Below are 72,089 nucleotides of genomic sequence, written 5' to 3'. Positions count from 1 at the left end.
CAAGCGCACTTAACTGTGGAGTTTTCCCCACAATCAAACCTACTTAGCTTGCTACCCCATTTACAAAACCTTAGCAAGTATTGTGCCTCATGAACCATTCAAGTAAAGTTCCCTTCACTCTTTTGAATTAACTATTGCGGGTTTCTGCAGCGCATTATATTAGATATCATTTTTGGGATTCAACTGCATCAATTAAGTCATTCATCTATGACCATTTTCATGAGAGGAAGTCGTAACTGACTATTTTCTCATGATTTTTGAATAGTCCACTTAGCACTCATTGCATCAGGTGATGCTTACAGGGGTGAAGAAGTGGGATTTTAACTAGTGAAATAAATCACATTGTGTCAATCATCACTTTCGAGGCTTGCACCTGGTAACCAAGACTTCCCGAGAGGTCACCCATCCTAGATCACCTCTGGCTCAAGCGTGCTTAATTGTGGAGTTTTCCCCACAATCAAACCCACTTAGCTTGCTACACCATTTGGAAAACCTTAGCAAGTATTGTGCCTCATGAAATTCAAATAGAGTTCCCTTCACTCTTTTGAATTAACTATTGCGGGTTTCAGCAGTGCATTATCTTAGATATCATTTTTGGGGATTCAACTACGTTAAGTAAGTCATTCATCTATGACCATTTCGATGAGAGGCAGTCATAACTGAATAATTTCTCATGATTTTTTAAAAGTCCACTTAGCACTCATTGCATCGGGTGATGCTCACAGGGGTGAAGAAGTGGGATTGAAACTAGTGAAATAAATGACATAGTGTCAATCATCACTTGTGGGGCTTGCACCATATATTTTCTTAAATCATTGCCCGCCTAGATCTATTTTAACTTTGAATGATCTATTTTAACTATGAATCTACCAAGGGTCAATAGAGATCAAATATTTTTGCATCTTAAGATATTTATGTTTCAACAGATTTGATTCCCCGTTTTAAATAGCCTATATTCCACATGAATACCATGGGTTCCCATAAGCCTAGAGCTAAAAAACCACTAGGAACTTGACGAGATCAAACACAAATTAATAAAAAATAATAATAAGATTGAATATTTATTTTAACATAGAGTTATATTTATTTTATTTTCACGAATCTAAAATGTTTATATTAAATTAAGTTAAATTAATATTTTTATTTTATTTTGATATATTTTGACGATGTTGGATTATTAACTAAATAATGTAAATTTATAAATTCCAAAATTAAAGTATTTACATTAAAATTATGAAGAGTATTAACAATAGAGTTAACAAACTTACAGAAGGAGGAGACAAAATACCATAAACTCTAATATATTACAATTTTGCACAAATCAATTAATTTAGACTTATAAATGCATTATATTATGAATGAATTAAATACTCAAACATTATTTTAATATGTAAAAAACTAAATTTAATATTGTAACAAACAAAATTATATTATTAAAAATTAATATAACATTGTTTTGATATGTGAGATGAAGAAAAAGGGGACACGATGGGAGCTTTATGGTTTTCGGTTTTTCTACGGTTGACATCTTTGGGGGTTTCAAATTTACACTATGGTTAGTAGCTGAAGCAAATTCTGCGAGAAATGATAGTTCTTAAGGCGTCGCTATGACCGATAGGGTGAAATATCTTGTTAGATCAAAGGATGACTGGGTCGACTATTCTAAAGACCCGATTGATTTGGAGCCTAGTTTCACTATTCAGGCACCTCAAATGGCCACCTCGTAGCTGAAAAACATAGTCGAGATCGATTGTATGGCTAAACATTAATACCCTTAAAATCATGGACAGAAACTATTATCCCGTTTGTGCCCTCATCTGAATCTCATACCCTAGCCATTGAGCACATCCCACGCTGCACATTATAACTCTATCGACTATCCTACCTTAGACGAAGAGGAGTTTTCAAACATTATGAATATGACCCCCAAAGTGCAGTGACATGCAACCCATCTACAACTGACATCTCAAGAGCAAGGAAGCGGAGGCATCATCCCTAAGCCTATTTGACCTTAGGAGGTATCTCAACAGCCCAACCCACTCATTCATGGAAACCCTAATGTGGAGAAAATATTTACACAAGTGGAGAATACTCGAGTTTTGATTGACAACGACACAAAAACCCTAAGTGGGTCTGGTAGTCCAAGTTCAGGGGAAAATTCAGCTTCCAAAAAGACAAAGGAAAAGACCCTCAAACAAAACGAGGCAGACCACAACTTGGTTGTAGGAGATTCAGTTCCACTTGAGAGGGTTATGGAAACATCTAAAACCGTGATGGTGGGCATACGAGAAGTCGTAAATACCCCCAAGAGTTCTTGCAAGAATGGGATAACGTAGCTTGGAAAGACCTAGTGAACTCCCTTCCAAATGTTACAACTCTAACTCATAGATGATTCATGGCAATTTTCCACTCTAGCATGTATTCTTGTAGGGTTTTAAATAAGGTATGGTGCATAAATTTTATCTATGATATTTTGAAGAAGTAGCATCCATTATTTGATGCCTCACGCGAAAAACTAGACCTAGTCCAGGTATGGGTCAGGCTGTCCAATCTCCTCCCACAATTGTGAACTCTAAAATTTAAATGAATGAGTGACAAGCTTATCACTTACCTTGAAGCATATATGTCCTTCAAATAGACCATGACTTGTATTTTGGGTAAATTGAACCCTAGGGAGGGTTTCGTGGATTATCTACACATCAGCTTTAGGGGATTCCAATGCGTTCAAATCCTTGAGTATAAGGGATTTCCCTTCCATTACCACTGGTAGCATAAGATTGGGCACCTGCTCAAAGAATGTCCCTCCACTTTCATGGGAAAGTAAGGTCATAAGATTATTGACGGAATGGGTATGTCGAGGTCCGAAAAAGGCTATCAAATTTCTGCTACTAGGGAGATGGATAAGGAGGAAGCCCACGAGCCCAAAGGTAAAAGGGTCATGCATAATGCGACAATTATAGTGACCTCAACTGATCTAGAATCACATGGATCAAACTTGCTGGAGCTGGGTTGTTCGTTGTAAAATCCTGGAGCCAAAGACGTCAAGGGCACGTCGATAGCAAACAAGACCTATCTCTTGGGTATTGCTTCTTCTCCTCCTTTGGTTTCCAATGTTATTAACACATTATCCTCTCTTGAAATGAATGAATCAATTATGCATCACAATTATCTACATGAACCAAAAATTGACAGCGCCACCTCCCCAATCCCTCAAACTGAGATCCACAATTCAACCCATGGTAAACCTGTGTGCTAACCTCCTAATCCTTCTTCTCGGGGAAACTCCTCTTTTTCAGGATCTATATCAATCCCATTGACCTTAGTTAAACCCTACAACCTTCAATCTAGGGGTGGGAAGGGGGACACTCTTAAGGGTTCAATAGTATTGGAAAGATTTCCCCTCCTAAGGTCGAGAAGAAAACACAGGAGCATAAATCCTAAATTTTGTAATCCAAGCACATGGAAAATTTAGAGGTGGAAGAAGGGAAACAAGAACAAATACAATGGGTGCTTAGAGAATAATACCTTGTCGAGGATGTTGCACCATGATGGTTCTATCATTCAGTTGCAGCGGCGTACCCAACCTATCCAAAAAAATGGCTCTTAAAATCTCCATTCACTCTACAAAACCTGATATCATCTTTCTATAATAAACCCTAAGGGAGAATTAATTGATATCCAAAGTACTCGAATCTATGTTCCTTGTATGGAATTTCACTGCCTCAGATGCCAAGGGCTTCTCTAGGGGCTTGGCTATGGGTTTTAATATGAATAATTGAAAAATTCTTAACTTATGGGACACTAACTTGATGATGGGAGCATAAATCTCTGCCATTGACCGTAACATGACTCTAGCCATAATCAATATTTACGACCCTTGTCTAGAAAGGCCCCTTTTCTGGAACAACTTAATGAATAAATATTTTATGCAGAATGAAAAACTGGTTATCAGAGGAGACCTAAATTTCTCTCTTGGCCCATATGAGATATAGGACCCTCACTGACATCCTGATTTCTCGGTCGGTTTATTCAAACACTTATTGGATACAAACAAGCTTTGTGATGTCGATTTGTAAAATTTTCACCCCACACGGAGAAACCGATGAACTAGTGATCACTCGGTTGCCCAAAAAATCAATCGGTTATTTCTTGTAAAAATACTAGAGAAGTTCCTTTGTTCTCTCAAAGGAGTAGCTTCGATGGGGAATCAAACCACCACCCCATATTCTTGGAACTCCTAGGGGTACAAAACAAGTGCGAAAATCCCTTCAAGTTGTGTTCTACATGGTTAAAAGATGAATAATACATGCAACTTATATTTGATAACTGATCTCACTTCGACCAAACATTCTGGGACTCAAAAGCAGCCCAATTCGCTGCCAATATTAAAAAGATAAAGAAGGCCTCAATTCAATGCTGGCCTCAGAAAAATCTTAAGGATGATGAATCTCTTAGACAAGTGGAAGGATATCACTGTAGGCTAGAGGATGCAGATAGTGGGGGATATGCAACTAATGATGCTTGGCAAAGACCTTTGGGTTGGGTGTAGGGAGGGATTTCACCTCCCAGATAATATGGTACATTTCCTTAACAATAGAGGATATTTTACCCTTGATCAGGTGGCTAATCATCACAAATATTAGATTTGGTCTCAAGGTTAGGTTTGAGCTCAGGCTCTCAACATCTCCCCTGAATTCCAAATTTTGTGTAGCAACTTCACTACTGAACTTACACTCATGTCAGAGTCAAAGATGAGGACCAAGATACAATCAGATGGATTCACTCTCCATGGGGAATATATGGGCCAAAAGAAGGCTATGCTCATATCTCAAGTTACATACAACCCCTGGTGGAGCTTTGATGTTGAAGGAAAAGTTGGAAGCTAAAGAGTCTCCTCAAAACTCATCTTTTTATATGGTGCATAATGGAAAGTAAAATTCCCATCTGGGACCTACGTCAACATTGAAATATACACTACCTCGGATGGTTTTCCCTATGAAAAAACACAACATGAGCCATAAATCATCTCTCCCTATAGTTCCCTTTCTCTAAGGGTGTCTCGAGCCATATTAGGGATAAATTCAGTAGTGTATTGATATGGGTTGGAGCATCTTTTAGGGATGCTTTGAAGGAATGGTGGGACAAAATCGGCCCAAATAAATATAGAAATTTACCTCCCTTGGTATGTTATGGCATATAGAACATGCATAACCAAGCTATCTTCAAGGACAAATGCTCCAGCCCTAATTTGGTGGTAGCAAAATTTTTTGTTGACTTCAATATTCTCATCGTGAAAGAAACATCCCCTCTCCCACCCCCACATAATGTTGTGGTCGAGCAGTATGATAGCTCTCTCCCATGGGTATATTTTGATGGTGTTGCCTGTGCAAATGGTTCCTATGGGGAGGTCCAATATTATACATGCATGAGAACCATTCTTTCAAGCCCTAAAGTGCTATTGGAAGAGGATCTAACAATTATGCAAAGTTGCTAAGTCTAGAGATTTTCCTCTAGTTTTCCATTGAAAAAAGGATCCTTTATATTCAAATATTTGGTGATTCAATGATTGTTATTAATTTTCTCAAAGAGGTGCAACACTGTCATATTCACACTTTATGTCTCATTCTTAAGGAGGACTGCCATCTTAAACATCATTTAGATGATTTCTTGCAAACACGTCTAAAGGGAAAGGAACCACAAATGAGACTAACTCTCTAAGGAGGGTACTACGTAGGTTTTGGGCAGTTGGAAGATCAATGAGCAGGTAAACGGGGTCGCAATTGAATATTTCCACCACCCTTTCGTTGATGGTATAATAGATGAACAATTTTCTTATTTAAAACTAGCTTTATGATTTTCATATATTTTGGCTCGAACAATATTACATGTGTATTATATTTTATACAGGATTGGTTTTTGGATGACATTTCACAAGTAAGATATTCTAATGCACTCTTTGAAATAGAAATCTTATTGTATATATGCAACATGAATAAGACTTATTTTTTAATAACATATCTTTACAAGACCACGAACAGGTAAACAGGATGATATTTTATACAGGATTGGTTTTTGGATGACATTTCACAAGTAAGATATTCTAATGCACTCTTTGAAATAGAAATCTTATTGTATATATGCAACATGAATAAGACTTATTTTTTAATAACATATCTTTACAAGACCACGAACAGGTAAACATCTCTCAGTGTGCAATGCAAGCAATATATAAATTTATTTATCTTAATGAAATTACAATTTTTTTCTTCTGAAAAAAATATTGTTTTGATATGTAAACGATTAAATAGAGCCACAAAAAATATATCATTAGAGTTCATATAACCTTATTTTATGTAAAAGGCTAATTTTACCTTCATAATTCATGTATATATATATATATTATTCAAAATCATATAAATATTATATACAATAACTTTATTTAATATTAATGTATTTTTTTATTTTTTTTTAATGAAGTTGATATTATGATGGATGTTAATTAAACATTATAATAATATATAACTGATAGTTTATCTATTATATGTTTTATAGGGTTTTCCATTATATTTTCTAGATGTAGTTTAATTTATAGATGAAATAGACATTCTGCAAAAAAAATTCAAGAAAGAATGTGATTTTTTGTTGTTTAAAATACATTTTTGAATGTATAAATGGATTCGGCACCTTAAAAAACTTCCTAGGCATTCTAATTTTACAAATTAAACAATTTAAACTTGAGTTTTTTATTTTACATATTAAACAATTTAAACTCAAGTCTTTTAAAAATCTCTAGCAGATTTTTTTTGTTAAAAGCACAAGGAAAATAGTATAAAACTTATCATTAATATATTAACAACAATTTTATAAAATAATATTTATTTAAAATATTTTCTTAATTATTAGAAAATAAAAATGTTAAATTTTAATAATAAGTTTTGAATACAATATTTCAAGGTTGAAAATTATAAAATATAAAATATATTTATTTATTATTTTAAATATTTTTTATAACCATTAGCTAAAAGTTTTAATAATAAATTAAAAATTCAAATTTAATCTTATTAAATGATTTTATTTATTAAGAAGAAATATCATGTACTAAATAAGTAGCATACATCATTCAAGTGTTGTCCCCAACTTCATATCACCATATGTCACGTCAGTGGCTTCATATTCCACGACTTTGAGATCCCCTCTCACTAACTGTGCTTTTGAATGTGTCAATATTCATTGTTGTAAATGTGAGGAATTCACAAAATCACATGGTTAATTATCATATTTTTTGGTTTTGAAATGATTAGGTGACAAGGAAGGTTGGTTCGGTGTAACATTCCTCGGTAACCTCACATGAAAATGCAAGGAGTTAGATTTCTTTTACACAAATTACCAGTTAAAAATAATTAATATTATTTTTGTATTAATGGAGAAAATGGTTACATTGTTGTAATGTTCTCCCTAGTTTAGGATTAGTTCCTATAGTTATGGGGTTTGGGTGCAACTTCCTCTTTCCTAGTATTGTATTTATTGATGTAATCTTTCATTGATGAAAAATATAGAGTGGACGAGAGTGATCTCTCAAGTTTTGTGAGTGTAGTCTCCAGGTGCAGGCCACACCTGAGAGCTACATCTCTTTCTTTTCAATTTTGTTCACATTTTATCTTGGTATCAGAGCGTAGATTGGGTGAGCCTGATCTTTTGTCACCTGTGAGGCTGAAGTGCCTGTAGTAGCTAGCTTGCCTGTGTGGCGGAATTTCCTGTGTGGCTTGAAGTGCCTTTGTGGTTGTGTGTACACGAGAGCTCTGTGCTCAATTGAGCATGTGGACTGCAGAACACCTGGCTCGGACTCAGAAATTTTTTTTTATTTTTTTTTCTGAGTAGAAAGGCCGATTAGCGCGGATTTTGCGCTGACAGTCGCGCTAGAAGAGGAATTAGTGCAGATTTTAAGGGATAAATCGCGCCAAAGCGCCAGAGAGACCGATTAGCGCGGAATTTTACCAGGAAAGTCGCGCCAATTAAAATACTCTAAGCGATTTTGAATTAGCGCGTATTTTTCGCTCAGGGTAGCGCCAAGGGGATCTGCGAATAGCTTGAACTTCGTTTGGCGGTTTTCAAACGGTGCAGATCGGCGGAGTTGTAGATCCGTCCGGGAGAGACAGATCGGGAAAGCGCCAGAGGAGATCTGCGGGAAACCTCGACTTCGTTTGGCCATCTGCAGGGAGAGCAGGATCGGCGAAGTGGCAAATCAATCTGGGAGAGGTGGCTCGGATCAATTGTGATCAGATCATTGTTTCGGTTGTGTTGGAAACGCCGAATTTGCTCATTGGAGCGGGAGTGCCAGACACTGTAGATAGGTGGCAGTGACAGATCGATCTGACAGGTATTGTTTTTGTTGTTGTTAAGTAGATTCACAATGAGTAATATGATGGAATCTTACCTTAACGAGTCTGGTAAACTCAACGGGTCTAACTTCACGAATTGGAAGTTTAAGATCCAGACCCTGCTCGAAGGTGCGAATGCTTGGGCTATAGTGACAGGCGATGAGCAGAAGCCGACTGCAACCACACAGAAGGAAGACTGGGAAAAACGAGAAAACAAGGCCAAAGTCCTGTTGAAGATGTCTGTGAAAGACAATGTTATTGCGCACATCAGAGATTGTAAAACGTCCGCGGACATCTGGACGAAAATCAAAAATCTGTATGAGACCCAGAATACAAACAGAGTTTTGGCTCTGAAAAGCAAGCTATTTTCAATGAGGATGGACGAAAGGGAGTCTGCTACTACATTTTTCGCGCGAATTAAGGATGTTAAAGACGGATTGGGGGCCATTGGAGTGGCGGTGGCTGATGAAGATCTTGTTGCAATTACAATGAATGGGATGCGTGATGATTTCCAAACCTTCATCACTGGAGTCTCGACAAGGGAGAAAACACCCATGTTTGATGATCTCACTGCGATCTTGCAGCAAGAGGAAGAGAGACGGCAGAACCTGAATCTGAACCCCCAAAGTGATGATCTCGCGCTGGTGGCAAAACGACGACTATCTAAAGGGAAGCAGTCACAGCAGCAATCAGTCCAGAAAGGAGGAACAACACATAAACATCACTATCATAGAGGTATGCTTGCAAATCATTCTTAAAAGAAATGCTTTTATTGTGGAAAGAAGGGTCATATACACAGAGATTGTTATTATAAGAAGCAGGCTGATGAGGCAAGGAGGAGACAGGTAAATCCAAAACACAGAGGATATTTTGTTGAAGAAGAAGACTTCAGTCATGAATTTCGACTGTTCACAGTCAACTGTGCCCTTTCAGCATCGAATGAAGATGACATCTGGTATGTCGATTCCGGAGCATCCTCTCACATGACAGGTAATAAGGAATTTTTTGATAGTCTTGAAGAAATTATAAATGGATCAAAAATATATCTAGGGGATGATAATGGATATCAGATTAAAGGTCATGGGGTAATTTCAGTTAAGTTACCAAATGGAAAAAATAGTCACCTTTCAAATGTTTTATATGTACCTGGAATAAAGAAGACCCTGATATCTGTATCCATGATGGCTGATCAAGATATGCATGTCGAATTCTTCAAGACTCACTGTGTGATAAAGGATTGCAGGAATGAAATTGTTGCAACAGGCATGCGAGTTGGAAGCCTATACAGATTGGATGCAAAAAGTATATCAAAGCAAGCCATGGTTGCAGGAGAGTCGACAGCTGAACAACTCTGGCATCAAAGGTTTGGTCATCTAAATCTGCAAGATCTCATGTTGTTACAAAAGAAAGGTATGGTCAAAGGTCTCCCCATCTTTCGTAACATTCAGTTAAACTGTGATGGTTGTACCTTAGGAAAGATGCACAGAGAACAGTTCCCTGTGCATGATAGGAGGAGGCAAACAAAAATCTTAGAGCTAGTGCACACTGATGTATGTGGTCCCATGCAGACAAGGTCACTAGGGGGAGCATACTATTTTTTGTTGTTTACTGATGACTGCACTAGGTATTCATGGGTTTATTTTTTAAACAAGAAAAGTCAGACTTTCCAATGTTTTATAGATTTCAAAACCCTCGTGGAAAAACAGTTTGGAAAAAGTATTAAAATTCTCCAATCTGATCAAGGAGGAGAATACAAATTAAAGGAATTCATGAAATACTGCAAATCTCACGGGATTGTTCAGCAGTATACAGTGCCGCACACACCACAGCAAAACGGAGTTGCAGAGCGTAAAAACAGAACCTTGGTGGAGTGTGCAAGGAGCATGCTGCAAGGTAAGGGTCTATCTAATATTTTTTGGGAAGAAGCGATAAATACTGCTGTATATTTGAAAAATAGAAGTCCTACTAGGTTTCTTGGCTTCAAAACCCCTTTTGAAGCCTTATATGGATTTAAACCAGCAGTAAACCACTTAAGAGTCTTTGGGTCAAAAGCATTTGCACATGTACCCAAAGCTAATAGAAAGAAACTAGACCCTAAGGCAGTCAAATGCATCTTTGTTGGTTATGGCACAGAGTTTAAAGCATACAAACTGTTCAATCCTTAGTCTCGTAAGACATTTTCAAGTAGAGATGTAGTCTTTCGTGAACAGGTACAGGAAAGGAAAGCTGATGTTGGAGATGATTGGCACATTCCATTGCTGTTGGAGGAAAGCAGCGAGGATGAAAGGGAGCAGGAACAGGAGCAGAAAGAAGAGAATGAAGAAGAACAACAAGAAGGTGAAAAAGCAGGCCCAGTTACTGCAGAGGAAAACGAATTTGAGGTAAGTCCCCTACCAAGGAGGTAAGGTAGGAAGACTCAATTACCATTGAAGTTGAGAAACTATGCTTTGATGTCAAAAGTTTTGAACATTGTAGAACCCTCTAATTACAAAGAAGCTAGTCAATTTAAGGAATGGAGAGCTGCAATGAATGAAGAAATGGAATCAATTCTTAGAAATGATACTTGGGATTTAGTTGAGCTGCCTAAGAATAAAACACCTATAGGAAGTAAATGACTGTTTAAACCCAAAATTAATGCAGATGGAAGTATAGATAAGTTAAAAGCTAGGTTGGTTGCAAAAGGATACTCACAGCAGGAAGGTATTGATTTTGATGATACTTTTGCACCTGTAGCAAAGCTAAATACAATCAGATTACTTATTGCTTTAGCTACTAAATGTAATTGGGAATTACACTAGCTTGATGTTAAATCTGCATTTTTAAATGGTGATTTAAAAGAAGAAATTTACTTAGTACAGCCAGAAGGATTTGTAAAGCAGGGGCAGGAACATCTTGTTTGCAGATTGAAAAAGGCTTTATATGGTTTAAAGTAAGCACCCAGGTCTTGGTACGAAAAGGTTGATTCTTTCTTTATAGTGTATGGTTTCCATAGAAGTTTAAATGACCCAAATTTGTATACCAAGTACAATAATCAGGGGCAGATTATTTTGATTTCTTTGTATGTGGACAACGTGATTATAACAGGAAATGCAGATGATTTAATCAAAGGAATCAAAAGGCTTATGGCACAAGTTTTTGAGATGAAGGATCTCGGAAGCCTTCACTATTGTCTGGGATTAGAAGTATTCAGAGATACTGGGCAAACTTTTCTTACCCAAGGGAAGTATGCCAGAAATCTGTTGGAAAAGTTTGGTATGGATCAGTGTAGAGCAGCAGTGACACCTTTGTAGTAGAATCTGAAATTGAGCAGTGATGATGGCACTAAGGAGGTTGATGCCACGATGTACAGACAGCTGGTTGGCAGCCTGATATATCTTACAACAACCAGACCTGACTTGGCATACTCAGTTAGTGTCTTGAGCCAATTCATGTCAAAACCGCGTGAAAGTCACTGGACAGCAGCAAAAGCGTGTTGAGGTATCTTTGTGGTACTGTTAATTTTGGTATTTTATACACTGATGTATCTGATGTTACTCTAGCAGGTTTTTTAGACTCAGACTGGGCAGGTAACCTGGATGATCGGAGGTCCATCACAGGTTATGCATTCAACATAGGTTCCGGGGTCATAGCTTGGAGCAGCAAGAAACAGAGTACTGTAGCTTTGTCGTCATGTGAGTCTGAGTATCAAGCATTGTGTGCAGCAACATGTGAAGCAATCTGGTTGAGGAGACTTCTTAAAGATGCAGGAAAAGAACAGAAAAATCCCACTTCCATCAAAAGCGACAACCAGAGCACTATTAAATTAGCATACAATCCAGTATTTCACAAAAACACCAAACATATAGACACTCAGTTCCATTTTGTTAGAGAGAAAATACAGTCTAAAGAAATTGTTGTTGTATATTGTAAAACTTGTGACAATGTGGCTGATATTTTCACAAAGTCTCTTGCACGAGTGAAATTTGAATTGTTTAGAAAGATGCTAGGAGTCCAGGAGAACCCTTTCTCCATTAAGGGGGGAGTTAAAAATAATTAATATTATTTTTGTATTAATGGAGAAAATGGTTACATTGTTGTAACGTTCTCCCTAGTTTAGGATTAGTTCCTATAGTTATGGGGTTTGGGTGCAACTTTCTCTTTCCTAGTATTGTATTTATTGATGTAATCTTTCATTGATGAAAAATATAGAGTGGACGAGAGTGATCTCTCAAGTTTTGTGAGTGTAGTCTCCAGGTGCAGGCCACACCTGAGAGCTACATCTCTTTCTTTTCAATTCTGTTCACATTTTATCTTTACCCACAGGTAATTATCCAAATCACTATTCCACATTCCTCATTAACCATTAGATAGAATGTTCACTAGTACATAAAGTAACTTTCAATAAAAGATAGTAAGTTATATAACTATTAACAACCATTGTTGTAGCATATTAACATAACCATTAACAACCACTGTCGTAGTATATTAACATAAATTGTCTGATGAACCTTGCATCTATTTCATGATTCCCTTAACCAAATTAATTAATCACATACTTGACATTTTGAATATCATCTAAATAAGGAATCAACACCATCAAACAGACATAATAAGCAATCACATCATTGAACACCGATATTCCTTGGAAACCCCGTACAGTGAAAACCAACAAATGTTTAATTTTATTATTAATCGCTCGTGAGGGTGTTCACCCCTCACTTAATGGCTTATAAGGGAGTCCATCCCTTAACCATTGTCACAAATACAATGAAATATCAATTAAAATACAACATAGCTAGCTAAAAAGTATTGCAATGATCATGAAACCATTTACCCACAAATGACCACTCTTTATATGCTTGTGGCATAATTATCACATCAATGGACCATCTTACAGCTCGTACTCATCACCATGGACCATTAGTTCTTATTTGCCATAATGTTGAAAATAATTTGTCTTTTGCACAAATCACAATCCTTTCCGCTTATCTACAGAGTTACTAGATAAGGAGTAATAGGATTGTAAAGGAACTTGTGAAATATTCTTATTTTAAAAAATTATTAAATTAAAAATCGTGATAGCGCAAATGAAACAAGAAGATCCCTATTGGGCTAACTACCTGGGAAGCTAGAAGAAAATTCATACAAATGGTAGCAATGTTTAGACATTTGAATTTTGATACAAAAACTGCAACAATTCGAGTCACAAGACACTTCAAAGGGTAATAAGGATCTGAGGGTTTTCCAAAGGATAATTGATAACATATATATATATATATATATATATATATATATATATATATATATATATATATATATATATATATATAGTGATTTTAAATAACTTGGAACAAAGTAGCATAGCTTAGGTAGGCTAGGAAATCTTGCTGCGGGACTCCAAAAACTTAATACCCAACAAAAACAACTATGGATGCCACCAAGGGCAAGAATCCAAATAAGCTACGAAATAAATTTAAGGTGTAATTTAAAAAACCCTCAGAAAACTGACTTTAAATGTCATGTTTTGAATAACACAGAACTATGTTATCAGAAGTGGGACGGTTGCCACCGTTCCGAGTAAAAAACGTGTAAGAAACGAGACCAGACGAAAACGCCGTTTTCTACAGTCGTTTTAGTTAACGAGTGCATATATTTTATGGGAAATCTTTTACAGGTCGTAGTTTGCTCTTTTGCAAGTCGTTCTCAGCCCTGTATTTTCACTCTTTATTGTAGATTTCATGCATGTATTCATTCAATAATCTAGAGTCTTATGCAAAGTATACAGAAAGTTGATCATTTCTGTACTATTGTCCCTTTTTTTAGTTGATTTGTTTTCCTTTAACATGTATATTGTTAAAATTCATAGTTTAAACACTATTCTATATGTGGCTCAAGAAGCTCACATTTAATTTCTGAATTCTATTTATTGTTTATATATATATATATATTTGGATTTTTTTTTTAAGGAAAAAATAATTAGCCGAAGGCACAAAATGCATAAGAATGCATACACTTAATTGACTAGGAGGCATAAGAATGCATATATTTAATAGTCAATTTGCTAAGCATGAGTTTGGTATTCAAATTATTTAGTTTTTTAATAAAATTTGGGCTGGAAATTTAGTTGAAACTATATTGAAAATTAAAACTAACTCTGTATTTTTCATTTTTATTTTCATTTTCTCTCTCTTCATTTCTTGAGTGCAAAACCTTCAAAACTCCATTTCTCGTATTGTTGTCGTTTCTCGTTTTGTTTTCCGTTTCTCGTAACATAGAGACATAGAATACCCAATAAAGTCACGAAAATGCTAATAATGGCCTTATTGGACAAATATTGAATAAAAACCTAGTTGTTTCGAGGTGGTGCAAACCCCAAACGAGGAACACAGGTATTGCTAGGAATTATGCAAGGTAAATCAAAAACCAACTCTAACATGAAATATATGGGTAATTAGAAGTGAAACAAGAATGTGCAAAGATAAAGCAAAAACCTGTTAGGAAAAGTTGGAACTTAAACGGTATCAATATCTTTAACAAAACTTTTGGTGTCATAGTGCCTGGATATAGGTAAGCTAGCAAAGCTATGAAACCTACACCCTAAGGCTAAGGATTTGTCCCTGGATGATAACCAATATACTCTACGAGTAGGTGGGTCAAGGTAGAAAATCAATGCAGTCAGACTTGGAAGCTACTATTGTTATGATAAATTGCATTGAATAGTGATTTGGGGAAATACTGTAAGATCTATACCTATGTACTTTTTCGAAATAAACTATAGGAAAACAATAATCTAGTTATATGAATTTCCACTGTAAATCTGAATAAGAAATAAACCTTATTCTTTAAGCAAAGAAAAATACACATTGCATAACAGAAGAAAAGCTTTGCAGGACGTAGAAGTACCACTTATATGCAAACTGAGAAATTAACTAAAAACATGGTATTCGTAATATGAACAATATTCATGAAAACAAACTTTAATCTCAGCATCTAATGGGGATTCCAAGAACTCATGATTAAGACAAGTGTAACTATCAACAAAAAACAAAGTCATTATCTATAAAGTTTGAACTGCTGAAACAAAACAATCACATTGATATCTAAGTCTATACAGTATCTATAGTTGAGGCTCTATCAATAATGGTTTTGAAAAGAAACAATCTTCTAGATACCCTCCTCAAATCGACATATTATACAATCATAAAACTTCTTACAACAAATCTATCTCTTAAATTATGTAAGCCCTTAATGAGAGATTTCGTGATAAGCACCTTAAGGTATCATGTAAACCCTCACGAGATATTTCGTGATAAGCACCTTAAGGTTTTGGATAAGGTGGCCATGCCATGAAGGAAGTCAGTGATTATGAACAGAATTGGGTAGATCCCAGGAACTGGAGCCAAACTCTTATCACCAACCCCGCACAAAAAAGGAGAGCCAATCACAGTAACGGAGGAGTAAAAAATGTTCATGTGCAGAAAACATTTCAGAAAAATATACATATAGAAAATCTCGGCCTCTTACCTTGAGAAAATAATGAAATGTTCATAACCCATACATGCAACTGAATCAAAGCAGGGTTGCTGCGTTACACAAACTAGAGATAAATAGAAAAATAAACACACACACATATATAAACAATCTTTATAACCTTATCTTCAAGCCTGGTGAGAAACACAAAGCCATTACCTTGTTGCAGGCACCAAGATGTGGCTTGCCTATCCCGGCCAAAGTGAAGAAAAACAAGCAATAAGTTTGCGAACGAGCAATGAATAGAGAGCATCGATTGGAAAGCATAGCATACCTTTGTAATGTCGACGGTAAACGTTTTGTGGCTAGGGGTTGGCAGAGAAAACACCTCCCAACGACGAAAACCCAAATGAATGGAGGGGGCGAGTCAAAACTCGGTGGCTACCCAAACCCACCACTGAACCCTTATCACCATTGGACTGTGAGATCAACGGTCTTCAAAGAGTTAGGTGTTAGTCCCCGATGATTTAGAAGATTCTCCCACCATTCAAACCTTAATACGATAACCCCTAACCACAATCACCCTAACCAAAGTCAAAATCAAACATTTCGTTTTCGGTCTGTGGTAAGTCGTGACTAAAGTAGTATAAAACATCTGCAGTAGGCATGTTTAATTTTTTGGTGTATATTTGCACCTTTACACACAATTGATGCTAATTAAATAAAAACAATTGCTGCTAATTAAATAAGATTAGAACTTTGGTGGTTAAAATAAAATAATACGGTGAGGATAAATTTCAATAATAAATTATTTACGAGAATAAAATACTACCTAATAATTCTATAAATAGTTGAATTCTATAAAATAATACGGTAAAGTAATAAATCTATTTACCAAAAAAAATATTTACAAGAATAAAATACTAACTAATAATTCCATAAATGGGTAAATAAAATAATACGGTAAAGTAATAAATCTATTTATTACCAAAAAAAAACAGACCATAGTTCAATTCCAATTGAGTTCGAAAATGCTAGAGAAACACACTTACATTTAATACTGTTATGATCATTTATATGGTTACATCCCTCCTAACTACCTATATTGAGATTCCTTCGAAGATAACACTACAAAGAGAAATAAACTAAAAACATATATATATAAATAATATGAAGAACAAGCGTATAGCCAAATCTAGTTACAACTGGTAAAAGTACAAGGCAAAAAACATTTTTCACAAACTCTAATGGTTTGAAAAATTAACTTCTGCCTGTCCATGAGGGGCCATTTTTTATGCAACATTGACTCATCAAAGGAAACGGATGTATGGAAAGCCATCCTTTTGGGGAAATTCCATCGATAGATTTTCAAATTTCTTCAACCGAGAAGCATCCGAAAAATTCCCAAAAGGAAATTGAAATTTACTTTACACTTTAAAAAACCATGGCTTCTAATGGAGTCATGGCATGAACTTCTATACCCAGAAGGAGGGTTTTTATCACGGAGGCCTTTCCTGGAACTTCGAAAATCATGGAAAATTCAAGATGGAAAACGGATCTGTATACCCAGAAGGAGGGTTTTTATCACGGAGGCCTTTCCTGGAACTTCGAAAATCATGGAAAATTCAAGATGGAAAACGGATCTGTATACTTCTGGTTCAATGCATAAACTAAACCCAGAACCTGTAACAAAACATATCATAGTAGTTAATTAAATACCAATTGCAGAGCTAGTTGCAAGAAAAAGAAATATATATATATAAAAGAGAGAATGAGGGAGAAAGAAATAAAGTACTTCAAATATCAGCGAATTAGGAAAAATGGATAGTAATCATTTATATTTATATCCCACTAGAGACGGTCTAACAAAGGATTACCATATATATTGTATATTACAGGCGCAATGGAGTAAAAGAATTTAGAAATGAAAATTTGGCCTTGCGTTCCCGGGAAAAATGACCCAGCAAACCACTATTGCTAAAAGAAATTGATTTCTCTTGTACGGCAAGAAGGGAAGATAAGAAATTAAAGAAAAACCCTCCTTCTAAATAGTCACACTGGAAGTAACAACTATCGAATTCTTAAGGAGCTAGGAAAGTATTACCTGAGAGAGGCAAAGGAAAAAAAATATATAGAATGCATCTCTGAACTTCACTTGAAAGAATGGAGAAATCCCTTCTCCAGCGTCTCTATAGAAACGTGAAAATAAAAAATATAAGAATTTATACATCAGGAAAAAAAAATAAAGAACAACCGGGCAATACTTAAATTCCCAAATAAATGAGTAACGTGAAACAACATAATACCTGGAATAGCCTCTGTGAGGCATCTGAAGAGGAATATGTATTGAACCAAAAACGAAAAACCCTGCTATGATAACAAGTGGCATGGCGTTCGCCTCATGGAGGAAGACAATGACAATAGCGAAATGACAACAGGGTAGGGTTAGTCTTTTTGCTACCCTAAATCTTATCCACCATAGGATGTCTGTGTTAAATCTAGACCGTTGATATCGCGCTGCTAGGGTACCATGTGAATATAACGTGGTTGTGTCTGCAGTGGAATTAGTCCCGATTGCCAAGTATGCAAGAAGGATTACGTGGATTCAACCATTCCGGATTCAATACATTTAAACCAACAACCAATGTTTATTAAATGGTGAGCCAATCTCCATAGTATATTAATATTTTCATGAAAGAATAGTCACCTCTTAATGATCGATATACATACAAGCGAATGATATAAAGAGACTAGCTATAAATCGGTCCCATTCATAAGATTTGATAAAAATAAGTTTATTTAATACCATGTATTGGGGATCTAGGTCATCGTTTTTGGGTAATGGAATGAAGAGCAACCAGATAGAAGAGTACATAAAAAGCTACATGTAGCTTTATTAACAAAGTTAGGTATAGTTTTATTAACAAAGTTAGGTATATAAATCTGTATATAAATAACTCCGTTGAAAGATAAGTGAGTTGTAATCATGTATTAAAAAATGTCCACTCTAATTTGAAGAAACTGAATCATAAGTGTAAGTGAATCAGAAAAATTAAAACAGTGAAAACTAAAAAAAGGACACAAACAGATTACTTTCTTAGGAAAAAGGAGCCACCATCTTATTTCTGGTATACAAATAAATCCCACCATGTCTTAGTAGTAAAAGTACCAATCTTAATATATATAGCTTGAAGACAACAATACCTACAAGTTTCAAGAAAATGCAATAGACCGAAGTAGTAAAGATTAAAGAACTTGGATATATGTTACCACTGGTTAAGGCAAAAAAAAAAATGTGCACTTGAGGTTTCATAGAGGAGTTCACAGTGTCTTCTGGATGGGTAATGGAGTAGTTACAAAATTTATTTTGCCCAAACAAAGTAATAAATAAGAAGGTGTTGGGAAAAATTTCTGGGAATGTCATAATCTATAAATATCACTTTTATAAATTTGTTAAGATGTTTTTTTAGAGACAATGATTCATAAAATAGATTACATTGTATAATTAATTTTTATTCTCAACTCTCAATAAAAATTTGAACTTAAAATCTGATAGAAATTAAATTCCTCTAATCCAATTAATTTACACATAAATACATATTTTGTATCTAAATTAAAATAAATTATGAATGAAAAAATTACACTTGTTATTTTTAATATGTTAAATACTTAACAAAGAAAGATATCAATTAAAATTTATATGTTATTATTTTTACATAATAGAAATATGTAAAAAAAATTAAATTCAATGTAAAATTTATATAATATATAGATTAAATTTATTTAATATCATTATAGATTCATTTTAAAAACTCCTTAAAATTTTTTGTTTAAAATTTATATAAATATTATACTTATTAAATTTATTTAATATCATTATAAATATTATACTTATTAAATTTATTTAATATCATTATAGATTCATTTTAAAAGTTCCTTAAAAAATTTCGTTGCTATTTGAATGTATGTAAAATACATGGCTTAAATTTGCATTTTAAACTAATCTTTAAAACTACTTGAAATCTTTTAACCATAAGAATTATTTTTCTCTTTCAACATTGAAATATTTCATTATGGTTAACATTTATAAAACTTTTTTATACTTTTTTTCTATGAAATGGATATTTAAATAAATTATTTAACTTGCATATCCAAATATTTTATTTAAGTTTTGAATTATAGAGAACATTTTATTTCTATTTTAAAAGAGACAAGTCACCTTTAACTAAAATTGAGCATAGAATGAATTATAAATCTTCCTCATATTAGTTTGCAGAATGAGCCATTAATGTACTTATAATTTTTATGAAATTAATATTAATAATGAATATTAATTAAAAATTAATATAATACATCAGATAAATGAAAAACAAATTTACAATATATGAATAATAAGTTTATGAAGATAACATTTTTTTAATATTTTTTAAAATTTAATGGATAAAGATAAATTTAAATATAATATTATTACTATTAACTATTTATAAGATATAAAATAAATTAAATATAATTTATTATTATTATAATTAATTTTTTATAATAATTAACTCAAAAGCGGTAGAGAAAGTTTTTAATGAGTGATGGTTTTGAAAATGAAGTTTTATGTATTAGGAAGTTTAAGGCTCAAGTCCCTCAATTTACTTATCATAGAAAAGAACATATATAAACATCTAGAAATTATTATGATAGATTACTCTAAATATAAAAACACATCATTTTATTTTTTCAACCATAATAAAAAAACATAATTTTATCAAATTAATTTATCTATGAATAAGAAACCAAATAGACTAAATAAAAACATACATCTAGAGTTGGAATTTCAAAAACCAAATCACCCATCAGATTTAAATTGAAACGTTTTCACATTTTCCCAACCATCTTACCAATATCAAAGATTTACCAATATCAAATAAAAATCTTGAGAAATTTATAAAATTTTACACTCACTGCATAATAAACAAATTAACGATCAAATTCTATCTCTCCATACACCTCTCAATTTCACAAACTTATTTATGGATAAGAAACATATTGTACTAAATAAGTACTCTACAGCATTCAAGTGGTCTCACTAACTTACAGCATTCAAGTCGTACCACTAAATTATTTATTGATAAGAAACATATTGTACTGAATGAGTACTCTACAGCATTCAAGTCGTATCACTAACCAACAGCATTCAAGTCGTATCACTAACCAACAGCATTCAAGTCGTCCCACAAACTTATTTATTGATAAGAAACCTAACGTACCACCCATCGTTAAGAGATGTGATCTACTTCATCTTACTCTACATCATTCAAGTGATGTCATTAACTTCATCTTGCATGACTGGGAGATGTAATCTCACCAACCACAATTGTGAGTGCAACCGGATTCTTTACCGATTCATTTTTGTTAATCTGAGAAGTTCACAAAAGCACATGGTTAACTATCTTATTTACTCGCACAAGCACAGTACAGAAATATATGATAATATATAAGAGTGAAATATTTTTAAGAAGATTTGTGAAAGTAGATATCTTATTAGATTTAAGATTTTTGTGATTTATAATGTAAAAAATGTTTTTTGGATTAATCATATTGTAAGGATTGGGAGACGTTTCTAATCAATTAATGTGATTCATCTTTAAGATAAAGATGAACCACATTAATTGATTTCAAGATAAAGATGAACCATATTAATTGATTGAAAATGTCACCTAATCCTTACAATGTGATTAATCCGAAAAATTATTTTTTATAATAAATATATTGTTACTAAAATCTTGTTTCATCATTTTATTTTATTTTAAATTTAGATACATGAGAGGAAATGAACAAATTGGTACCTGATCCCGCAGTGCTTTGGCTTTTCCAGTAATAAAAGTTGCATGATATATCTCTTCATCGTTGCCCTCCTCTGCCCATTTATTGCATTTTTCTATTAGCGCCTCGTCTAACTCGTGTACAAGACAGGCATGAATAACATATGCCAATTTGCTTTGTAATTCGGCCACCTCATCCTCCTCAGATTTTTCGGCCACCTGCTCCTGAGTGTTTGTGGACAGCTGATCTTTCTCGGATTTTATGTACAATTTCTTGCGCCGGTTACAATCCAGAGTCAACCTCATCCAGTCCTTGCATCCGCGCCAATTCTCCAACGTGCCTGGCCATTCCTCCGATGTGCGTTGCGAAGGAAGTGCTTCTACGGCCCTTTTGAGATTCCGCAGGTTGCTGAAATGTTTCTGCCACATGTTCTTCACATTGTCGAACTCTATGTCTGCTCTTCCATTGTCTGCTCTACCATTGTCGGTACTGTCAACAAAGTCGAACAAATCCCATGCGTCGGAGCAGGATTCCATAGCATCATTAATAACACTCGCTATTTTATAGGCCGAAACGACATACCTTTGGATATCACTATTAATAATATTATCTCTGGTAGCACCATTGATCGCATCAAAATTACTGGTGTCCTCGTAGACGTGGACCATACAATACATTAAGGAGACTCCTTTCCTCTTCCAAGACATTCTATTGAAATAATCATCTTCATTCTTTGGCCTGTTCAATGATGCAGGGTTTTGCTGTTTTATTAATTTGATCAACTGAGCACAATCCTCCTCGCCCTTTTTAAAGCCTTGTTCCATTTTAACCCGTGCCCTTTCAAATGCAACTTCGTTAGCCGTCCACAAGTCGCTTGCCTTTTCTCCAGGCATTCGTATGTAATCCAGAGCTTTTTGAAACTTGTGAAATTCAGTCCCCTCTTCCCTTCGCGCCCGGCCGTACAACCACCTATGTTGAGTGCTTGTTATAAAAGGCCGGATGATTCCCACTAACATCTGAGAGGAACCCCAACAAGCTTTACTCAAGCAGACCATGATCAATGGTCTCATGAAGAGTAGACAGACACATGATTGAAAGGAGATAATGTCCTAGGTAAGATGAATCATCTCATGAATTATAGGAAAAATGAAATATATATATATATATATATATATATATATATATAATTTAAAATATATTTTTAATTTTTTAATAAATATTTATATAATTTTAAATTTTATCTGTTAATTTTAAATTAAATTGGAATATATTATATTTTTTATATAAAAATATAAAAATTATTTTATTTAATATGGACAAAGAAATATTTTACTATACATTTTTCTCATTTTGAATTATAATATGAATAAGGCCATTACTTTTTATTGAGTAGTGAATTATAATATGAATAAGGCAATTATTTTATTTTTTTGACAAAGTTAAAATATTTACTTTAATAGTTTTATTTAATTTAATTTTTATTTTTATTTTTATATATTTTGATAGAGTCAAAATCTTTAGCGGACAAGACATTACAATATCTCTTCCATATTGGTTAAAAAGAGCCTCTCGATGTAATAAATGAATATTATATTAACCAAAATTAATGTTTCAATACACAACATTGTTTTAAAAATAGAAATTTTAGCTTCTAAACTTTCAAAAATAGATGTAGGATTATTGACTAAGTCATGTAAATTTATAAGTTCCAAAATTAAAGTATCTACATTAAAATGATGAAGAGTTTTAACAAGAGAGTTAACAAAGTTATAGAAGGAGGAGACAATACCCTAAACTCTAACATATTACAATTGAACAAAAATCAATTAATTTTCACTTATAAATGCATTATATTATGAATGAATTAAATACTCAAACATTATTTTAATACGTGAAAAACTAAATGTAATATGGTAAGGAACAAAATTATATTATTTAAAATTAATATAACATTGTTTTGATATGTAAGATGAAGGAAAAGGGGACCCGATGGGAAGTCTGCAGTTTTCAGGTTTTCTGTGGTAGACATATTCAGAGGTTTCAAGTTTACAGTATAGTTAGCAGCTAAATCAAAGTCTGCCAGAAAGGATAGTTCGTAATGCATCGCTATGGCCAACATGGCGAAATATCTTGTCGGCTCGGAGGATGACCTCAAATGGCCACCTAGCAATCGAAAAACACTTGGCACTCTAAATGGCCACCTGGAAACCGAAAAACACAACTGAGATCGATGATATGGCTAAACATTAATACCCTCAGAATCATGGCCAGAAATTGTTATCCCCTTTATGCCCTCTTCTGAAGCCCATACACTGGCCATTGAGCACATCCCACTCGCTGGAAATTCTAGCTCTATCGACTATCTGACTGTAGACGAAGAGGAGATTGCAAACTTTATGAATGTGACCCCCAAAGCGCAGCCACATCCAACCCATCTACAGTCGGTGTTTGAAGAGAAAAGAAACATAGGCATTTCCCCTTAACCCCTCTAGCCTTAGGAGCTATCTCAATAGCCCAACCCACTCATTCATGGAAACCATAATGTGGAGGAAATACCTGCGAAGTGGAGAATACTCGAGTTTTGATTGACAAAGACACAAAAACCCTAAGTGGGTCTCGCAGTGTGGGTTAAGGGGAAAATTCAGATTCAAAAAATACAAAGGGAAATGCCCTCAAACAAAAGCAGGAAGACCACAACTTGGTTGTAGGAGATTCGGTTTTGCTTGACAGGGTTATGGCAACCTCCAAAAAAGTGATTGTGGGCATCGTGATCAGAAGCCATAAAAACCCCCAAGATTTCTTGCAAGAATGGGAGAACGAGCTTGGAAAGACCTAGTGAACTCCCCTCCAAAAGTTACAATTCTAACTCACAAATGATTCATGCAAATTTTCCACTCTAGAAAGAAAGTTTGCAAGGTTTTTAATAAGGCAAGAAATGACATCCATTATTTGATGCCTCGCGCGGAAAACTTGACCTGGTTTGGGTATGGGTCAGGCTGCCTAGTCTCCTCCCACAATTGTGGACTCCAAAAATGTTTAAATGAATCAACAAAAAACTTTTCACTTACGTGGAAGCGGATATGTTCTTCACACAGACCAGAAGAAGGTCCCTAGCCTATATTTTGGGTAAATTGAACCCTAAGGAGGGTTTCTTGGATGAGCTCAACATCAGCTTTAGAGGATTCCAATGTGTTCAAACCCTCGACTATGAGGGCTTTCCCTTCCGTTACCATTTGTACCATAATATTGGGCACCTACTCAAAAAATTCCCCACCAATTTCATGGGAAAGTAGGGCCAGAAGAGTATTGACGGAATGGGTAGGTCGAGGTCTGAAAAAGGTTATCAAACTTCTGCTACTAGGGAGATTGATAAGGAGGAAGCCACGTGACCACAGGTAAAAAGGGTCATGTGTAATTCAATAATTTTAATGACCTCGATTGATCTAGAATTGCAGGGAGAAGCCTTGATGGAGCTGGACTCTTCCTTGCAAAACCCTGGAGCTAGAGATCTCAAGGGGACATTGATAACAAATGAGGCCTCTTTCCCAGGTATTGTTTCTTATAATTCTTTGGTTACCAATCTTATTAACTCCTTATCTTGTCTTGGAATGAATGAATCAATTATGCATCAAGATTCTTTGTATGCACCAAAAATTGTCAGCACCACCTCCCCAATCCCTTGAACTGAGATCCACAATTTAACCCATAACTCCTTTGTTTCAAGATCTCTTTCAATCCCGTCGACCTTAGTTAAACCCTACAACCTTCGATCCAGGGGTGGAAAGGGAGACACTCTTGAGGGTTTCGATAGTCTTAGAAAGCTTTCCCCCGCTAAGGCTGGGAGGAAAACATGGGGGCGTAAATCCTCAATTTTGAAATCCAAGCACATTAAAAGTTTCGAGGTGGAAGAAGGGAAAAAAAACAAATAGAATGGGTCCTTAGAGCATAATTCCTTGTTGAGGATGTTGCACCATGATGGTTCTATAATTTAGCTGTAGTGGCCTATCCCACCCGTCCAAAAAAATGGCTCTTAAAACCCCCATTCACTCTACAAAACCTAATATCATCCTTCTACAAGAAAGCCTAGGGGACAATTAATTGATATCCAAAGTATTCGAATCCAGGTTCCCTAGATGGAATTTCACTACCTTGGATGCCAAGGGCTTCTCTGGGGGCCTAGTTATGGGTTTAATATGAATACTTTAAAAATCCTTAATATGGGGCACGGACTTGATGATGGGAGCATAAATCTCCTCCATTGACCTTAAGATGAATCTCACCATAATCAATATTTATGGCCCTTTTCTGGAAAGGACCCTTTTCTAGAACAACTTAATGAAGAAATATTTTATGCAAAACGAAAAACTAATTATCGAAGTAGACCTAAATTTCTCTCTTTGTCCATCTGAGATATAGGTTCCTCACTCGCATCATGATTGCTTTTTCGGTTTCTTGAAACATTTGTTGGATACAAACAAGCTCTGTGATGTTGGTTTGTTAAATGTTTGCCCCATGGAGAAACCGATGAGTTAGTGATCACTAGGTTACCTCCATAATCGATCGAATCTTGCATCTAAAAACTCTTACCAGAGAGGTTTCTTTGTTCCCTCAGTGGAGTAGCTCCGATGGGGGATCAAATCACCACCTCATATTTTTGGAGCTTCGAGGGGCACAAAACAAACCTGAAAGTCCCTTCATGTTTCCTCCACATGGTTAAAAGACGAAGAATACATGCAGCTTATATCTAATAACTGGTCTCACTTCGACAAAACATTGTGGGACTCAAAAGTGGCCCAATTCCCTACCAATATTAAAAATATAAAGAAGGCCTCGATTCAATGGGCGCCTCAGAAAAATATTAAGGATGATGAATCTCTTAGAAAAGTGTAAGGATATCTCTGTAGGTTGGAGGATGCAGACGATTGGGGATATGCAATTAGTGATATTAGATAGAGGATGTATACCCTCGAGAAGGAGAGAAAGTGAATTTTCCGTGATAAAGGAGAATAATGGAGGGTAAAAACCAAGGCCACTTGACTTCAGGGTAGTGATGAAAACACAATTTTTTTTCAAAAATTTTCCAAGGGACGCAAAGTTCTTAACACAATCTTGGAGTTGGATAATCCTTCTCGAGGAACGGTTTCTACTTTTGGTGATTTAACCAAGCTTTGGGTAAACCATTTCAAAAATATGTTTTGGGCCCAAGAAAACTTGTCTATTATCGAGATCATCAGAGTTGCACTTTCTTTCCCCTAGTTTGTTGACCCTGAGGAAAATAGGGAGCTCATGGATCCTGTGACATAATTTGAACTTTAGGGTGTCCTACATGGATTTCAGAAGAAAAATGCCCCAGGCCTGATAGTTTATCGATAAAATTCTCCACGATATTCTATGAATTAGCTTAAATATGACCTTTTGGGAGTTATTGAAGAATCTCGATCTGTTGGTCACATCCACCCCTCTTTCAACTCCACCTTCATTTCCCTCATTCCCAAAACTGATGACCCTCAATCTTTCAATGACTTCAGACCTATTTCCCTTTGTAACTATATTCACAAACCAAAATCATTTCAAATCACTTTGTTGTCACACAAAGTGTCTAGGCATTGTGACAATCCTTAGAGTAAGGGTTGTCACTCTAATCCTTACTCACTTTGTTTAGAGTCTCTCCTAGACAAGTCAATGGACTAACTCCCTTAAATTAAGGATATATAGTCCTTACTACAACATATGTGCCATGGATTTGAAGAAAATTGAAGTTCATGGGTTAATTAAGGACATACAAGTCCATTTGTCTATGTACCCCGATATCATGATTGTCATGGACATAGTTGTGGTTGATGTGCCTGATGCTTTTGGGGTATATTGTTGTCTAGGAAATGGGCCTATGATTTAGGAGGAAGCATACAAATGAACTCGTCATATGCTACGATTCCTTCCCCTAATGGTCAAGGATTTCTTAAATTAAACAGAGAGCCCGAAAAGGAGATTCCATGTCGAAGATCCTAAAAGTCCCCATAATGAGATAATATGTGAACAATCTAACTTTGGGAATCATGATATTTTATCTAACTCAATCATTCCTATAGAGGTCAAGGTTGATAAAAAGCAGGGTTACTTAAAAAATTAAGTTTGGCATTTCTACTTTGATGGTGTAGCATCTAGGCATGGTAAAGGTGCGGGAATTGTCTTGAAATCTCCACTTGGTAATATTTTCAAATTTGTCTATCAATTAGAGTTTGAAAAAAACTAGCAATGTGGCTGAATATGAAGCCTTGTTGTTGGGTATTGAAATGGAAAAAACTTTGAAAGTTAAATTGTTGAGTATCAAGGGTGATTCAGACTTAGTTATCAATGCAAATAGAAAACAAATTTACATGTATAATCAAATATTAAGAAATTATAGTAATGTTGTGGGATACCATGGAGTATTTTTATGCCATCAATCTTGAGGTTATCCCAAGAGATCAAAATTGCTTCACTCATGAGTTAGTTGTTGCCACATCTACCATGTAGTTGTCTAATAAATTAATTGAAGATAAAACTAAGACGAATGTCATTTTTAAGCCTTCTATCTTAGATAAATCTGAATATGGGTGGGCCTTTGATAATGAAACACATGTTATTCACTTTCTAAATAATTTGGATAAGTTTCAAGGTTTTCAGGTAAATTCTGTTGAAGACTAATCCAAACAACTTGATTTTCAGAAATGGAAGAGTCCTACCATATGCATGATTGAACATGGCACATCTGAAAAGTAGCCTACATATTTGCCTAAAGGCAAGCAACTACTCAGCATGCACTACATTGAGGGCATATGATGCCATTGGGCATCCTTTGTATTGTATTCCTAACCCTACACCCTTTTATTTCAGTATTTTATTTTGTAGGTAGATTTACGTTTTTCATGTTATTAGGATAGTTAATAAATGAAAAGCTTATATCATTCTCGTGCTTAATATTATATGATGATTTTTGTATGGATGCTACTTATGTTATCTTGTGTATTGCGTGGATGCGGATTCTGGATTCTCACATTCGTCCGATGCAGCAACGTGTCCCCAAGTAGAGCCAGCTGTTGACCACTACGTGTCAACAACCCATAGCAGTACACCCTCTTTTCTCGAAAAAGGGATAACACCTGATTGATGTGTCTATGCCGTCCAGCTATCATCATCAACTTGACTTCCAAGATGTTATGTAAACGCATACTGCATGTGTATAATGTAAATAATCTCAGTAGACCTGTGTCATGTATGTAACAACCTAGGTAAGCCTACCTTTCTAGTGATGATCTCCATTCTGGGAAGTTTTTTGTCTCACTGATCCATTCTCGGATGATCGGTAGAGTTTTCCCCTCCAGTCTTACCCCAAAACTGGAATGGATTTTGTCGCTAGGATCTTAAGCGAGTCCTAGTGTTCTAGATCGAGTCTATGTAAAAGTGATTTGGGAATAATCCTAACTATTTGGTTAGGTTATTTTATTACAAATTGCTTGGTCTACTGGATTATACTTGTGTTGCAGAAATGAGTAATCTGTGATGGTCTATTATAAGTGGGTTTTCCCCCTTATGATGTAAAAAATATGAAAATCATGATGTAAAGTGTCTTGAGGGCTGGAAAAATAATTTATCCCCTCATAGGTTAATTAATTAAATTTTCTAGCCTAAAATTAATCAAAATCCTAAACCATAAATTTAATTAATTTTAAGTCCTTGGTAAATTTAAATTTTCCAAAGGCAAAATTCATCGGTCCTAGAAAAATTAAATTTTAAGAGGTCCACGGACTAAGGTAAATTAATTATTTTGATACATTTTAAACCTTTGATCCCCGAGGTTAAGTCAAAGTCAAATTTTTGGGGAAATTAACTCAACATTTTAATTTTTGAGTTAATTAAAATGCATTTAAATGAAAATTTCAAATTTCCTCAATTCTTAAATATTTCGACAGATGAGATTAAAAGAAATTTTGATCTTCATCAACGGTCGAGATTACTTTGACGAGGATCACTCGAACTAGTCGTTGGAGGATTAATTTTTAAATAGGAATGGTTTGTTAGTCGATCCATCCAATGTGTGAGTCATGTGCTTAATAAGAAGCTCTTATGTAATCTTTCTTTGGATAACTTGTTTTTATCTAGTTTATGGTTAATTGAATATAAAGGCATTGGTCTAAAATCATTTTTATTTTTTGGTTGTGTCTTATTTTATTACATCTATCCATTTTGGTTAACCAGGACTCATTTGCATTCATCAAATTGTTCATCTTTAAGTCTCTTAGAGCCTATGTTCCATAGACTATCCTCATTCATTCACCCTAGGGACTACCCCCTTTCAGTTTTCTAGGAGAGATTCTAAATGGAGTGAGTAAGGATTAGAGTGACAACCCTTACTTTGAGCATTGTTGTGGTGCCTAGACACTTTGTGCGATAACACACTGGAAACCAATTATTTCCAGACACATCTCAAGGAAACAATTTTTCTTTATTGACGACAAGAAAATCCATGAGACCATATGAGTCACACAGGAAATCATGCACAATTTAAAAACTTGGAAGAAGAAAGGTATGATCATCAAAATCGATCTATCCAAGGATTTTGAGTGTGAAATATAGTGCTACATGAAGTTACTTCTCGCCCACTTGGGCTTCGAGATTCCCTTCATCAATTGGGTTATGAGTTGTATCACCTTTTCTTGTTTTGCAGTCTTTATAAATGGTGTGGCCTCCCGTTTATTCCATGCAGAAATGGGACTAAGACGAGGATGCCCCTTGTCACCTTCTCTCTTCTTACTGGTGGTGGAATGTCTTAGTAGGTTCCTCAAGGACGCCATGAGGAGTGAAGGTATTCAGGGTATTTGGGTTGTTGAGAATTTAACCGTGATACATTTATTGTTTGTGGATGATGTATTATTTTTCAAAGGGATACATCAATAATTAAAGATATCATGTCTTTTTTCCAGTAAGCCACTGGTATGATAATCAATGATCTAAAATCATCTCTTTCTTACTAGGGGATTTCAAGGGATGAAAGCAACTAGGCCCAATTACTCTTCCCATACTATCTTCTTAATTCAGAATCTGGTCTTATATCCCTAATGATTACAAGCGAGTTGATTGACAGTGGCTTATTGCCATAATTGAGAGAAGGATAAGCACCTTGAGCTTCCATTGGATTTCTAAGGAATATATGGGCGAAAAGAAGGCTATGCTCATATCTCAAGTTACATACAACTCCTAGTGGAGCTGTGTTGATGGAGGAAAAATTCGAAAGAGAGTCCCCTAAAAAATCATCTTTTTATATGGTACATAATGGAAAGTAAAATTCCCACCTTTGACCTTCTTCAACATCGAAATATGCATGACCTTGGATGGTGTTCCCTATGAAAAAACACAACATGACCAATAAATCATCTCTTCCTATAGTGCCCTATCTCAAAGGGTGCCTGGAGCCATATTAAGGATAAATTGGGCGGTGTCCTAATCTAGGTTGGGGCGTTTTTTATAGATGTTTGGAAGGAATGGTGGGACAAAATCAACCCAAATAAATTTAGAAATTTACCTCCCTTGGTATGTTATGGCCTATGGAACAAGCGTAACCAAGCTATCTTCAAGGACAAATGCTCCAACCCTGATCTGGTGGTACCAAAAGTTTTGGTTGACTTCAATCTTCTCCCTGTGGAAGAAACATCCCCCTGGCATAATATTGTGGTTGAGCAATATGATAGCTCTCTTGCCTCGGTATATTTTGATGTCGCAGCCTCTGCAAATGGTTCCTATGGGGGAGGTGCATTATTATACATGCATGAGAACCATTCTTTCAAGCCCTAGAGTGGACTTGGAAGAGGATATAACAATTATGTAAAGCTGTTGAGTCTAAATCTTTTCCTCTAGTTTTCCATTGAAAAAGGGATCTTTTTTATTCATATATTTAATGATTCCATGATTGTTATTAATTGGCTCAACAAGGTGCAACACTGTCATAATCACACTTTATGTCTCATTCTTGAGGAGGATCACCATCATAAAATGAAACACTGTCATATTCACACTTTATGTCTCATTCTTGAGGAGGATCACCATCTTAAACATCATTTTAAGATGATTTCTTGCAAACAAATCTACAGGGAAAGGAACCACAAATCAGACCAACTCTCTAAGGAGGGTACTATGCAGCTTTTGGGTAGTTGGAAGATCAATTAGCAGATGAAAGGGGTCACAACCAAATATTTTCACCGCCCTTTCATTGATGGCATAGCAGATGAACAATTTTATTAGTTATTACTAGATTTATCATTTTCATATATTTTAGCTCAAACAATAGTACATGTATATTATATTTCATATAGGACCGATTTTTGGATGACAGTTCACAAGTAGGATATTCTAGTGCACTCTTTGAAATATAACTCTTATTGTATATATGCAACGTGAAAAAGACTTTGTTTTTGACAACATATCTTTACAGGACCACCAATAGGTGAACATCTCTCAGGCCGCAATTCACAAACAACATGTAAATTTGTTTATCTTAATGAAATAACATTTTTTTCTTAAAAAACCACATTATTTCAATATGTAAATGGTTGAATATAGCAAAAAATATATATATCATTATAGTTCATATAACCTTATTTTATGTAGAAGACTAAATTTACCATCATAATTCAAATATATATATATATATATATATATATAATTCAAAATTCATATATATATTAAATACAATAACTTTATTTAATATTAATATGATGAATGTTAATCAAACATTATAATAATACATAAGTGATAGTTTATCTATTAGAGGGTTTTCCATTATATTTTCCAGGTGTAGTCTAACTTATAGATGAAATAGACATTCGATAAAACAATTTGAAGAAAGAATGTGACTTTTTGTTGTTTAAAATGCATTTTTGAATGCATAAATGGATTTTGCACCTTGAAAACCCCAGACAGCACTCAAATTCTACAGATTAAACAATTTAAACTCAAGTCTTTTAAAAATCATTCAACACCTTGAATACCCCATAAGCACTCGAATTCTACAAATTAAACAAGTTAAACTCAAGTCTTTAAAAATGTATTCTGTCAGATTTTTGATTAAAATCACATTAAGATATGTATAAAACTTGATCATTAATATATGAATAACAATTTTATAAAATAATATTTATTTAAAATATTTTCTAAATTAATAGAAAATATAAATAATAAATTTTGAATATAATATTTTTAAGATTAAAATTTATAAAATATAAAATATATTGAATATAATTATTTATTATTTTAAATATTTTTTATAACCATTAATTAAAATTTTTAATAATAAATTGAAACTTAAAATTTAGTCTTATTGATTGATCTTATTTTTTTTAACCACATGGTGAATCAGTAACTGCCAGTGCTAATTTATGGGAGACCTAGGATCAATCCTCCTAGCTGCCACTATAACACCAAGAGTACATCCAACTACCAAGTAGCCACCACCACAACAGGTCATGTATTCAATGAGATTTGAACCGCGGTCTCTTGAGGTTCGCCCAAATAGACTTACTGTTAAACCACACATCACTATACAAATGATTTTATTTATTAAGAAGAAATATCATGTACCAAATAAGTACCATACACCATTAAATGTACTAAATAAGTATCATACATCATTTAATGTACTAAATAAGTACCATACATCATACGTCACATCAGTGGCTTCAGATTTCGCGACTCTCACCAACTGTGCTTTTGAATCTGTCCATATTCATTGTTGTAAACGAGTTCACAAAATCACATGGTTAACTATCATATTTACCTATCTTGAAATGATTAAATTTCAAGGAAGGTTGGTTTGGCTTTAAAATATGTGAGGTAAGAGTACTGTAAATTAACCCAAAGATTCCAAGTTTCAATCAAAACTATTAAATTTGAAAGTGAGAGTTTTCCTTACCCAAGGACGACGTAGGTTTTAGTCAAAACTATTAAATTTGAAAGGGAGAGGTTTCCTTACCCAAGTACAACGCAGAATCAAGTTATTGAATTGGAGTAGTCTAACAAGGCAGAGGAATTGCCCGGTTTCCGTCGCTAACTAGAAAAACTTCCGGCTTCGGCCGCCACCGATTCCTCCGCCCTCCGCCACCCTACGCAAGCTCTGTGAGTTCTGCCACCCTTCGCATTAAAGTCGATATCTGACAGGAATTCTCGATTTCGATCGCATTCTTGCTGCCTAGGAGTTAATGCACCTTTCAATTCGAATTCAGAAATAATCGCAGGCTGCTTCTTGACAAATTTGACCCAGCACTTCCCTATAGCTCACCAGGTCACTAGAACAAGGTGGAAAACTCACTCTCGGGCTCGACTCGGCACCTACAGCTCACCAAAACAAGGCGGAAATCTCACTTTCGGGCTCTGTATCTCACCACCCAAGCGACAAACAGGCTGGTCCATTCATCAAACCCACTCCCTGATTATATATGTATTAAGAGATGCCCACAAATTCTCTATGCCAAAGCTGGTGCAGAACATTTCTCATTCAATATTTGTCTCCCACCAAATTTCTTTGCTAATGAGTTTATAACATAATGACATGTATTTATGAGCACTTCTCCATCCTTGAAACCGAGCAATTTAACTTGCTTACGATGATGTGATCTACAATCTGTTGTTTCATATCAAAAGATAAATTCAATGATTGAGCGATGGATGGTTTAAAATGTAAATGCTCGTGGGGTTGTTTACACGTAGTCTTCCATAAAGTCTACTAACCCTATTCATGACCAGACGGTCAGATTTGTGTGAAGCCTTCTTAAAATTATGGAATGCTAAAGTATTGATTACAAATGACCTCACATCATCCATAAGGTTTAAATGGGGCATCAAGTAACTACGGAAGCAATTATACTTGAAAATGTGCTAATTAAACAATTAACTACTTAATAGTGAGGAACATGCATCCCAGGTTTTCTCCTACAAGTAAAAATAACAACCACTACCTACATATGCCTCATTCCACCATTAGTGGTTTTGATGTGACAATAGGTTGTCTCCTACTGTGTCATTGCTTAGTAAGAAATCATTTTTTATGCAGCATTAAGGAGCTGATCAGTTGAACTTGGAACATAAGGCTAATGTTAGATATAAGTAAATGGGTTTCTCAGATTTTGAACCGATGAGACTCACAGTCGCAACATAACTCCAAACTTATTTTCATGTTCTCTTTGTAGCTAGAGAGGTAGGGGATGTGTCCTTATTTCCTCCTCATAGTGCAATTTTTACAAAGGAAAGCATTGAAGAAGAGGAAATTCATATTGTGGTATGTGAAGATGATGAAGCATGTAGCATTACTCATGCTATCCTTAAGGAACAGCTGTATGGAGGATATTCTAGGGAGAATTTTGAAGTAATTCAAGAAGATTTTTCAGATTTGGAAGGACATGTTTTCGTTTCAAATTGTAGGGATGCCCTATTTGTGGAGGAAAGTGATCTGCACAGCTATATGTTTAGCAGAGAAAAGATAAATGCTGAGGTTTTAAGTAGAAAAGGGGACCTAGATATGGATGTGCACAAAGAAAATTGCAAAATAGAGTAGACTGTAATTTTGAAAGTTTTTAACAACGATACCTTTGCTGCCCCAGATTGCAATGATAAAGTAATTGATGGGCAAAAGCCAATTTTTGAACTATCACCAAGCAATTGGGATGAATTCATTTTATCCAATTCAAAAAGAGGCCTCTTCTTCGTCTCATTCCATAATGACCCTAATTTTGATGAGGGAAGGGATACCCTTGGTTTTATTTTAGAATATGATAATACATCAGTTGTTCAGGATGATGACAAGGACAAGTTTTTGGAAATTCCATGTGATAACATTTGTGTTCATGCTGAAAGGATAAAAATTGATGACTATTTTTTCCAGGGTAACGAGGCCATTAGTAAAAGGAGCATATCAGATCAAACTCTTGATGATGAGCTGAACTCCATCTTTAAATTTTGTGATGGTGACCTTCAGATTGATTTGCTTCATGAACTTGTGCTTGAATCTGATATGAAGGATACAAAACTTGTTATTAATAACTGTGGTACAGATGATGACATTCCTGAGACAAAATGGATTAGTTCTATTGCACAATTTTTTAGTTTTCCATATGGTATGCACCCTCTATCAAATGAGATCTACATTCAACGGACTAATATAATCAATTTTCAGGCTCGAATGCAGGCAATAACCAAACTAGCATGCATATTGATAGTTGAGCATGAAGGCAAACCAGCTCTATTGTTTACTCTATCTCAGAAACATGCACAACTAAATTCTATCGATATGGTGGTAAAGGATATTTTTGAAAATTTTGACAAGATCATTAATAGATATGTCAATCAGCTAATGAGCTATCTGAACTTTGAAGACAAACCTTGCTTATAGGAAATTTAGAAGAGGCACAAAAGGAGAGGTTGATGATGCTTTACAGAAGAAAAAAAATGAAAATACAATAAGGATCCCATGTTACTTATCTGATTTACAAGAACATCCTAGAGAGTTTATACTTTCCTATATCAGAAGTACAAATCTGCACCATGAATGTGTGGGTTTATATCCTAAGGGCTTTTAATTTCAGAAAAAAATCACAAAAGTTCCAGCACATGACCACTTTGGCTTTAATGTGTCTGTGTTCTTTACCATGATCAAACATAGAGGAGAGGGTCATTGTGCCAACGAACTCATGAGGTGGTTGCACTGGCACGCTGATTTCACTTCGCACTACTTTCTGGCACATATTTTATTTTGATGAGACTCTTGGGTTCTCAAATGTTCCCAAGAAGAACACTAGTCCCCACATTGGAGTAAAATGTCCTAGGGATATTTTGTGATACAAGGCATTTGAACGAGGGTAACTGTATTAAAAAAATGTTGTAATTATTCATGATGGAGGTGGTATGCCTGCTCAAATTCATGGTAAACAGAGATGATGAAATACGTATATACTTGATGTTTGAAGGACCTGGGTTTATACATTTGAGTATACAAAAGTTTGCTTTGAAAACATATAAATCTGAATGATTTCCTTGACATTTTCACCTACAAACAGTCTTGTAGCATGCCTCCTTATATAAACAACAGTTTGAGGGTTGAAAGCGTGATAGAGGGGTCAAATTTAGAAATAAAGGAAGATCCAAGAAGGCCCAAAACAAATAAATCTGGTAGATTCATATGGAAAAGTTCAAATGGTGGCTCAAAGATTCCTGAGGATACACAAATATAGCAGGTGCTTTTGTTGAACTAGGGCATGGAATGTAGCACAGGGTTCAAGGAATGATTGTTACTGGAAATCAGTCAGTGCATGGTGCTATGATAGTCTGGTATCTTTCAATTATAAACATGAATGAACAAAACAAGGATTAGGGTTTTTCTCATTAAGTAGTAAGAACAAGAGGTACAAATATGCATACTTTTTCTTTTTTAATGCATAAATAGATTTGGCTCCATGAGAAACCCCTAAAACACTGGAACTTTGATGCTTTGTGAACTTTCAATCTGATTCCTAGCCTTCCGACCCCTTCAAGGTTAATGCTTGGTGAACTTTCAATCTGATTCCTAGCCTTCCAGCCCCTTATAACCAAAGAAAGAAAAATTAAACACTACGTTGGTCTGAAAAGCCAAAGTATTTATTATTTGCCACAGCTCGTAAGTATTTTTAACGAAAATTCACATATCCAATGTTTACAAGGTTGGTACCAACAAGCAATTACTTGGAGCTTATGGAAAAACTAAAACCTCCAGAGCATTACTAAATAGCCCGTAAATTTACACCAAGATTTATAGGGTAATAACAACTATAATTCAAATGTAACTCAATAGTCCATTTAAGGATATGAGAAACATGAACCAACTTCTACCCATTTATCGAAGGAAAGTCACATCTATGACTTGCCAAGAAATCACTCGGCAGAAGGAAAACACATCCAATTAATAATGTATGGTCAAGATGCAAGAGGAATTTGTCTTCAAGAGATGCGTATAGTCTAAGTATAGGTGGGATTATGGCTCAGTCATTTAAAAAATTCCCTAGGCAATGAGGAAAATGTCCAAAAACCAACAAGAACACCCCAGGCAAGTTAGAATTCATCCAGGTAGTGAAAAAAACGTGGAACAATCACTGAGAGCACCCCAAACAAGTTAAAATTTGCCTACGTAGTGAGAAAAACGCCCAAGCTATCTACAAGCAACAAATTAAGCCTCGAAGAATGAAAAGATGGCTTGTAGCAACCATGGCATTCAACAATGATGTTTTCCCCTTCTTGAATAATAAGTCGATTAAAAAAAGAAAATTTATAATTGGAAACTCTCTACAATTGTGCAACAACCATATTATCTGAGCCATTGAACTTGCATCTTTGAGGTAAACCAATGATGTGTACTCCAGAGCTATTAGTATTCCTTAATATTTAAGAAGAATGGATACATGAAGAAAAACTCAACATTATCATTAATTGAAACTTCACACCAGTCAAATTACTATGAAACCATTAGAATGCAAAGTAACTTCATTTTCAACTTATAGAAAAAAACATTACATAACATATAAATAGATTCATCACAAGAATACAACGTTTCACTTGAGGATACTTGAAGTAAAAAACCCCACATCAATTAGCTCACTCAATCATTAATTTGGCAATCTATGGTTACAAGGCAGTTCGTGGCTCTAGGTGTCATTCAACAATACTTAGCTTCTCTATGCATCCTCACCTTTCTTGGCCAAAAGTTCTTTGAGAGTGCAAGTGAATGGAGTTCAGGGAAGAGATGGGGTAATGGGAAGACCAACAATTTAACCTATCATTTCCTTTTCCTCATTCTCTTTCTCTCTTATATTTTTCTTTTTCTTTTGCATTTCAATACAATTTTATTATTGAACTCTATATTGGATTGCCTTTTATTGTAGCTTATAACCTCCCTTTATTGTTTAATTTCCTAAGGTATTGAAGCTTACAACCATTGTTTATTGCTTAGGTCCATTTCGGATGAATAAAAAATCTAGGGAAGAAAGAAGCAACTTTGACAATTCCACTCCTAGTGCCTTGTAAACATTGTAAAAATGTTTAACCCATATCTTAGGTAAGCCCTGAAAAGTTCTTACCATGTTATCTTCCTCATTCTTCATTTCCATATGTGTTTCTACCTTTCCTATGATTGGCATATTAATGAAAAACTTTGGTATTTTGTTCACCTAGATCTAACCAAATGGCATTGCTCTTCATTCTCGAGTTCATCTCTCTATCCCTTAACATTTTATCCTTCCTTGATTGTAGTTTTTTTATTTGATAAATCTCCTCATCATTGAAGATACCTCTCACATTTCCTTCAAAGTTATATTTAATTTCCAACATGACCTCCTTAAGCTACCTATCCATGATATTTTGTCTTTCTCCTGCCCAAAGACTACATTTTATTTTACAACCTTGAGGTAAGTCGCAAATTGTTCACTTGCCAAGGTTCTTAAATTTGGATCAGAAGAATTCCATGCATCCTTTACCATATTTTGAAATCCTTCCTCTTCCATCCAACTTGGGTGAAATTAAAAAGGAAAACTAGGTTTGGGATTGTTGTTCTCTATATGTAGGGAAATTGAATTGTGATCAGAGCATCTGTGGGGATCAATCCATGTTCTTTTTCTATACACTATGTTAGAGCCTAAAATCTCTCATTGTTTTAGAGGTCCCGTCATCACCAAACCTATTATCTGATCCAAGTGGGACCCATGGAAATAAATTCAACATTAACTAATCCAATTTCCCAATGTGTAGTTGTCTACACCACTTGTGCATACATTTCATAAACTAATCATATATGCTCAGTTCATGACCCCAAGCTTAGCCTTCGAAGATCAACAACTTAAGCATACCAACTAAACTATTTTCTTGAGGATCGAAAATAATATTTTGAGAGTTAATTCTTAGGTTACGATTCTGAATGATCTCCCAAAAATAAAGCCCCCGACTAATATAAAATACTAAGATCTACATCCTGAATAAGGTGGCTAAGGGCCTTTAAATCAGAACCTTATAATTCAGGTTCGTCTTCTCATAAACCCTGTGGATGAAAGCCCACCTCTTAGATAATTGAGGACGCAAGGAGGGCATACGATGCAGGCTCAACCCCGGTTCACCAACTTATAGCTCAATGGGAAGATGAGCTTAATTAGAAAGAAGGTATTCTCGATCCAGATTTGGAAGAATGATAGGATTCGGTTCGAGATCAGGGCCAATCCCGGGGCCGCACCTCCTAATACAAGAAGACATTTCACTTGTATTGGATGACGAAAAGCCTCCATATAAAATCACTAGAACATAGCCCCTAAGGATCGGTCACGCAGGCCATGACAATTCTGGATTACAGTCAATGTTTCAGCAGTTCAAATTTTAGCTACAATAACAAAGTGCTTGCCTCAGTCGCATTGAGAGGCACATCCCTTGCATATCACAATCTAACCTCACGAGATCGACTACTAAAGATCCAACCCTAGTTGATTCTGCATAAGATGAATAGTCTGATGGTTCCCCTTTGTTTTAGTTTATAGTATATGAAACATTTTTTGTATGTACAATAATTCCAGTATATTTATAGTTATCTAGATGTTAGGAAGTTCAAAGACAATTAGACATTGATAACTTGGATAGATAGACTGATTCTATATTATTTTTGGATGGCTTACCATGTTGTTAGGTGGCCAACAGATCTGGTTTCCCTCTGGGCAGGTTGCGACCACCTAACCATTCTGATGATGGATGTATCCTGCCCATTTTTGTGAAAATTAATGAAAAAGAAGGGAACTACCAAGCTTAAAAAAAATTTAAATAATCCAAAGGGTTTATAATATTAATCTCTAGGGTTCCCAATATTAATCCCTTGGGTTTATAATAATAATCCATTGAGCTTATACTATTAATCCTTTGTGTTTAATATTATTTCTTAGGGTTTATAATACATTGGGTTTATAATATTAATAATCCATTTTGTTAGTAATATCAATATTAATATTATATTTATTAATATCAATATCAATATTAATTGTTGTATTGAGGCTTCTCTGATCCATTTCAAGTTTAAGAGAGATTCTTTCGGCGTAAATCACATGATATTTCATTTGTCGACGTTTTTCGAACCAACCAGTGTGGTTCATCGTCAGGACAAGTTGAATGAACAGATTAGGCTTTGCATGTTAAATAGAGCAGAACCTCCAACAGCTATACACTGAAAAAATCTCTCTTAAAATCAATATTAATATTAAACCCACATCTATTAACATTTATATATCAATCACATTTAATAATATAATTGTGAATATGATTGATATACACCTATGAACCACCTTTATTAATATGTTGTGTTCATATTAATAAATTGAAAACTATTATCTTATAAAAAAAAGTACACACCCTCGTGTTGAGACGAGTGAGTAATGTTAATAAATTGAAAATCATTTTGATATACTTGTGTTGAGCCAAATAGATGATATAGTGGTTACCTAACATTTACTAAATTGTATGTTGACTGGGGGAGAACCACAATATCATTAAAATACTCGTATAAGAGTTAAAATGTATACTATTAATATATTTTTAAAATTTAAAAAATATATATATATATATATTAAAATTCAACTAAATTTTTACACGATCACATGTCTTTTATTTACTTATTGTTCATGCCTCCGTTTATCTTACCTACTTTTCGCTGGACATTTGTCTCTTAACTGTGTCTGTCTACTCTTATGAGACCATTGATCTCACATTCTCACCTACTCATCATGTGACATTATCTACTTTCAATTCTGTCTGTCTTTCTAGGTTAATGGGCCACATCTCATTTTAATTTAAAACTTGACTATGGTTCGTACATGATTGAAACATGTCATGTTTAGGTCAACCTTCCATTACACGCGCTTCACATGTTTAGGATAAATTTAGAGATCGACGCGTATCCTTTTGATGTACTCATTTCGTTGTATTTTATTTTTCTGGGCAATTATTTGCAGTCAGGGCAACCTCGATCCACTGATTCGCTACTTTGTCAACTCTTCGCTTAAATAATTTGTTTTTACTTTCTCTGTGAACTTTCGCCTAATTTTTTTAACGACACATCTCATCGATTTTTGAAGTCGGTGGACTCACGTGTGGAGCGATATTCACGACTGTCTTGTAAACGAGTTAGAAGTTCAGCTAAAAAGAAAATGCAATAAATGGGCAGAGGAGGGCAACGATGAAGAGATATACCGTGCAAATCTGTTCATTTCCTATCATACCTCTAAATCTAAAATAAAAAGATGAAACAAGATTTTACTAACCATATTATTACTATGCTGTGCATGAATGGGTAAATAAGATATGTGACCATGTGGTTTTGTCAAGCCATCAGATCTACAACGACGCATCGGGAATGAATCTGGACACATTCAAAAGGGCAGCTCGTGAGAGGGGATCTCACTTGAATGGAAGATGAAGTTAGTGACATCACTTGATGCTGTATGGTACTTTCTTTGGTACACTATCTTTTTTATTAATAAAAGGTTATTTTGTGAATTGTCTTATTAATACATAAAATTAATTAAATACTTAACTATAAATAAATGTAATGTTAAATTATAAAAATTTTATAGATTGGTTTTTAATTGATATTTTTATTTTTTTAATTAAAAAATTATTATGAATAAATATTATATTTATAAAACAATTTTCAATATGTTGTTGAAATTTTATATTTGTCAATATCTTTCATAAATATCGACTTGTTAAAAGTCATAAAAATGTTAATGTAGAGTAGAATTTTTATGATACGAAGATTTTTATGTAAAATAGAGCAATAATTGTGGATGGGTTCTTATACAGTGAATCAATCCAGCCAAATTATTAGCTAATCTGAAATGCAATAAGGTAGGGAATGCAATAACATATATATGAATAAGGATGAGGCAATGTGTTAATTAAATCATTGTGAGCAGATAAAAAAAATGCGGACACTCAATTCAAAAGAAACTATGAATCTACTCGTTCATTGGAACCCTAGTAAATTATAGATGGGCACATCCCGGTCATCAAAAATGTAAATCTAGCAGCGTTAAGGAAATACATTTTTTTTTCTTTTTCTTTTTTCTCAGGAAAAAAAGAAATATCTTTTATTGATAAAATTAAAGAGGAGTTACAAAGTCTTGTTTCTACATTATATAATTCTAATTGCAATCCTCTCAACTCATAATAAGTGAACCCTAACAAATTACATATGGGAACATCCCCATCATCAAAAATGCAAATCTAGGGGCCTTAAGGATATATATATAATAGGAAAAAAAAAATCCTTTATTAATAAAATTAAAGAGGAGTTACATAGTCTTGTTTCTACATTATGTGATTCTAATTGCAACCCTCAATATTACAAAATGACCCACAATAAGCACAAAGAGTGCTCAGGAACAAAAAATTTCAAAATCAATCAGAATGACTCTAAAGGAGATAAACTGATAAATCATCACAACCCTGAGGGTCAAATCCCAGAGAGCCAACGACAAAAACTACGTCCAGTGAGAAGAATTCTAGAAAGCATAAGACATCAACGAACATATAAAAGGCCCATCTCAAAGGCTAGGCCAACAAAACATAGCAATAAGGAAGCTTGCAATCAAAACTCAAAAGAAACGATCCACCAATAAAACCATCAACCAGATGTTCAAAATGCATTAGCCCTGACAAGAGAGAAATACCGTACTTGGAGAGGGTGTCTGCCTCCAAGTTCTGCTCTCCATAAACATGTTGGAAGGAGTTCTCAGAAAAGGAGGAAGGAAAGGTATTAACAACCTACATCCACTTGAACCCCCAAAGGACCACCATTTCAGCCCTATAATTGGAACCATGACCACCATACCGGAAGAATTGAAAGGACTGGGCAAGGGTTAACTTGATAATAACCCCACAACCACACTGACCTACAACCAATGCCCCATTGAAATATCCAATAGGGAAAGAATCATCCAAATCAACAAAGGAAATAAAGCGTTGATGAGGTGGTGGTGCCAAGGTCTTATCTCTTAAAAATATAAAACAATGTTGAGGCTCGAGATGAAAAAATTTGGGGATTTATTCTAGAATATACATCTGTTCTACAACTGCCAGATTCCCCAAATTATGTATAATGGAACAACCCTATAAGCCCTCAATCTTGTAGCCCAAGAAATAAGGTAAGAGAGGGTATCAGAACGATCCATTTGAGCATGTACATTAAACACTCTCGATACTTCTTCCCATGTGGCAACCACATAAGGACAGGTAAAAAACACGTGAACACATTCTTCGAAATCTAACCTACAAAGTGGACATCTACTAGGGTTGTGAAATCCCATCTTCATAAAATTTTCCCATGTTAAAATTGGATTTTGTAGAGTCACTAGGTGAAGAATTTAAGTTTGAGGTGGACTTCCCACTTCCACATGTGGGAAATCCAATCTGTAAAGGGACCAGGTTGGTTATTCGTGGATATATGTGAATCGACTTCACCCGTAGAAATAGATCTTGCAGTAACATCTCCACCCCACACCATCTTGTCCAGTTTTTGTGACAATGATAATTGAGATTTACATAGAATATTTTGATAGTGTTCCCAATCAACCTCAAATTCCCGCGGGAGACCAATTTCCTAGGAATGTGGCCAAACATTTGATGAGAATGGAGAGAGTCTTCTAGCGCTGAGATTGGAAAGTGTACGAAATCCCAACAAATTAAGTGCTCGAATAAGCATGGCCGAAAGGCTATGGTTTCCCTGCATTGGCTTAATAGCATCTAGACCAATAAAAACCTTCTCTCCACTACCAACCAGCCAACATAAATTTCCACACAACTAGGGTTTTGCAATTATCAAGCTTCACCAAATTTGGGATGCTTTGATATTTGAAGGGGCTCCAAAAACAACCCAGTCCTCTAGATTTCTATACTGAAGGTATTTTGAAAAGGTTATATATTTTCAAATGGAAATCTCATTGAAGACCTGCCACAAAATTTTGTCTAGTAGCACCAGGTTGAATTGTCTGGAGTCTCAGATACCCCACTCGCCCATCTAGATCAACCTAGTAATTGATTCGAGCCAAATAAGATGGATCTTCTTGAAATTTCTAGCGCTAGAAGAAAGAAATTTGTTGATGAATGCATCAATTTTGTTAATAATGGCCTATGGAAGGTGCAACAAATACATCAAAAGACTGATATTCCTTGTAGCACAAACTTAACCAATGTTACCCTGCTTCCAAGAGTGAGCCATTTGTGATCCATAGAGTTAGCTTCTTTTAAATTTTTTTAATGAGCTAAAGCCAATCCTGATGCTCTTATTTGGAGGGTTTTAAGAAGAAACCCAAATACTTAAAACTTTCTGAGGGAGGTCTAATTTTAACCCCAAAAACAAGAAGTGATCTACTGAATAACCTATGAATCCCCATCATCATGAATGACCTTTGACTTATCTTTATTGATGATGAGACCATATGATTTTCCAAATTTTGTAAATACTTGAGACAAATCCTCCCATTCCAAAGTTTTTCCTTCTCCAGAGCAAAGAACATCATCCACGAACATGAGGTGAGTGATACAAATGTTCATTGAAACCCTGTAGCTAGAAATTGCATCAAACTCCTTGTTAGGTTTAATACTTCTACCAAACGTGTTGATGACTAGGATAAAAAGGACATGGGAAGGAGCACATCCTTTTATCAGTACCCTAAAAATAAAAAATAAATCAGTAGGTTCACCATTGATTAAAACAACCATGGATGTCGATGATACACAAGCCATTATCCATTTGACATGTCTGTGAGGAAGTCCAATTTTATGAAGGATCTTTCTGAGGAAATCCTAGTCTACCCTATCATAAACCTATTGAGATTGACTTTCATGAGACATGCTTTCAATTTCCCGGATTTAATTGTGCGTATGCACTCTTAGGTGATTGCCACCACATCCTTGATTTTTCTATCAGATAGGAACCCAAATTTCTCCTACAAGATGTGTAGTGAAATTTTTTTATTAACTCTATTGGCTAGGAGTTTAGAAATCATTTTATAAACAAAGTTGCATAAATATATGGATCTATAGTCAAACCAATTTAGAGAATTTGACTTTTTAGGGATGAGAGTAAGGAAAGTTGAATTGATGACACTTGATATGTTGCAAGAGCACTGAAATTCTTCTACCATTTACAACAAATCTAAGTACATGAGATCAAAGAAGAAAATAAACATCTTGGCTGACCATCCATCTGGCCTTGGGCTCTTATCCTTCGCCATCTACCTCAAAGTTTGTAAGAGCTCTTCCTCTGAGATTGGCTTATCCATTAGCTGAATGTCTTCGTCATTGACCATGGGGGGGAATAGATTGGACAACTCCATTTTATCTGCTAAATTGTCTTCCTCTGATTCATTGAATTGCTTAGTGAAATATAGGAATGCATCTTTCTTAATTTCTTTCAACGAGGAGAGAATTCTCCCTGATTCATCTTTGATTTCCCATATGGAGTTAGTACTCTTTCTTTTTGAAGTTGCCCTATGAAAAAACATGGTGTTCTTGTCCACCTTTTATCGAAGCCATCTCACTCCTAAGCTTCCATTCTTCCTCTTTGTATTTAAGGATTTTTCTTTTCCTTTCCACTAGATCCAATACAACCTTTTTGGTATGTTCCATGAAATAATATTTGATCAAAGGGTTCATGAGAGATGCAATTTTATTTTTAATTATTTATTTATTGTTATTACTATATATATATATATATATATATATATATATATATTATGTGTTTATTTATTATTATTATTATTATTTTTTGCTTGGAAATCCATGATCAAACCTCGTGTTTGAGCTTTTTCAATTTAAAATTGACAGTCTCCATCGACATGTTGTTGTTAGACAAGATAAAGGGGTTCCAAGAACCATAAACCAAATTAATAAATTCTGGTTCATTCAACCACATGTGGTTGAAATTGAAAGGCATAGGATGTAGTTCTTCTCATCGTTCCATTCCAATAACATGGTATCATGGTTTGATACTTCCAAAATGAAAGATGTGGATTGTAGCTTCTGCAATTTCTGATACAAGTAGTTATGAATGAAGAACATGTTTATCCTTTTCGCTATTCCTTTAAACCTTGTATGCCCATTTCTCTAGGTTGGGGATAATGGAGAGGGGACAATGCCCCACAGTAGTTTTTGATTAAAAATTTCTTTAAAGAAACTTGCTAGCGGGTCCCTCATTTCCTTTTGAACCCAACATTCCCCAACCTCCAATTTGAAGTTCAAATCCCCCACTACTATCAGAAAATGGATATTGAGAATCCCACGAGCATAAACCTTCTGTTGGGTTGTGTTATATTCTTTCCATGACTAGCCCCAGTATTCTTTGGACCCTATATTAGGTGGGTGAACCTACCTATGGTTTTGTGCATGGTTTTCACACATGGTTTTGGGCGCGATGGTTTTCACTCCATGGTATTTTGTAGATCCGGTCAAGGGAACTACGGTTATGTTCTAATCCAGGGTTAATGGATTGGTGTTTATGGATGCTTCAACATGTATATATATGTATTGTAACGTTGAAAGGAACATAATGAAAAATCAATCGGGTAGTCCCGGTTTTGGGATCTAAGGGAAAATCTCTGTGTATATTTGTTTTATGTGTTATGGTCTCGTCATTGTTTATTTTCTGTTTTTAGAATTCGTATGCAAGTAATCTCTGTACGGGGTTAAAACCTAGACCTTCTTTTAGAATGCTTTACGGTTATGATAGGGAGAATAAACATTCAGAATGCGAATAAAATTACATGATCTGCTACAAAACTAGTCAATATTATTCCAGCACATGACTTGAAGGCTTTGAAATAGAAGTAATTAGTGTTCCACATAGCAGCAAGAGCTCCAGATATTCCAATCACATTAGAGGCACAAACTTCCCAAGGGGGGCACAATTTCAAAAGAATCTCTTGGGCCAATTCATTCTCAGCCATGGTTTCATGCAGAAGGACTAGTGCTGACATTTTTGTTTGAGTGTTGTTATAAAGAGATATTTTATTTTGGGCAGATCTCAACCCTCTAATATTCAAAGACATTATCTTCATTTGCAGATGTTTGAGTCAAGGTTTGGTGCTCTAAGTTCCCAGGATTTTAAAACATCCAACGCACAAATGGCTTAATTGGAAGGTCTTGGATCGAAGAGTGGAAATAGAGACTCCTCTAGAGTCTTAGAGAACCATGAGCTTAGTTCAATTTCAAGACCTCCACATAGAGAATTTTTTTTGTACTTAATTTCCTTCTTTTTCCTCTTATGAGAGTTAGTCTTTCTCTGATCATGGACTTCCAAATCTCTTTCTCGGAAATTCTTTTTCTTTATGGTCATAGGTTTGAGAGTCAGCAACAAATTGTTGGCTAAGGCTTCCAAGTTAGCATCCACTAATAGGGGAGAGTAATTGCCCATTTGAGTGGTCCGATAGAAAATGGGTGATAGTAAGCAACTTATTATGGGCCTACAATCTGATAAAGGCTTATCTATGGGAATATGCTTAGCAGGTGAAGAGAATTGACAAGAATTATAGATCTTTGAGAATTTTTTTGAATCTCATTTGTGTTGTTTATCATGGCTCTTATCTAGGACCATCATTGGATCATTATAATATTCATTATTATCACTCAAACATTCCACCAGATAAAGCCACTAAGGGGAAGAAGGAAGTTGGCATGATCCCTCCAATCTTTCCTGGCCCATTGGAATTATTTTCTCTAACGTTGCCTTCACATCCTTCTAAATACACCCACCGAAAAAACGAAGGGGACATTCTGCAATCAAATGCCCTGTTTTGTGATAGGTAAGGCATCTGAAAGGAATTCCCCAATAGCCTAATTACGACCTAATAGAGAAAGTGCCCCAATATATGCCAAAGGCAGGAGGAAGTCCCCTAGAAATATCCACTTCTACAAATAACCATACCTCCATCTTGTCCAGCCACCCATGACATTCCTCATCTACATAGTAAAATTTTTCAATCTTACTGCATATCTCCATGATCGTTTTCTTCGACCATAACTCTATGGGAAGGCTAGGTAATCTGGCCCATACAATATTTCTTTTAGATAGTTCCATAACATGATCAAAACCAATATTCCATTTTTTCAATATAAAAAAGCCTCGAGCTTTCATCGAAGGCATGGATGTAATTTTTGTAACATCTTCCTCCTTTAGAAAATGAAACCCAAACCAACCATTTACTAACACACTAACCTTTAACCTATATTCAAGGAGAGAAGACCAACTTTTCTTGACCCAACTTTTCATCTACGCTCCATTCATCCTCGCATACTCCCAATGACTCGCCAGAACTTTCTTCTTGAAACACACCACATTTTCCGAGTATACATCAATGCCCAAAATCAATTTCTAGATCTCTTATGTTGCCTTGATTGGTTTTTTATTTTTACTTCTTGTATGCTTTTTCTGAGGCTCCATTTCGAGAGGGATCTACCCATCTTTTACACAATCACCTGCTTGTGGGGAGATGTCCATTCCATCCGAGGACCTGGTCGATTCTTTAATTCTTCTATCCTTGGAGGCCAACTCATTCTCAGTTACCACTGTGACATCAATAAGTTCATCCACGTCTGATATATGGTCGATTAAGGATGGTTGACTTGCATGTAGGATTAAAAAAGACGAGGGGAATACTTACAACACAAAAATAATGCACCTTGGGTTTGTTTGGATATTTTAGCCAACCTCATAGAAAATAGTGTCAGCTAACTCTTAATTTTATTTTCATCTTTTAATACGCATTTTTATGGAATAAGAATGTGGGTTTAAAAAAACATATAAAGGTATTTAAATATTTTAATGGTTTCAAAATTTAGGTGCTCTGTCTATTAAAGTCTTATTAAGGTTTTATATTAATGAATATTCTTTGTCATTTTAGAAGATAAGGAGATGAGATCTAACTAAACTTTGATGCATGTTACTTTGCAAGATTAGAAGTTTAGTTAAATCATGTGTTACCTTGCAAGATTAGAAGTTGAGATAAATCTGATTTCCTTATCTTCTAAAATGACAAAGGTTATACCGTAAAAAATATTAAAAAATTGTAATTTATTTTTGTAATTTTTTATTTCTTATGAAATTTATGTATTCAGGGTTTTTGATCCATAATGAATGAAGCAAAGTCTTTACGTAGAAATCACATAAGAGAAATGTTTGGCATCCATAATGAATTAAGCAAAGTCTTTCGGTACAAATCATATAAGAGAAATTTTTGGCTTACGTGTTTTGAATCAACCAGTTTTTAATAAAAATTTTAATATTACAAATTATTTTATTATTTAATAAGATATTGAAATAATGTGGATATCACTTGGTATTGTTTTGGATGGTGTGGTGCCACTCCACTTCCTTGGGTCCCAATGTAAATCTTTGTGTTTAATATAAATTCCTTGGGTTTATAATATTAATAATCACTTACGTTTATAATAATATTCCAAAAGGTTTACAATATTAATCTCTTGGGTTCTCAATATTAATCCCTTGGGTTTCTAATAATAATCTAGTGAGTTTATACTATTAATCTTTTGTGTTTAATATTATTGCCTGAGGTTTATAATATTAATAATCCATTTCATTAGTAATATTAATATCAATATTAAATTCATATCGATTGAGGTCTAACATATATCAATGACATTTAATAATATGATTGTGGATATGATTTATGTACACCTATAAACCATATTTATTAATGTATTGTGTTAATATTAATAAATTGAAAAAGGTTATCCTATACACAAGGCTACACACGTTCTTATTCACATGAGTAAGTAATGTTAATAAATTGACAATCATTTTGATACACTTGTGTAGAGCCAAGTAGATGATATAGTGGTTACATAACATTTACTAAATTGTATGTTGACTAGGGGAGAACCACAATTGAATGTACGAGTTTTCACGCGTAGGTTTTCTTTGGTTAAGGGAATTAAATATGTTTAATTAAAAAAATAGCAACAAGGCAATGTTTGGACCTTAGATCAATTAATTGACTCATGTGTTCACCAAAATGTGTCACCTAGGTGGGAACAATATTAAAATATATATTATTTATATAAAAATATTATTAATATATTTATAAAATTTAATATTATATATATATATATGCGCGATGGATTGTTTCAATGCACCGCGTATTACCAATGCTTTATCACCTTTCAATCATTCTTTTCTTCTTTCAACTTAATTTGATATGAGAAACCGTGTACAACGTTACGACTGAGCTCTTGTAAGCGGGGCAAACCCTGAAAACTTACTTTGATTAATCTATTTCTCATACAAATCGTGATAGAGATGTATCGTGATATGCTTTTCTATTTTAGCAATGTTTTGTTTAATTTTTTACAATTTTGGTAGTGAATTAGCGTCGTAGTGAATAGAGATGTATGGTGATGGGATTCATTCATGTCATTTCGAGCTACGACTGCTGCTAGTTATGGGTTGAGCGAGATGTTCTTTCTCCTATTTCGTATTTTTATAGACTTCATAGAGTGGTTAAACTCCATATTCGTTGTGCATTTTTTATTATATAATTTCTGGATATGATAATTTTTCTAATGTGTAATAATGATTTTATGTTTCTTTCAACGTCAAGCTCGCCTTTGCAGTGTTATAATTTAGGGTTTTTTTTGCTCAATTTGAATGTGGATCATACACATTAACCACGGTACTGCAATCGTTGCAATTGTTATTATCTTAAACAAAGTTTTTCCGTAGAAGTTACATGAGATAAATTTTTGGCTAAAGGGTTTCGAACCAATAAGTGTGGTTCATCATCAGGTTGTGTAATTTATATGAATATTTTTGTATTCACATATTTATGTAAAGTAGAATTTTTATGATATCAAGTTTTTCATGTAAAATAGAGAAATAATTGTAAATGGGTTCTTATACAATCAATCATATGAATATTTTTGTATTCACATATTTATGTAAAGTAGAATTTTTATGATATCAAGTTTTTCATGTAAAATAGAGAAATAATTGTAGATGGGTTCTTATACAATCAATCAAGCCAGCCAAGTCATTGATTAATGTGAAATGCAATAAGGTATGGAATGAAATAACATATAAATGAACAAGGATGAGGCAATGCGTTAATTAAATTGTTAGACACTCATTCAAAAGAAATTATGAATGAACCCATTCATTGGAACCCTAACAAAGTACATATGGGCACATTTGATCACCAAAAATGCAAATCTAAAGGCCTTAAGGAAATAAATATGTTTTATTTTTCAAGAGGAAAAATAAGTAACTTTCATTAATAAAATTAAAGAGGAGTTCCATAGTCTTGTTTTTATCCCATTTGCAACCCTCGTACGAGCACTTAGGAAGCAAAAATTTCAAAATTGATCAGAATGATATTAAAAAAGATAAGTTGATAGACCATCACAAATCTAAGGGTCAAACCCCAGAGAGCCAATGACAAAATCTAGTTCAGTGAGGAGATGTCTAGAGAGGATAAGACATCAACGAACATATAAAAGTCCCACCTCAAAGGTGAGACCAACATAACAACCAATAAGGACACCTACAATCAAAACTCAAACGAACCCGATCCACTAATGGAACCATCAACGAGATGTTCAAAATGCATTAGCACTAAGAGGAGAGAAATTCTTTGCTTGTAGTTCTAGAACACTTTGAGAAGAAGCTAGTTGTTTAGATGTTTAGAAACCACCAAATATTATAAAATTTGAACTAGATAATAAAACAAAATTTGAACTAGATAATGAACCAAAGTTTCATGATTGTACAAATGAGGAGGTATAAAACATTTTAGAAGAGGAACTTGGAATTCCACCTTAGCCTTTGAGAAAGTTCGAAGGTGAACTTGGAAAAAAGGCCACTAGATATATACAATTATAGTTTACCGAATTTCAAGCATATATTTCATTTTTTCACTTGCAAAAATGAGCCTATAGCTTAAAAAAAATATGGAAATGAGAGAGCACTAGAATTGGGCATATACAATTATATTTTATCCAATTTCAAGTGTATATTTCATTTTTTCACTTGCAAAAATGAGCCTATAGCTTAAAAAAAATATGAAAATCAAGGAGTGCTAGAATTGGGCATGTATCAAGAGATGACTTTATTTTTTAGTAAGAATAATATCAAAATATGGTTTCTTAATGGATGAACACCTTGATGCAACTCTATGTTTTACGAGAAGATAAATTCAATAGCATCCTTGACTGGTATTCAAGGGAAAGATAAATTTGATAGCATCCTTGTACATGATTGCTTAGTGGATTAACATGGGCATGCAACTGGATGTTCAAGGAAGAGATAAATTCAATAACATCCTTGAAGGGTGTTCAAGGGAAAGGTAAATGCAATAGCATCCTTCAAAAGTACAAGGTGATATTGGTTGTGAAATAATATTTTGAAGTTGTCAAAACACACTTGAGTGAGATATTTTCCATTTTCCCTCGCTAATAAAATAACATCTATCAAGTTCTTATTATAGGTAGAAATAGGATAGGGGAATGTGAAGACATCATTCTAATATGGTGACTTTAAAAGAGATATATTTGACACAATTGTATATCTATGTTGAAAAACATAAGTAATTCTTGCAAGTCTATATGGTCTCAAATAATCACCCAAAACATACTATGATAAGCTCGATTAGTTAATTATCTCAGATTTAAGGAATTTAATATCCAAACTATACCCTATGCATATTAGAGATAAGATAGTGCCCATTTTCTTTTTTTCAAAGTATAGGCACATGCAATTACCAATATTACTGATTAAAAATGGCTTCCTCAAGATTACTTAAAGAAATTTAAATAAAAATAAGAAGGGAAGACATCGTTGAGGCAAAGCTTATCTGCTAGCCGGTTAGATTCATAGGAAAAGCTGGTCGCCACTCTGCGCACTTTGTTCTGTTTATATACACTTACCTATCTGTTATATCCAGATAGGGCAGATTTATTAAAACCGCTTAGGTTATATAGTATTATTATTAATTTATGAAAGGGATTTATTATTATTATTATTATTATTATTATTATTATTATTATTAATAAAAGATAGATTACAAGTCGGAAAAGCAAAACCGAGATTCGAATTTCAGTATAAAGCAACCAAACAGCGCAGATAAAACAGAGATATCAAAACCCTAGATATCCAGAGAATTTGGAGACCGGGGGAATCGAACCCCGTGCCTCTAGCATGCGCATATGAGCTACGTACCCTTTGACGAAACAACGCAATATGTGTAATAATGAGCAACTGAGTAAGGTTGCGTAATCTGAGTAAGGTTGGAACTCAGACAGCAACTGACATTCAGGAGGTACAATCGTCCTACTCAAGCTATCTCCAACCTAACTTATAACAAATATATTCAAGCTATCTCCAACGTAACTTATAACAAATATATTCATAACTCAATATGGAATTCAATTTTTAAATGTCAACAACGTGTTCCTCCGGAAAACAAATATATATGTGAGAGATCCAGTGATCCTTCCATTGAAAAATGGTTTGACGATGGAAACAATGTTAGTCCAGCGACTCTCGACGTTCTTCACCGAAATCCGACATCTGAACCCGTTGAAGAGCCCAGAAAAGTGCGCCAAAAAATTCAAGAAGTGAGTGCAGATAAACTCAGTGATTTGAAGAACCTGAGATGTCTAGTAAGGGTCCGCGAGCTTTGTCTGCTGTTATCTGCGTTTTGTATTCAAAGGCCTCAACTAATTCTGAAATGGGTGCGGATCCTGAGGCAGTGGATGAAGCGTTCGGTGCAATTTCACTATTCTCTGTCCACAGGAGAGATTTCATGAGACCCTTTGTGCTGGCTGCCCTGGAATGGGTGTTGGCAAAGCATAGTTACCAAATTCAAATTCGAATTTGATTCGATTCGATACGGAAAATCTTCCACCCTCTAAAATTCAATGCAGGAAAAATTCGATATTATACATTTTACAAATACTTAATTTTTTTTTTCAATTTAAATAAACCATGATTATATGAAAATTCATTAAATGTTTCCCTAACAAGGATATTTTTGTTTACATATTTCCAATGTTAATTTATCTTATTTAAAATGTTATAGACCTCTTCTCTCTAAAACGACTTAGAAATAATGAGGATCAAAATGCATAAAATTAATTATTATTGCACACTCGAAAAACATGTAAAAGTAAAATCTAATAATAATATGAGTGGCAACACACAAAGCTAGAGTTCAATGTAAAAATTGATATAGTGGATATTAAAAATATGATTTAAGTGATCTCTAAATATCATGAAATTTATGTCTAAAACACTAAATAGATCTATTTGAAAATGTGCATGCCATCTACAAACATTGATACCACTCCTAAAGGGTCTTTTTGTAGATATCTACAAAATTCTAGAGAATCTTTTTGAAAGACAACAACAATGATATCCAATTTAAGATTCAAATATGAATTTAGATCATTTACTTCATGCTCATTTTGTATTATAGTTAAAAAATACAACAACAATGATATCCAATTTAAGATTCAAATATGAATTTAGATCATTTACTTCATGCTCATCTTGTATTATAGTTAAAAAACAATGTTACTTATAAAATAAACACCTTTAAACCTTATAAAACAATGCAATAAAAGTAACTAAGAATCATAATATGTCAAACTAGAACAATTCAATCATAAAATGTAAAAAAGTTAAAACATAGTTTAAGACTTATGTTCTTATACAAAATGCTAATAGAAATAAAAAATTTATGATCATTACCATAAATGAAGCGCCAAAATTATCTTAAGGTGTGTAGGTCATCTCATCTCCATTGTCCTCATCCACATCAGTGTATTCACTCATGAGAGAGGCATTATCACTACTAGCACTCTCATCTAGAATATCTCTGAGCAAGACATCATTCTCATTGATGTGATGTGTGGCTGTAGAAGACGATCCCACAATTGGTGCTTGTGAGGTTGCACTAGATGCATTAAAAATAGGGGGAACCTCTCGTACTATATTTGAAGTTGTTTTCTTCCCCTGCAAAGATTTCAGCCACAAGTGTAAATTGCAATGAATGCTAGCCAAATCTGCCAATTTGCTAGCTCCTAAATGGTTTCTTTTCTTACTATGGATGAACTCATGAGTGCTCCAACTCCTTTCACATGCTGATGCACTAGTGACCTATTTTTTTACATGAAAATAATATTATATTAGTATAATAATTTACATGGAATAATTTCCAAATATACATACAAAGTATAATTAATTATGATGCATACATACCTAACTCAACACCCTGACTGCACATGTTTGTAGTTGAGGTGTCTCATATCCATGGAGAAACCACCATTGAGCAGGGGTGATCTCTGGATGGCGTATATCTCGTAGTGCCCCAGCTATAGTGAAAGCATGACCAGTCCCTTGCCTATATGATATTGATTGTATTCGTATTTGATATTGTATCTTAGGATCATGATACACCCTCTCCATGCAATTATAAAATCCCTCCATGATATCTCTATCATTAGGAATGTGAAAGTAATTAGGTGCTAGAAAAAGCCCTGCAGAGTGTAATGGCATATCCAACATACACCACCTTTTTTCCACAATTCTCCATATTGGATTATATACTGAACTATTATTATTACATATCAATGATATGTGTTCTCTTACCCTATCCATGCCCTCACAAATAGAGATGATTTTTTCTACACATGACCAAAACATTTCATTGAAGATTGTTTTCTCTACTAGTTTACCACCTTCTAACCTTGACAAAGGAGAGTTCACCCACTCTTCCTTACATACAAATGATCTTAATGTAGCTTTTTTCTCTACCACCTTTTGTAGTGCAATAAAATGCATGGCAAACCTAGTGTCACCTGGTCTCAGTAGATTCCTGGTTTTGTATTTTCTAAATATACACAAAATCAATCAGTGGTTAAGAATGAATTTGACCAGTTGCCTTCTTGAGATATATTTGCCTCCACCCAACCTATTTTACCAATGTCATGAAGGGCTAGATCAATACAATGTGTTGCACAAGGTGTCCAAAACAACTATAGGGAAATGCTTCGTCAAGAGCTCACTAGCACGAACACAATTGGATGCATTATCTGTGACAACTTGGACTATGTTGTCCTCTCCTATAGATAATATGGTGTCCTTTAGTATCTGAAATAAATATTCAACAATATTTGTTTCGCCCATATAATCAATAATAGACAAATGGATCACTCCTTGAGGACAACAAGCAAGTGTGTTCACAATAGGTCTAGACTGATGATCAGTCCAACCATCACTAACTAAAGTACATCCAAAAATAGACCATGAATCCCTTATTGGTTTAACTCTTTCATCTATTCTTTGTTTGCTCCTATCAATTCCTTTGGTCCTAAGACTTTCATAGCTTGGAAGAACATATGAGGGACCAAAATGGCCAATATCTTTTAACATATCATGAAATAATGGGCTTTTGATAGTGTTGAAAGAGATATTACAACCAATGAAAAAATCATAAACTGCATCATCTACATCATTTCACTCTAATGGCTTCCAAGATTTCTCCAATGTTTGTTGTGTTGGATCAACGTCTGGTAAAGTAGGTTCTCTTTTCTATCCATATGTCATAGAAGATGTTGTAAATGCCACAAATGATGGGAAAGAGCTTGGTGTTGAATTAATAACATTTTCTCTTCCCATGAGTGTATCTTGTGTTCTTTTTTCCTTGCTTCTTGGACTACCTTTCCTTATGAAAATTGACTTCTTCACTTAAACTTTCCTTCACATCTTGATCAATTTTAGTACATGCTGCCACTCCTCCACCAGTTCCACTCACAACTCCAAGCAAATGATCTCTTGATCGAGTCATTGATGTCCCACAAGTATTATTGTAAAACTTGCAATAAATTTTCCATCATTTTTTCTTTTAAGATATTTCCGTTCAGGAAGTTTCGAACTAGGTGCCATCAATGTTCTTTAAAGGGTCTCCAAATATCCAGTTTGCAAGAAAAAAAATCATTCAAATTCAATGAACTATATTTGTACATATTTTGAAAAACAAAAAATTTCAAACTATAGAGAATACAATAAAGACAATGCATAGAAGCATACTTATGATATTACTTATAATTGAATTAAAGACATGACACTCTATGTGAAACTAAAAGACATTAATTCCTAGTAATCTAGTAGAAAATTACAAATATGGCCAGGATATACAATTTCAAAACTATTACTAGAGTGATAATTGGGTAGATATAAGGAAATTAGTATTTACATGTCTATTAACAACTAAGACAAAGTATTTGATCACAAATAATAAATAATAGCTTTCATTTAATTTCAATTTGTTATGTGTCCTATCTTATCCAAATTTATTAGACAATATGTGGCAGTGCCCAACCTTTCTGGTTGACTACGGAAAATGAGCCCCTCTATTTGAATTCCACACTAGTGATCCTTGTTTTGAAATGGAATGCAATCCAGGTAATCACTATACTCCAACTTGGTAATCGATATCATAAAAAAATCATGAGAATAAAAACAAAAATGTGATTTAAATATATTTTCTTTTTTTTAATATAAAACTTATAATTCCCTATATTTTTTTAATTCCAAAAGTGTTTAGTTGATGCACTGATCCAAAATTCTTTGTTGAAGAGAACAAATTCTTAATTCTAACTCTGTTTCCCTACTAATATGACCAAAATTTCTTTATGGAATGGAATAAGTTTTTAATTATAATTTCTAAGTATACTTTGCTACTACATTAAGACATAATTCCATGTTAATTCTCATAACTTGCAGAATGTCACACCACCGTTCATTTACGTAAAAAAAATTTACTGTATACCTTATAAAAGCATTTGTTATACCATACATGATTTCCCAGCCTTTATGTATGCACGTATGTTTAAATATTACTATACATATGCCACGTACTCACAGCTGTTTAGCCTATGGTTTGATTACTGTTATAACCCTGGTTTATATAAGCTATGTGGCCATACATTGCGCTGTCACATTGCTTTGTCATACGGGTTTTTGTGTATGCTTTGACTTCATGTATGAGCCAGCTATTAGACCGCCAGTTCTACAGTGTACTTAATGTGGCTCGGGCTTTGGTGGTTCCGCCGCAGCCCTTGCAGGTGCCAGCTCACTCTTGCCTTAATGACTACAGTCCTTGTCGAGGCAGGTGGCAAGGCTTGGCTACTTTGGCCATGTGACATCTCGGTCACAGTGATCTCGGCCTTTACGCTTTGGGTTCCCGCCTTGCATAGACGGTCAGGATCTCCCCTTTGGATCCAAAGGCTGAGATGCGCGCAAGGGTTTAAGTCATTACAAAACTCATCTGAATGTTCTCGGGGTTTATTCATTTGTTCGGCCCTCTCCGGCTCCGTCTCGGCATTCATCCTCTGGTTCAATCCCACCAGCGCTACATTCTTCACCTGCAGTTGCTCCGAAGACTGGAAAGTGCCCGGCATAACTCCTACACAGGTATATGGGACTCGTCTCTTAAGTCTACAGCTTATATATCTTTACAGTGCTCATTATCGGTAACGTTTTCTTATGACTGGTTCTCAATTTGCTTACAGGGCACACATCTGGGCTATCTGAACCCCTCTGGCGGTGCCACGGCGGTTTTACAAGATGATCCCACCCTCTCGGCGGTCACAGGTATGCCCTCAGATTTATTACTTTGCTCCTGCTCACAAGAGCTCATGGACCTTCGATTGAGTTGTTTAAATGATGGATATGCAGACCGCCGTGCGAACGAGGGTCTCTTTGCATCGATTGCTGAGGTATTCTCCACAGAGAACCCTCACAATTTGTATCTAGGTTTTCTTTGTCTTCTGGTCAAGTCCATGACCCGTCCTATGGAGTGGTTATCCACGGCGGAATCCTTCTGAGTTTTGTTGTATGTATTTAAGAACTTATTTTTGTTTATAATGTAGCCCCTTGCGGCATACTCAGCTTATTGGTTTACCATATCCGTTCCTGGACATGTGATTTCGGATCTGGCTGTAACACGCAAGTCTGACAACCGGGTCCAGGTTTTGTTTTGGGGTTTTCCCGTTGTTAATGTATGAACAGACATTACCCACTACGGTTCTGCTTCGGGTATTATATTCTTTTGTAATTTATAAACAAAATTGTACGCTGTCTATATTTCCGTGGTAACAAGGCTTTTATATTCTATGAATGTGTTCTGTATATTTAACAGTTCTCAGGACAATGTATGAGGGTTGTTTTATTACCACAGGTTTTGCTTATAATTTCGATTCATCCGTCTGTCATTTACTATGTAAACTCTTGTCTTGATGAACTCGTACAGGATGCCTTTGATTAGAAAGGTTAGCCGTATCATGCATCTTCTTTTCGTTGGAAAATGCCGTAGTATATATATATATATATATTCAGAGTTAAGTTTGTAACATGTACAGGGTTCTATAAAGGGGTTTTCGTCTTTCCCTTGCTTCTCTTAACGCACTGTTTTTCTTTACTTAATGTATCAACGAGCGTTTATAGCTTCGTATCACTAATGTACTGGAAGGAAATACAGTTTTTCGCTCTCTGTTTACACAGTTTACATTATAAATTCCCTGGTCGGGATAGTTCATTTGTTTTCTTTACATATTACCAGTCTTTAATATGATAGCAGTGAGTTTGTTTCCTTCCGTCGATGTGTTGAAATCCGACCACTGTCAGCGCTCTCACTCAGAATCAGAGCGTTCCAGCTTGTTTCTGTTGACACATTAAGGTAGTGTTTGCCTATATGCATGAGCCCTGCATTGTTGTTTCTGTTATTCACTGTTCTGATGTCAGCACAGTGCCTCTATCTCTCCGACGAGGTTATGACATGATGATTATTGTTCAATAGCCGGTTTCTCCCTTCTTATTCTATAACCAGTCTTTAGTTTAACTACATCTGTTGCAGCTTTATTTACCACAAGGGTTGTAGCTTTGTTTACTACACGGCTAGTTTGGTTTATGTCTCTTGATTTGTAACTGACCTTTCATTTACAACTACACCTATGCAGTTACTTAACAACATAACAGTGTTTAGTAGAATAAATCCCTACTGTAGAATCACTGTATACAACAACAGTATGTAGGAAAATAAACATAATCCTTATTTACAAACTGTAAATTTCACTGTATATCTATAATCATTCAGGGACTCTGCATCTAGAAGCCGTACCTGGTTCACCAGTATCAGGAATGGTTTCTCAAGCAAGTCACCTGTGCTTGTTTCTGCTCTTCCACCCAGCCATGAGATCCATCCCTCAGACGGAATTCTCCCCCCGAGCCATCTTGCAGACCTCAAGTCCTCAACAAGATTTGTGCACTCTGTGCCTGGTTATTTGGTCCTAACCAGACTTAACCATTGTTTTCTCTTTTCCTTTTCTTGGAAAAGTCTTTTCTTCTGTCTGTCCCCACAGCACAGAACCTCCTCCCCACAGCCAGGACTTTTCCTGTTCTGGGAGGGTAGTTTCCATCAGTTATTATAACTGAACTCTTTCTTTTAAATCCACCTCTTAGAGGCTGCCAGCATTTCAAGAAAATATTTAAATTACTTTCATCAAAAATAGTTTGTCACAGTTTTGTTTTTAAACATAAACAACAACTGTATTAATGTCTTTTACCACAGTAAATTTTCATATTTACATAATCTGGGGTCATTACATCTCCCCCTCCTGTGATTGGACATCGTCCCGATGTCCGTCTCCCTTAAACAAATTCAGGTAAGCTTCTCTAAGGAGTTCCTCATCCTCCCAAGTGGCCTCTTCAGACCCATAATGTTGCCACTGCACCTTAGCTTGGAAAATAACCCGTTTCCACAGCTGCACTTCTCTCCTGTCGAGAATGGTCAGTGGTTCGACCAGAACCTCGCCTTCCGGCTCGACCTGCAATCAGCAACAGATTTAGTTATTTTCTTGTTTAGGAACAAAGCTTATCTAGGATGACCAGATTAATTCTTACCCGAACATTCTACCATTGAATCACATGTTTAGGATCGTAGATGTATTGTTTTAATACGGATACGTGAAAAACATTATGGATCCTAATATGGCCTGGTAGAGCGAGTTGATAGGCTACCGGCCCCACCCTTGCCAAGATTTGAAAAGGTCCAAAATAGCGAGGTTCAAGTTTGGCACACCCGCTCCACTGCAAGGTACTTCTTCTGGGTTGGATTCTAACAAACACATGATCCCCAACTTGGAATTATTTGAACCTTCTCTTTCGATCAGCAAAACTTTTCTGTTTGTCCTGAGCGGCTTTTAAGTTAGCACGCACCCTTTTTATCGTGTCTTCCATTTCCTTGAGCATCTCAGGACCAATTTGTAACTTATCCTCAGGTCCACCCCAACTTGAGGATGTGCGGCACTTCCGCCTGTACAGAACCTCAAAAGGACTCAAATGTGTTGAGGAATGATACCCATTGTTGTAAGCAAACTCGACGAGGTGGAGGTATTCCTCCCATTGAGTTGGTTTCATCATAACACATGCTCTCAGCATGTCCTCCACTACCTGATTTACTCGTTCCGTTTGGCCATCGGTCTGGGGATGATAAGCTGTGCTAAAGTTCAGCTGTGTTCCCAGTTCAGCAAACAATGTCCTCCAAAAGGTTGATGTGAACTTAACATCACGATCAGAGATAATCACCTTCGGAAGTCCATGCAATTTGAACACATTTTGCATGAAAATATGAGCAATTTGCACAACCTTATACGTTGATTGTACACGTATGAAGTGTGCTGCCTTACTTAACTTATCCACTACCACCATAATGGAATCATTATTTTTCGTCGTTCGAGGCAATCCGGTTATAAAGTCCATGGAAATAGTCTCCCATTTCCATTCCGGAATGGGTAAGGGTTGTAACAGCCCTGTTGGATGCATATGCTCCGCTTTAATCTGTTGACATTCTAGACATCGCGCTAGATACTCGGCCACTTCCTTCTTCATTTTTGGCCAATAATATTCCTTTCGAAGAGCGGTAACCATTTTCTGGTACCCCGGATGCCCGGTATAATGGCTGGTATGAAATTCGTCCAGAATCAGTCTTCTAAGACTATTTTCATTGGGTACATACAACTTTTTATTAAAATACAACATTCCGGCATCATCTAGCTCATACCCCTGTTGTATTTCCTTACCAGAAAGTTGTTGTACTTGCTGTTTAATTTGCTGATAAATAGCATCTTGATCAGCTGCTGTTTTTATCCTTTCAAGTAGAGTACTCTGCCACTTACTGACCGAAATCTTGCACACGCATTGTACCTTTCGACTCAATGCATCAGCTACTCGGTTCTCCTTCCCCTTTAAATGTTTAATTTCAAAATCAAACCCACTTAAAAAGTCAGCCCAACGAGCTTGCCTCGCATTCAAAGTGGGTTGGCTGAAATAATTTGTTAAGCTGTGGTGGTCTGTTAACAGCAAAAATTTTCTCCCCAAGAGGTAGTGTCGCCACATTTTCAGTGCATGAATAATAGCTGCCAGCTCCAAGTCGTAAGCAGAATATTTCTGCTCATGTTCCTTCAATTTCCTTGATTCATATGCAATTACTCTTCCCTCTTGCATCAGCACTCCTCCCACACCTTCTTTACTTGCATCAGTACAGACCACGTAATCCTTATTAGGATCAGCTATACTTAATATGGGCGCGGTGGTGAGTAAGTGCTTGAACTGTTCAAAGCTCTGCTGACATTCTGAGGTCCACTTAAATACCTTTCCCTTCTTTTGTAAGGAGGCGATAGGGTATGCTACCCTTGAAAAGCCTTCCACAAATCTTCTGTAATAACCTGCTAGCCCCATAAAGGACCTAATATCTGCCACGTCCTTTGGTATTAGCCACTCCATTATAGTTCTGATTTTCTTAGGGTCAACTGCAATGCCTTGTTTTATGATTACATGGCCTAAGTATTGTATTTCCTCCTTAAAGAAATCACACTTACTAAACTTTGCATATAATTGATGTTCTCGCAAAGTTTGCAACACCAATCTGAGGTGTTCTTCATGCTCCTTCCTTGATCGGGAGTAAATCAGAATGTCATCTATGAATATCAACACAAATTTATCTAAGAACCTGTGAAACACACTGTTCATCAAACACATGAAGGTAGCAGGTGCGTTGGTCAGCCCAAAAGGTAGCACCACGAATTCATAATGCCCATACCGCGTTCTGAAAGCTGTCTTAGCGATATCGTCTTCTTTAATTCTGATCTGATGATAACCAGATCGCAGATCAATCTTAGAGAATACCGTTGCCCCCTTCACTTGGTCAAAAAGTTCATCTATCCTAGGCAAAGGATATTTATTTTTAATCGTGAGCTTATTCAGCTGACGATAATCAATGCACATCCGAAAAGTTCCATCTTTCTTTTTGACAAATAACACTGGGGCTCCGCAGGGTGATACACTGGGACGGATGTAATTTTTATCTAGCAGCTCCTGCAGTTGCATTTTTAATTCTGTTAATTCTGGTACACTCATTCGATATGGTGCCCGTGACACGGGTGCTGCCCCCGGAATCAATTCAATAGTGAAGTCCACATCTCTTTTAGGTGGCAATCCCGGTACTTCCTCAGGAAAAACATCTGCAAATTCTTGTACCACCGGAATGTTACCCAGCGTAGCAGTCTTTTCTTTCTGATTTGTGTATCCCACTTGAATAGCGTAAATTTGACATTTCTTTCTGATGCATTTAGCTAACTGAGATGCTGTAATGGGTCGAATCTGCACAGGATGCTTAATTCCTTGTAATTCCTGCTGCTTTCCACGGTCATCCTTATAGTAAATGGTTTTTGTCTTGCAATTCACTAAGGACCAGTGTTTCTCCAGCCAATCCATCCCGATCAGGATGTCATATGAACCCAAAGGTAGTATGTTTAAGTCTGCCACTATTGGCTGCCCTGCTATGGTTAGAGAGCAGTTATTTATTTTGGCCAAGACCTGTCTCTTGGCTCCTGTAGCTAACTGTACCAACCATGGATTTCTGAATTTTTCAGATTGTAACTTACACTGTTCTACTATCCTTGGGCCAACTTAACTTAAAGTAGCTCCTGGATCTATAAGAACAGTTATAGAAAGGTTCGAAATTTTACCTTCAAATTCAACCATGGTCGGCTGGTACTCCGCTTGGCGGTCCTCCAAAGCTGCATTAATTCTGGGTACATTACGCGCCACGTCCCCAACGGTCGAAGCTTCATGAATTTGGGATATCTGGTCTGTCCCTTTTCGCTGTGGGCAGTTTTTAACATAGTGAGGTCCTCCACAGCCCCAGCATTGAACTGGGGGTCTGGTCATCCCCTCACCTTCTGGTCTAACAGGCTGCTCACTTACTCTAGATTCACTCATTGGCCTAGATCGGGGCGCATTATTTGCAGCAGATCTGCTGTTTAATCCTTTACCAGCTCCCTTACTTCCACTGCTGCGACCTCCCTTGCTGATTCCAACTATCCGACTACTTTTTTTTTCATTCCATCTTTTGTTTGAAGTATCCCCCTTCTGTTTAATCTGCTGGTAGCAGATCCTCGCCTTACGAATAGCCTCATCCATGGTTCTAGGATTGTCAAATTCAATCCTCTCTCTTATATATGAAGGTAAGCTACTCACAAACCTTTGTACCTTGGCCTTTTCCTCCTTGATATAAGGTACATAACGTAACAGAGAGGTAAAGCGATTAATGAACTCGTCCATTGTCTGCTGTCCCAATCTTAAATCATGGAATTCTCTTGCCTTTTCATCGTAGAAGCGTTCAGTCAGGTACCTTTCTTTGAAGTATTTCTGGAACTTCTCCCAGGTAATGGTTCGTTCGCTTACCCCCTTGACAATCTTGATTTCCTCCCACCACAAGGTTGCCTTACCTTGTAACTGAAAGATAGCTAATCTCGCCTTCAAGTTATGATCATACTCGTACAACTGAAAATATTTATTCATATTTATTAACCAAGCTTCAGCTGCTTCCTCCTGTTCGCCGTCAAAATGTGGGGGTTTAATTTTTCGAAATTCTCCCTGCAGCTCCATTCTCTGACGTTTTGAAGTTTGCTGCTCTGGTACATTGTCAGAATGATCCTCTTTGCCTTCTGAATTTTCAGGTTCAATCTGATAATTCTGTTCTTTTGTCACCCTCTGCTGTTCCGCGCTGGGGTTAGATAGAGGTGGATTTTGCCTGTCCGACAAACTCTTCAGAATCCTTTCTTGTTCAACTGTCAAACGCGCGTTGTCTTCTCGCAAACGTGCCATCTCATTTTTCAATTCTTGAACAGTTTCCAGTATTGCCAGATTGGTACTTCGTGTTTCCTCACCCAACTGTACCCACAGCTCCGGGTTCTCCCGAGGGTTACTGCCGGTTCCTTGCATTTCGTCTCCTTTCTGGCTTGACTGTTAGCTGTTGTAATCCTGTAGTTCACCCCTAAATAGACAGAACAACAGTCAAGTAAATTATTATCTTACATACATATGCATGGTGTATGCTTCTGCACAGTGAAACATGTTTTGCTTGAGGCCACAGTGTTGAAACTGGGCTCTGATACCAATTTGTCACACCACCGTTCATTTACATAAAAAAAATTTACTGTATACCTTATAAAAGCATTTGTTATACCATACATGATTTCCCAACCTTTATGTATGCACGTATGTTTAAATATTACTATACATATGCCACGTACTCACAGCTGTTTAGCCTATGGTTTGATTACTGTTATAATCCCGGTTATAAGCTATGTGGCCATACACTGCGCTGTCATATTGCTTTGTCATACGGGTGTTTGTATATGCTTTGACTTCATGTACGAGCCAGCTATTAGACTGCCAGTTCTACAGTGTAACTTAATGTGGCTTGGGCTTTGGCGGTTCTACCGCAGCCCTTGCAGGTGCCAGCTCACTCTTGCCTTAATGACTACAGTCCTTGTCGAGGCAGGTGGCAAGGCTTGGCTACTTTGGCCATGTGACATCTTGGTCACAGTGATCTCGGCCTTTACGCTTTGGGTTCCCGCCTTGCATAGATAGTCAGGATCTCCCCTTTGGATCCAAAGGCTGAGATGCACGCAAGGGTTTAAGTCATTACAAAACTCATCTGAATGTTCTCGGGGTTTATTCATTTGTTCGGTCCTCTCCGGCTCCGTCTCGGCGTTCATCCTCTGGTTCAATCCCACCAGCGCTACATTCTTCACTTGCAGTTGCTCCGAAGACTGGAAAGTGCCCAGCATAACTCCTGCACAGGTATATGGGACTCGTCTCTTAAGTCTACAGCTTATATATATTTACAGTGCTCATTATCGGTAACGTTTTCTTATGACTGGTTCTCAATTTGCTTACAGGGCGCACATCTGGGCTATCTGAACCCCTCTGGCGGTGCCAAGGCGGTTTTACAAGATGATCCCACCCTCTCGGCGGTCACAGGTATGCCCTCAGATTTATTACTTTGCTCCTGCTCACAAGAGCTCGTGGACCTTCGATTGAGTTGTTTAAATGATGGATATGCAGACCGCCGTGCGAACGAGGGTCTCTTTGCATCGATTGCTGAGGTATTCTCCACAGAGAACCCTCACAGTTTGTATCTAGGTTTTCTTTGTCTTCTGGTCAAGTCCATGACCCGTCCTATGGAGTGGTTATCCACGGCGGAACCCTTCTGAGTTCTGTTGTATGTATTTAAGAACTTATTTTTGTTTATAATGCAGCCCCTTGCGGCATACTCAGCTTATTGGTTTACCATATCTGTTCCTGGACATGTGATTTCGGATCTGGCTGTAACACGCAAGTCTGACAACCGGGTCCAGGTTCTGTTTTGGGGTTTTCCCGTTGTTAATGTATGAACAAACATTACCCACTATGGTTCTGCTTCGGGTATTATATTCTTTTGTAATTTATAAACAGAACTGTATGCTGTCTATATTTCCGTGGTAACAAGGCTTTTATATTCTATGAATGTGTTCTGTATATTTAACAGTTCTCAGGACAATGTATGAGGGTTGTTTTATTACCACAGGTTTTGCTTATAATTTCGATTCATCCGTCTGTCATTTACTATGTAAACTCTTGACTTGATGAACTCGTATAGGATGCCTTTGATTAGAAAGGTTAGCCGTATCATGCATCTTCTTTTCCTTGGAAAATGCCGTAGTATAGACAGGATGCCTTTGATTAGAAAGGTTAGCCGTATCATGCTTCTTCTTTTCCTTGGAAAATGCCGTAGTATAGACATATATATATATATATTCAGAGTTAAGTTTGTAACATGTACAGGGTTCTATAAAGGGGTTTTCGTCTTTCCCTTGCTTCTCTTAACGCACTGTTTTTCTTTACTTAATGTATCAACGAGCGTTTATAGCTTCGTATCACTAATGTACTGGAAGGAAATACAGTTTTTCGCTCTCTGTTTACACAGTTTACATTATAAATTCCCTGGTCGGGATAGTTCATTTGTTTTCTTTACATATTACCAGTCTTTAATATGATAGCAGTGAGTTTGTTTCCTTCCGTTGATGTGTTGAAATCCGACCACTATCGGCGCTCTCACTCAGACTCAGAGCGTTCCAGCTTGTTTCTGTTGACACATTAAGGTAGTGTTTGCCTATATGCATGAGCCCTGCATTGTTGTTTCTGTTATTCACTGTTCTGATGTCAGCACAGTGCCTCTATCTCTCCGACGAGGTTATGACATGATGATTATTGTTCAATAGCCAGTTTCTCCCTTCTTATTCTATAACCAATCTTTAGTTTAACTACATCTGTTGCAGCTTTATTTACCACAAGGGTTGTAGCTTTGTTTACTACACGGCTAGTTTGGTTTATGTCTCTTGATTTGTAACTAACCTTTCATTTACAACTACACCTATGCAGTTACTTAACAACATAACAGTGTTTAGGAGAATAAATCCCTACTGTAGAATCACTGTATACAACAACAGTATTTAGGAAAATAAACATAATCCTTATTTACAAACTGTAAATTTCACTGTATATCTATAATCATTCAGGGACTCTGCATCTAGAAGCCGTACCTGGTTCACCAGTATCAAGAATGGTTTCTCAAGCAAGTCATCTATGCTTGTTTCTGCTCTTCCACCCAGCCATGAGATCCATCCCTCAGACGGAATTCTCCCCCCGAGCCATCTTGCAGACCTCAAGTCCTCAACAAGATTTGTGCACTCTGTGCCTGGTTATCTGGTCCTAACCAGACTTAACCACTGTTTTCTCTTTTCCTTTTCTTGGAAAAGTCTTTTCTTCTGTCTGTCCCCACAGCACAGAACCTCCTCCCCACAGCCAGGACTTTTCCTATTCTGGGAGGGTAGTTTCCATCAGTTATTATAACTGAACTCTTTCTTTTAAATCCACCTCTTAGAGGCTGCCAGCATTTCAAGAAAATATTTAAATTACTTTCATCAAAAATAGTTTGTCACAGTTTTGTTTTTAAACATAAACAACAACTGTATTAATGTCTTTTACCACAGTAAATTTTCATATTTACATAATCTGGGGTCATTACATAGAAGGTTTAAAAAAAACAAGATTAGTTGGTAAACTAGTTTTATTGCAATTTAAAAAAAATAGAACTTACTCTCTATGTCATAATTTAAATTTAATATAGAAAAAAAAAATAAGAAGTGAAAACTCATAATTTTCTACAATACTTTAATATAAAATTGAACATGTAAATTTAGTTTATTGTTTTTTTATATAAAACATGTAGCATGCAAATTTACTAAGCATACCAATCTTACTATACCATTTGTAACTACATAATTTTTTACATGCGATTTATTAGTTTATTATTTTATACATAAAATTTAAAATGTAAATTCACTTTCTATTCTATTCACAAGTGTAAACTTACTTTTATTACTATTTTATGGTTTTTTCATGTAAATTTAATTATTATTCTAAGCAAAACTTACCGTTACTATTTGCAATTGTACTTCAACATAGAAATAACATAATAAATTTACATATTAATTTATTCACAAGTGCACACTTATCTTTAGGTAACTTCAATTTCTTATTTTATATTTTCTTGTAATATAGAAGTTTCCATTTTCCTATACTTTTGTATAGGAGTTATGGATTTGCAACTAAGCATTTTCATTTTATATTTTTTATATATTTTTTTTAATATTGGATTTATCCTTTTCCTATTTTATTTTAAGTGTTATCCATTTTAAATTGAAATTTGCCATTTTATATTTTTTTGTAATATAGAAGTTATTGTTTTTCTATTTCTTTTATTCAAAAGTGCAAACTTATTTTTAGGTATTCTCATTTTATAATTTTTTGTAATATAAAAGTTGTCGTTTTTCTATATATGAGTTATGGATTTGCAAGTGCAACCAAAATTTCCATTTTATATTTTTATTATTTTTTTAATATTGGATGTGTCCCTATTTTATATTTTTTCATAAGACTTATCCATTTTAAACTGAATTTTGCCATTTTATAGTTTTTTGTTATATAGAAGTTAATGCTTTTCTAATTTTTTTTTTTTGTATAAAAGTTGTGGATTAACACTTAAATTTGTGAGTTTATAATTTTTTCCAATACTAAAGTTATGGTTTTTAGTTTTTTTTTTATAAGAGTTACCAATTTGCAAAGAATTTACTATTTTATATTTATTTTTAAGATAGAAGTTATTCTCTTTTTTTTTTTTTTTGCAATCTGCCATTATATAAAAATTACTAATTAGTTATCCATTTAACACTAGGATTTCTCAATTTATAATTTTTTCAAATATAGAAATTAGGTTTTTTGTTTTTTAAAAGAGGTAACAATTCGCAATCAATTCATTATTTTATAATTTTTGTTAAAATAAAAGTTATATTTTTTAATTGCGATTATATAGAAATTACTAAATTACTTCTATTTACCATTTTATAGAAATTATCTTTAATGATATGAGAATTATTATTTTTTATTTTATTTTTTTAGAAAAAAATGGTTTATTTTTTCCCATTTTCTATTAATCCTCATATAAAAACGAACACGAATAAAGTTTTTATAAAAACTAGAAAAAATTAACTATTAATCCCCATATAAATTTATAAAAGCCAGAAAAAATTACCTGTCTAAAAATATCATAAAAAAAAAAAAATTTAACATTAAAGCTAAAGGATCGCTGCATTGTTTCAATTTTCAAAGCTGCTTTATTTTTATAAAATTTCAATTCTCCTGCGTTATTTTTATAAAAGATAACTGAAAATCTCGGATTTGTCAGCGTTCCTATCCATCGTGTCAGGAAGCATGAACATTTAGATGCATTAAATTTAAGGGGAAAGTATGTTCGATTTTAAAATGTGTGAAGTACCAGTACGGGAAAGTTATTAAATTAGAAACAGAGATGGAGGACAAGGCCCATAATTGAAAGGAGAAAAATGATCTGTGAATTAAAGTAACTTTGAAAAATTGCAATCAAGAATTTCTGAAATTAGTTTTATTATTTAAAATCTAATTTTATTATATATATAGATAGATATAGATATAAAACTGCTTCTGCTTGGCTAAGAGCTCGTCTTCCTCGGACGTAAGGAAACAGGTTAACGGCCCAAGACCCAAACAGGTTAACGGCCCAAGACCCAGAGGCATCTGGCAGGAGTGAGAGCCTGCTCCCGATTACGAACCACCAGCAGGGTTATGTCAGGTGGCGTGGTTTTCCTATTTAACAGTGATGAGTCATCCCAGCATTCGCGGATAGCAGCCAGAGATGGCTGTCCTCACTGTTGGTTTGACACCTGAGTTGATAGGTTTTACCACCTTCGAGAAAAAAAAAATATTTAAATTAGATGTTATATATATTTCTTATATATTTTTAATTTGGTGATAAAAAATTTAAGGTGATTGTGATTTTTTTTTATTGTTTTACATGTATTTTAAATACATAAATGAATTTAATGCATGTGGAATATTTAGATTACTTAATTATATTACTTCAATATATGATTCTAATTAATTTATGTGAAATTCTAAGTAGATTTAACTAAAAAAAATTAGATGATTAAAAATTTGTTTTAATTGAAAAATATTGATTTATTTATGTATTTACCTAATTAATACTTTGTATTAGTTATATCAAAAAGTATATTGTTCTATTTAAGTTAGTTGGTTTGTCATTAGGAGAATCAAATTTTAATTATAAAATCTTAATTATTTAAATATATTTATATATAGTCATAAAATTAATTAAACTAGTGCAGCTATATAAATTAAATGTTTGGTAAACATCTATAGATACATTGCTAAAATTTTAAAAATTCCATAAAAATTAACTAAATTATAACTTTATTATTATTATTATAAAAGAAAGAATATATAAATTGAACATATATACATTTAAAAAAACATGCAACAAGATTCTTAACCACCCAGATTCATCCCCACTTTAATATACT

Source organism: Pinus tabuliformis, chromosome 4_1 (assembly GCF_031772625.1).
Source record: "Pinus tabuliformis cultivar Carrire ecotype Pingquan chromosome 4_1, CPIR1, whole genome shotgun sequence".
In the NCBI taxonomy this organism is placed as follows: domain Eukaryota; kingdom Viridiplantae; phylum Streptophyta; class Pinopsida; order Pinales; family Pinaceae; genus Pinus; species Pinus tabuliformis.
Note: the sequence above shows the minus strand (reverse complement) of the source record.